Here is a 65,336-nt window from a genome sequence, read left to right as displayed (position 1 = left end):
TGTGGGAGACCGTATCAAAAGCTTTGCTAAAGTCAAGGAACAACACGTCCACCGCTTTCCCCTCATCCACAGAGCCAGTTATCTCATCATAGAAGGCAATTAGATTAGTCAGGCATGACTTGCCCTTGGTGAATCCATGCTGACTGTTCCTGATCACTTTCCTCTCCTCTAAGTGCTTCAGAATTGATTCCTTGAGGACCTGCTCCATGATTTTTCCAGGGACTGAGGTGAGGCTGACTGGCCTGTAATTCCCAGGATCCTCCTTCTTCCCTTTTTTAAAGATGGGCACTACATTAGCCTCTTTCCAGTCGTCCGGGACTTCCCTGGATCACCATGAGTTTTCAAAGATAATGGCCAATGGCTCTGCAATCACATCCGCCAACTCCTTTAGCACTCTCGGATGCAGTGCATCCGGCCCCATGGACTTGTGCTCGTCCAGCTTTTCTAAATAGTCCCGAACCACTTCTTTCTCCACAAAGGGCTGGTCACCTCCTCCCCATGCTGTGCTGCCCAGTGCAGTAGTCTGGGAGCTGACCTTGTTCGTGAAGACAGAGGTAAAAAAAGCATTGAGTACATTAGCTTTTTCCACATCCTCTGTCACTAGGTTGCCTCCCTCATTCAGTAAGGGACCCACACTTTCCTTGACTTTCTTCTTGTTGCTAACATACCTGAAGAAACCCTTCTTGTTACTCTTAACATCTCTTGCTAGCTGCAACTCCAGGTGTGATTTGGCCTTCCTGATTTCACTCCTGCATGCCCAAGCAATATTTTTATACTCTTCCCTGGTCATTTGTCCAAGCTTCCACTTCTTGTAAGCTTCTTTTTTGTGTTTAAGATCAGAAAGGATTTCACTGGTAAGCCAAGCTGGTCACCTGCCATATTGACTATTCTTTCTATACATCGGGATGTTTTGTCCCTGTAACCTCAATAAGGATTCTTTAAAATACAGCCAGCTCTCCTGGACTCCTTTCCTCCTCATGTTAGTCCCCCAGGGGATCCTGCCCATCAGTTCCCTGAGGGAGTCAGTCTGCTTTTCTGAAGTCCAGAGTCCGTATTCTGCTGCTCTCCTTTCTTCCCTGTGTCAGGATCCTAAACTCGACCATCTCATGGTCACTGCCTCCCAGGTTCCCATCCACTTTAGCTTCCCCTACTAATTCTTCCTGGTTTGTGAGCAGCAGGTCAAGAAGAGCTCTGCCCCTAGTTGGTTCCTCCAGCACTTGCACCAGGAAATTGTCCCCTACACTTTCCAAAAACTTCCTGGATTGTCTGTGCACCGCTGTATTGCTCTCCCAGCAGATATCAGGCTGATTGAAGTCTCCCATGAGAACCAGGGCCTGCGATCTAGTAACTTCCGTGAGTTGCCAGAAGAAAGCCTCGTCCGCCTCATCCCCCTGGTCCGGTGGTCTATAGCAGACTCCCACCACGACATCACCCTTGTTGCTCACACTTCTAAACTTAATCTAGAGACTCTCAGGTTTTTCTGCAGTTTCGTACTTGAGCTCTGAGTAGTCATACTGCTCCCTTACATACAGTGCAACTCCCCCACCTTTTCTGCCCTGCCTGTCCTTCCTGAACAGTTTATATCCATCCATGACAGTACTCCAGTCATGTGAGTTATCCCACCAAGTCTCTGTTATTCCAATCACATCATAATTCCTTGATTGTGCCAGGACTTCCAGTTCTCCCTGCTTGTTTCCCAGGCTTCTTGCATTTGTGTATAAGCACTTGAGATAACTTGCTGATTGTCCCTCTTTCTCAGTATGAGGCAGGAGCCATTCCCTCTCGCGCGCTCCTGCTCGTGCTTCCTCCCGGTATCCCACTTCCCCACTTACCTCAGGGCTTTGGTCTCCTTCCCCCAGTGAATCTAGTTTAAAGCCCTCCTCACCAGGTTAGCCAGCCTGCTTGCTTTTAAACAATTTTAAACAAACTATTTAATACTGTACTCACCAATAATGATTGTGAAGCTTGGTTGAGGTGGGGCATAGTGGGGTCGGGGTGCGGGGGCTTGCCCCACTCCGCCCCTCTGGTGCTCCTGCCAGGGAGACAGGTCAGGGGCTTGCCCGCTCCCAGGCTGGAATGCCAGGCAGGCAGAGTGGGATAAGCCCCCACACCCCGACCCTGCTCCTCAGCTGGAATACTAGGTGGGCAGTATGGGGCAAGCTCCCACTCCCCGACCCCTTTCCCTGGCTGGAACACCGGGCGGGTGGAACAGGGCAAGCCCCCACACCCCGATCCCACTCTCTGGCAGGAGTACCGGGCGGGCGGCTGGAGCAGGGAGAGCCAAACAACCTTATAACAGAATGTTCGCAACTTTAAACGTGTATGTGGGGGAAAGCGAGCGACAGAGAGAGAGGGGATGGAGTGAGAGGGGGCAGGGCCTTGGAGGAGGGTTGGGACAGGGGCCAGGGCACGGGTATTGGGTTTTCTGCAATCAGAAAATTGGCAACCCTAAATCAGGGAGCTAAGTGTCTTTGTGTATCGAGCCTTTGCCTTATGCTGTTAGCAGGGAAGGTCACAAGTGCAAATCTCATTGTTATCCTATGGGGTCCGTTCCACTCATACTCTTCCCCATCAGCTCAGGAAATACCAGCTCATACTAGTAATGCCTTATCCAAAGATAAAATAAAAGGAAACCTTCTACAGGCATCCCCTGCACCATGCCTACAGTTCAGCCACAGCTAACTGAGAAACTGTGGCTTCCGGTTTCGCCCCAGTTATTTTCATCCTGCCCCCCTGCACACACAGGGCAAGTTGGTGGTCCAGTCTGGGTTACAAATCCTGCTGGCACAATCTTTTTCTCATAATACTGAAGCACTTCAGACCTGATTGCAACTAAGAAATGCAGCGTCCAGTGACAATGAAGCCTTGAACTAAGGTGCAGTTTGAGTTAAGCTCTGGATTATGGTTTGGCTGGCTGGCATTTTACCCCAAACATTTCACCTGTTTCTAGCTACAGCACCACAGGACGTAGCTGTGAAGATGCAGCACATTAAAACATTATGTCAGCAAGTCAGACTACAAAATCAAGGCCAGTGCAGAGTCAGAACCCCGCGGGCTGCCAATGGCTAATATTGATCAAGTTACTTGGGCCAAGATTATTCTTTAAAGTCTGTGCATATAAACCACCTGGTTCATGCATGCAAGTCAGGATGACATGCAAAAATGTACATGAATGCAGATTCCCATCTTGCACATGCATCCGATATTTTGCACTTGCAATTCATGTGCTGAAGAACGTTCGTGGGTTTCTAAATGGCTGGGCCTCAATTGCTCTGTGTTTCGGTTTCCCCATCTGTGAAATTGTGGTCATACTATTTTACAGGCTTAACTTTTTCAGGCTTAACTAATTTTTGTAAAGTACTCTGGCCTCCTTGGATAAAAGAGGCTTTAGAAGAGCAAAGCAGTGTGCGTGCTGATTATTTTAACTTGAACCTCCTAAAGAATGTACAGTACTTCTAGGTTAAGAGATGAGAGATCCAGACCTCTGGTTTTAAAGACATGATTAATCCATAATTTTCTTTGGGGGTTTTTTGTGTGGTTTTGTGGTCCCCAGTGTAAGAAAATGCCAAGATTTCTCTGCCACTGGCCCATAGGAAGTTGTCATTGAGACAGATGGGAAGCAGGTGCAGGCCACTTTTGATGCTGTTGTGGTATGCACTGGACATCATGTAGAGTCTCCTATTCCACTGGAGACTTTCCCTGGTAAATCACAATCATATTAGGTGAAATCCTGGCCCAGCTGATGTCAGTGGGAGTTTTGCAGGATTTGATCCGTTGTCTATGTAGGGCCTGAATAGCAGTACTCACTCAGTCTCCATGAGCACAGCTGGACTGTTTCCAGGAGTCAGTACTATTCAGGATAAGTACGGCTGCAGATTTGCCCTCTTAATGTCACAGGTAAAGAGTTTGTGCGTAGGAGAGCAATCCTAGTCCATGTCCCTACCAGCTCACCTAGCAGTTTCCTGGGGGCCCTGCCATGAGGACTGCCCAGGGGCAGGTGACCCCTGGCTTAGAGGGTCTGCAGCTCTGGGGCAGCACAGCCAAGCCAAGGTTTTCAGACTCCCTGCTGTGGAGCCTGGCAGTCTTGGAAGCCCTGAGAAACCTGACTCAAGTCTAGGCTCTCAGGACTTCTGGGCTCTCAGCTCCACAGCAGGGGGCCTGGAAGCCCTGACTCGAACCAGGGCTCTGAGCCTGGAAATCTGGGGGGTCAGTATCAAGGTTTCCGGATTCACTGCCATGGAGCTGCACTCGGGGTGAGCAGCTCTGGCGTAGCCCTGCCATATGGACCCCCCTGGTGCCAGACTCCAATGCGTCCCTATTCCCAGCCCCGCTGGCTCCCCAGCAGGCTGGGCAACCTCTTGAAAGGCCAAAACGTCTTGCAAACCATCACCAGCTCTTGTCAGCACTGCAATAGTTCGCTGCCAGTTCACTGGCTAACATGTATCATGCACCTACTTTGCACCTGCTAATTTCATACAGCTCGGGTTGTGTAGCCACAGAATGCCGAGATTTACCAGGGCTTGACACCAAAGTCTGGCCAAATTGTCACTTGGCCACTGACCTCTGAATGACAAGACCTTTGTTCTATCTGTTAGCCCAGCATGTCTACTTGTTGCCATTCCTCCTGAGCTTAATTTGTTCCCTTGTTCCCTTCCGGAGTTCCCGTTTCTCATGCAGCGACAATGAGTTGCTGTCTTGTGCTGCCCAGGCATTGCAGCTAATTTGTTAAGCATGCCAGCTGAGATTGCCACTTTCCTTGCCGGTATGAACGAATTGAAAGGCACCTACTTTCACGGCCAGGGATGCAAGAACCCAGAAGGGTTTCTGGGGAAGAAAGGCCTTGTGGTTGGAGAGGGGAACCCTGGAGCAGATATCGCTGTAGAGCTAAGTCAAAGAGGTGAGCAGATACAATTCCTGACATTGCTTACGAATTACTGGAGAGAGGTAATGTTTATATTCTGGTGCATTCATCTATTGCCAAACCAAGCACCAAAACATCATTATACTGGGAGAGCTTTTATTGAGGCTGGGACTAATGACCCAACAGGTCTTTCCCATAGTTTTTCTGACCACAGCCCAGATTTGGGATCAAGAGTTGCCATCATCAAACAGCCAGCAGATCTATATGACGTAGTTGGTGGTCTCAGTCCATATTTTAATGGTCAGATGTCCGACTCCCATAAACCATCACCATGTTTGGCCCCCTCCCAAAGCAATCTGCGGAAGCGTGGCCAAATGGGCATGGAAAATCAGCTACCCAGTTGTCTCCTGTCTTCCCTTCCCCTTCCATTCAGGATTGACACACCATGACAGAGCAGGGAGGGTTACACTTGGACAGGCTGTTCCTGTGCTGTGCCTGTCTTCAGGGCTGTCATTCCAGAACCCTCTGGGGACTCCAAATTCGCTCTAAAAATTGAACCCTAAGAATACAATCAAAGTATAACCGGAGGGCAGCTTCTGAACAGAGACAGCAACAGGTGCAAGCGGAGCATGAGCTCGGACCAGATGTTGCCAGCCCAGTAGGGGTGGTGTCTTCTTTTGTCAGTCTCATCCATAAGTCTCCAAACAGCATCATCAAAGATCCAAAGAGCGGCATTGTCCTCTGAGAGGAGCGTTTGGAGATGACAGAGGTTTGCTTCCTTTCACTTAGTTTCACATTGAATCTGGGTGAGAGAATTACACTCACTGTTGGAAGCTGAATTCTAGCTTGGCTTTCAGGTGTTTCTCAGCACCACCAGGGGCTCTGGAGTGATGAGCCACATTTCTGAGCATGGCAACCCCACAGAGATGATGTACAATACCCACCTGACTGATGTCATCAGGAATACTCTCTCTTTCCCCCCTTTCAGCTGGATGAATGAGAAGATGAATCAATGATTTAGCCATGGAAACTTACGGCTTGGTGCCCCAAGACAGCTATTTTCCACAAGCCTGGCCAGCAGGCCCACTGGGCAACTGGGGAAGGGCTAGATAATGGACTGTGCCAAATATTGGGCCATTTCTGCAATATGTTTATGTTCAGTTTTTCATAACCTAATCTTTGGCCAAAGGATATTTTGGTGGAGCCGTGCAGAGGTGAATCTGAAGGTGGAAGACCTCTTTCTCCAAGTACAGTGTTCTCCCTGTAACTTGGCCTTCTGAATTGGAAATTACAAGGCAGAGAGTGGGGGAAAATCATAACTAAATATCCAGAAGGAGACCTGTTGCTTCCCACATAATGGGAGTACATTCTACAAAGCACTGTTCCCGGTGGCTAGAGCATTGGCCTGAGCCTCAGAAAAGCCAGGTTCTAATCCCAGGTCTGCCATTGTCCTGCTGGGTGACCTTCAGCAAGTCTCTGTGCCTCAGTTTCTCCATCTGTAAAATGGGGGGTGATGATCCTGGCCCCTTTTGAGATCTAATGGCTGACAAGTGCAATGTAAGAGCTAGGGATGATGATTAACATCATCATCCTTTAGGCTTCACTTTAGTAAAGCTCCTTCACTACAGCCATTTGTGCAGCCTGTGTACACAGCAGGATTTTTCCAGCAACCATGGGTAGTCTCTCTGCAAAGTACTTCCTTCAGGATGCCCCCTTCACCAGCCATCAAGCAGCCTGGTGGACTAAAGAATGCCTGCAGATGACTGCTCGGTTTGGAATTCATGATCCTGGCAATAGCTGGATGCCATTTACTCTGCTCCCTCTTCAAAGAAAAGCGATTGCAGGGAATAGACCTGTTTCGTGACTTGTTCTGTCCAACTCCCATTGGCTAACGGGTTGTCCTCTTGTCTCACTTTGCCTCTGTACTGCAGAACCAAGAGCCAAGGGTCAGCAATGACCGTCCCAGCCATATCCTCTGTGGTGGCATGGTGGTGGAGCCCAATGTGAAGGAGTTCACCGGAACTTCCGCCATCTTAGAAGATGGGACTGTGGAGGAGAAGGTGGATATTGCCATCTTCACCACAGGACACCACTCCTCTTTGCCCTTGTTGGAGGAGACAACAACACCAGGTCTCACTGTATAAATACATCTTCCCTCAAATTGGAGAAATCAACACTGGCAGTTGTTGGCCTCACACAGCCACTCGGTCTATCCTGTGGGGACAGGAGACTATGAACCTTACCTCTTTGAGAGCACAGAGAGCCCCAGTCACTTGAAGTATTGTGGGGGGGTAATCCCTGAGCCCAGTTTCACTCCCACCTCTGAAAAAGCATCAGACGTGCAAATATGCAAAGGGGCAGAGAAAAGATTATCATCCCCTGTTTCTCCCTCAGGGAGTGCAGCATGGTGGCTAAATCCAGAAAAGCTAAGTCATGAGAAGGCTAGGGGATAGGGATAAGGATCTGAGGAGAGATGGGGAAGGAGGGAGAATGGGTCAAGGAAAGGGGATTGGTGGAGACAGGAAGTAGGAGACAAAAGGATGGAGCTGTGCTGAAATGATGGGAGAGGGAGACTGGGACTGGGTCAAGGAGATAGGGACTAGGCTGGAGCAGAAAGGGTCAGTCTTGGGTGGGGCAGGAGCAGAAAGGTCTGTAACATGCTTTGTTCAGAGCCTGAACTAGAACCCAGGATTCCTGGGCAGGCAGCACATAGCTGTGCAACCCACATGATGACAACTTACTATTGCTACCAGTTAACTCTGTTAGCTCATGGCAGAGGCATGTGCAGTGAAGCTAAAGATTCTAACCCCACTGTTGAAATAGGTACCAGTCAATATGGTTCCATGTGATGGAATTTCTGTTTGTATGCTCAGATATTGCATAAAACAAACCACATTAAAAGAAAATAAAGACTTCATAATCAAGCATTCAAGAGTTAGGAAATGCCAGAATTATGGTTGCCCGTGCCGATAAAATTTCTCTTCAGAATGAGTTACAGTGAGTTTACACTAGATTGCATCACAGTTTAGGGACGAGTTAATTTTATTTTTCAGGGTTATGTACGTTGCCTTCCAAGCACAGCATGATGGCTGCCATTCTCAAGAAAAAGGAAACCAAGATGACATCTTACAGAATGGAATGTATATTCCTGTTTTTGTGTCTTTTTATAACTTAAGGTTTTGACTAGAGGGATTCTCTATGTTTTGACTCTGATTACGCTGTAAGGTATTTACCATCCTGATTTTATGGAGGTGATTCTTTTACTTTTTCTTCCATTAAAATTCTTCCTTTAAGATGCTGATTGCTTTTTCATTGTTCTGAAGATCCAAGTGTTTGGGTCTGTGTTCACCTATGCAAACTGGTGAGGATTTTTATCAAGCCTTCCCCAGGAAAGGGGGTGTGAGGTTTGGGAGGATTTGGGGGCGAAAGACGTTTCCAAGCGGGCTCTTTCCCTGTTATATATTTGTTAGACGCTTAGTGGTGGCAGCAATAAAGTCTAAGGGCAAAAGGTAAAATAGTTTGTACCTTGGGGAAGCTTTAACCTACGCTGGTAAAAATAAGCTTAGGGGGGGTTTCATGCAGGTCCCCACATCTGTACCCTAGAGTTCAGAGTGGGGAAGGAACCTTGACAGGGTCAAACGAAGGGAACCTGATGGGGGCACCGAGCAGAGAACCCTGGACAGCGCCCACTGCTCCTCGAAAGCGTCAAGGGATCCAGCGGACACCGCCCAGAGGAACTCTGCCCGGATGCATGAACAGACAGAGGATCGGAAATAGGCCCCACAGTCAAAGGAGACCCCCTCGGCCAACCTCCTCTCCCTGAGTTTATAGATGGCCATTTTAGCCAGGGCTAGGAGGAGTTTGAGGAGGAGGTCCTGTGACTTTGTGGAGCCACGGATAGCGAGTGCATAGATAAGAAGGTGAGGGGGAAAGTGCAACCAAAAATGTAACAGGATGTCTAAGAGCAGCCAGCATAGGGGCTGCAACCTGGCGTACTCCAGGTAAATGTGAGCCAGGGTCTCCCTCACGCCGCAAAAGGAGCAGGTGTCCGGGACGCCCATGCACACAGCTCATTGAAGGAGCCACCAACTGATATCCCCGGCAGGCCTCAGGACCAGGGTGGAATATAGGCTGGCCCACCGGGACTCCTCACCCTCCAGAGGTGGCAGGAGGTCCCGCCACTTTGTGTCAGCGTGGAATGCGAGGGTGAGGATGTGAAGGGTGTGGAGCACGAGCGTGTATAGATGTTTTCTCGGCGCAGTCTGGAAACAAACCGGCTGCAAATCATGCAGCCGACTCACGGCGAAGGGGCTCGGGTGGGGCTGGTCAGGTCCACGGGGCAGGGGCCCGATGAAAAGGTCCGGAGGGTCTGGGGTGGAGGGTGGGTGGGGCGTGCCCTCTCGCAGGACACAGTCGAGGTAGGCCCAAACAGCAGGCAGTAAAGCAGCCCACATCTGAAGTACACACCGGGGAGTACGAGATCTGGAGAGCCCCACGCGCCAAGCAAGCATCAGGGGATCCAGACAGTCTCCCCGGATGTAGTCCAGGAGGTCTCCGACTCTGGTGACTTCTGCCAGGACCAACCTCTGGTGCACTGAGGGGGACTCTGCCACCTGCACACAGAGCTGGGAGTTGTGTATCAGGGGCTCCTCGAGGAGATCTCCCCCCTCAGTAGCCACCACGGACCTGGTCACTGAAAACAGTTTCCAGGTAATGAGGAGGTCCTGGTAGAAGATCGGCAGCCTGGAGAGGTCTCACAGAAGACCTCTTGGATGGAGATAAAGGAGCTGCTGGTCGTATCGGAGCACTCGGAAGTGGCACAGGAAGGCATGCGCCAGTACGCTCCACGCCAGACTACGGGCACCATAAAGGAGCCTCTGCAGGGCCTGGAGGTGGAAGACATGGACCTGAATGCGTAGGCACTTCAGGCCCTGCCTTCCCTCCTCCAGGGGCAGGTGGAGGACCCCTGCAGAGACCCAGTGCACTCTTGGCCAAAGGAACTCCAGAATCGTCGTCCGGAGGTTGGTCAGGAAGCCCGGGGCTGGGACCAGGGTGTTGAGCCAGTACCAGAGCATGGACAGGACTAGTTGATTGAGCACCAGTGCCCTCCCTCGAATGGAGAGGCACTGGAGTAGTCCTGTCAATTTCCGGAGCCGCTCTGTCACCCTGCCCTCTAAACCATGCCAGTTCTCCAGCAGAGACAGATGCATGGCAGAAAGGTAAACGCCGAGATAGAACAGCGGACCTGCACTCCACCAGATGGCCTGAAACACAGGTGGGAGGGAGTTTGCCTGCCACCCATCCCCGACCACCAGGCCAGAGTTCTTGACCTAGTTGTCAGGACGGAGGAGGCTGCCAAGTAGACGACCTGGCAAGCCTCCACACACGCCAAGTCGCCCGGGTCCTGGACCACGAGGAGCACATCATCGGTGTACACCAACAGGACCAGCCACAGCACCAACCCCATCAGCATCCAACAGAGGAGACAGAGGAAGGGCTTGATCACCAGAGCATACAGCTGGCCTGAGAAGGGGCACCCCTGCCTTACTCCCCGCCCAAAGCTGAACGGTTCAGTCAGGGTCCAGTTGAGCCTGACCAGACACTCTGAGGAAGCGTACAGCACCTGGAGAAAGCCCACAAACTGGGTTCCAAAGCTTAACGTTTGCAGAGTGCCCACGAGGTACCCGTGGTCTACCCTGTCGAACACCTTCTCCTGATCCAGGGACAGGAGGGCGAACGACAAACCATCCCTACACCCAAGCTCCAGGAGATCCTGGACCAGATACAGGTTATCAAAGATGGTACAGCCTGGGACAGTGTAGGTCTGGTCCAGATGGACCACGTCCACCAGCACGGACCCCAGCCGCAACGAGATGGCCTTCACTATGACTTTGTAGTCCATGCTGAGGAGCGAGACGGGACACCAATTCCGTAAGTCGTGGAGGTCCCCCTTCTTCGGCGAAAAGGCGAGCATAGCTTGCCTGCAGGAGAGAGGGAAGACCCCACTCACCAAAGACTCGGCCCAGATGGTGACTTCTGGGCTGAGGACGTCCCAGAACACGCGGTAGAACTCCACGGTCAGCCCATCCATGCCCGGAGATTTATTGGTGGGCATGCAGCGGAGGGCTTCCGAGAACTTGACCAGAGTGAGAGGCAGCTCTAGCTGGTCTCAGTCGCCCGCACTGACCATCAGGAGTCCATCCCAGAGCACTCTGCAATCGTTAGGATCGGTCGGATCCAAGGAGAAAAGGCCTGCGTAGAAGGTCCTGGCCCTCCCGCACATCTCTGCCGGATCCGTGATGGGGGTGCTGCCCTCTGCCAGAAGGCAGGTGACGTGCTTCTTGGCCCCCCTCCTTTTCTCCAGGGCGTAGAAGAAGCAGGAGCCGCGATCCATCTCCCGAAGGAGGCGGATGCGGGATCGAACAAAGGCACCCCGGGCCCAATGGTCTTTGAGAGCCCGGAGCTCCTCCTGCTTCTCCCGGCACGCTCCGCAGAGGGATGGATCCTCGGGGCTGGCAGGCAGACACCTCTCCAGTGCTAAGACCTCCCATTTCAACTGCTCTATCACCGCATCCCTCCATTGGCTGGCGCCCCAGGTCTAGTCACGGCAGAAGAGCAGGGCGCGCACCTTCCCCACGTCCCACCACTGCTGTGCCAAGGGAAAGGCACATCTCTGCCCTCGCCAGGCCAGCCAGAACTCCCGGAAGGACACCACGAAGCCCATATCCTCCAACAAGCTGTCATTGAAATGCCAATAGGCTGGCCCCGGCCTCTCCACACAGAGAGAAGCTGTCGCAGGGCTAGATCGTGATCCAAAAACAGGGCCAGCCGGATGCTGGAGGAGTGGGCCTATGAAAGGTGGAAACACGACAAGTAGATGCGGTCCAACCAGGAGTGGTGCGACTGATGGGCCTCCACCCAGACAAAGGTGAACTTTGAGACATCGTCCGGGTGGTGGTTGCGCCAGACGTCCACCAGGTAGTGATGGTCGACTATCTCCCGAAGGACGTCCGCAGCGGCTGGGCACTGCTCGGTCCCTGAGCGGTCCCGCTCCTCGAGGGTGGTGTTAAAGTCCCCGCCCAGGACCAGGCACTCACGAGGTTCCAAGGAAGGCGGACGCCTGCTGAGGAAGGCGGACGCCTGCTGATAGAAATGCAGCCACTCCGGGCCCAATGTCGGGGCATAAACATTAATGAGGTTGACCACAAGCCCCTCCATGTGGACCCGGAAGTGCAGCAGGCAGCCCGGCACAGCCTCAGCCAGCCCCAGCACCTCGGGGGAGAACAGAGTAACCACTCCAGCTGTACGAACTGTGAGATGGCTAAAGTAGACCCTGTCCCGCCACTCCAGCTGCCAGCTGTCTTCGGTGGCGGGATCCGTATGGGTCTCCTGCAGGAAAACCACAGAGTACCCCCCTCTCCCGAAGGAAGGAGAGCACCTGGCATCTGCACAGACCATCCTACAGCCTCAGGTATTCAATGTTGCAAAGATGATGGGTGCCATGAGGAGGGCTGGGAGGGATCCTCACCGGCAGGGTCGCTCACAGTCCCCATTGGGCCACGCAGCAAAGCGTGACCTACCCCGTAGGTGAGCAAGAAGTCACGGAAGCCGCGGACCCGCTGGTAGGAAGTAGTGGCCTGCTTCCTGGTCTTTTCACCCTCCCCCATAAAGGCCCTCACGGCCCGGAGGATTTGATGAAAATCCCCCCATCGCTGGAGAGCGAGCTGCACCTTGTTGCGGGAGCCACGGACGTCTTCTAGAAACTCCCACAGCTCTTCTCTCAGCGTATGGGGTGCCAGGGTCACTGGCCTCTGGCCTCCCTCTGGAGGGGCTCCTGGCACAGCCCGTGGCCCACCAAGATGGGCAGGCAAAGGGCAGACCCCCGACATGGCGCCCAATAGGCTGGCGCCACATGGCCCACCTCAGACCCTGGCTCATTGCTGGGCGGTGGAGGTAAGATAGCAGCCCCTAGTGGGTCAGGACAGGGGAACATGAAGGCCGCTCCCTGGGGGCCATCCTCTGGGAAAGGGAAGGAGACAGCCTCAGGGGCAGCAATGGCATCACAGGAGGTGGAGGGGATAGGGACAGGGTTGGCATCAGGGGCAGGGAAGGTGTCAGGAGTAGGGCCAGGGCAAGAGTCAGGAACAGGGTCGGGGAGGGGGCAGAGGCGGGATCCTGAGCCCCAGTAGCCGGGCCACTGGGAGGTGGCCCCTCTGGGTCTGGCTCAGAGGTCTGGGGGGTGGGAAGGGGCCCTCCGTGATGCCGGGCTCAGGCTCTATGGCGGGTGTGACAGCCATGGCATCAGGAGGTGGACGATCTGCGGTGGGGCCACTGCCCGGGAAGGAGGTCAGTTGCCCCACACCATTGAGGGATGCCCCTGGTGACTTGGGTCCCGGCCGCGAGGCACCAGCCGTCACCTCAGTAGGCTCGGCGGCTGTCAGCGGGGTGCCACCTGTGGCTGGGCAGATGGAAGAATCCAGGGGACCCTCAGAGGCGGGAGCGGAAGCAGGGTTAGGGGGAGGAAGCATGGAGAAAGGGGGGCAGGGGTGAGATCGCCCAGATCAAGGCCCGCTGGCAGAGGGTCGTCCTCCCCCCGAGTGACCGGGGTCAGACCCAGGGCCTCGATCTCCTCGTAGATGGAAGGGAGATTGCCTTCCACCACCCCGGAGTTCTCCCCACCAGCGCCCAAAGCATCGCTCGCCTCGGGGCTTGCAGGGGCTTCAGATGGTACCGGGGCAGGAGGGGCTCCATTGGAGGCCTCCATGGGAAGGGACTCCAGTGGAGGGGCGGCGCTTCTCTCCGGTGCTACCACGTCTTCCCCAGCCGGCACCAGTGGATGGAATAAACCTGTGGGCAAGGCAGAAGGCTCAGCATCAGTGCCCCCCTTCCTGGTCTTCCAGGGGGCCTCCGCATCGGATGGAAGGAGCGGAGCTCGAGCCTTCTGCTTGCCCTGCCTCCCCTGTACTAGGGCCCAGCCCTCCATGGTATCATCTGGGGGCTGGCTAACAGGGGTCAGGTTGGAGGGCAGGGGCGATGGCTCAGGGATTCGGGGAGGTAATGGTGGGGCAGCACGAGGGAGGGAAGATTCCTTCTGGGGCGGGCCCTCTCCTATGCCCAGCGGTATCCCTGCCGCACCCTCCTCAACAGGTCCTGCCAGATTGCAGGCAGCTGGCAATCAAAGGGAGAGATATTGGTCCCAGGTTAAGCAGGTCACTTTTCCCTGGGTAAGGTAACAGGCGCAGTTCCAGAACAATCAGGAAGTTGCTGGAACCAATTAAGGCAGGCTAATTAGGACACCTGGAGCCAATTAAGAAGTTACCAGAATCATTTAGGACAGGCAGGTTAATCAGGGCACCTGGTTTAAAAAGGACCTCACTTCAGTTAGTGAGGTGTGTGTGAGGAGCTGGGAGCAAGAGGTGTGAGAAGGCGTACTGCTGGAGGACTGAGGCGTACAAGTGTTATCAGACATCAGGAGGAAGGTCCTGTTGTGAGGATAAAGAAGGAACTGGGAGGAAGCCATGGGGAAGTAGCCCAAGGAGTTGTAGCTGTCACGCAGCTGTTACAGGAGCCACTGTAGACAGCTGCAGTCCACAGGGCCCTGGGCTGGAATCCGGAGTAGAGGGCGGGCCTGGGTTCCCCCCATTCCCCCTCATCTCCCTATTTGATACAAGAGGAGGTGACCTGGACTGTGGGTCCCACCAGAGGGGAAGGTCCCTGGCCTATCCCCTGACCCACTAGGTGGGTCAGCAGAGACTGCAGGGATTGTTCTTCTCCCTTTCCCCACGCTGGCCAACAATGAGGTTAGCTGAGTGAACGGCAGGTTTGAGCCACTAGCAAGAGTGGCCAAACTGAGGGCTGCCATGAATCTCTGAGGCGAGCAAATCTGCGAATAGGTGCAGGACCCACCAAGGCACAGGAGGAACTTTGTCACAATGGCTACTGTGCAGAACCATCCAATTCTCCAGCCAGCAGCCATGGTCCTGTTGCCCCTTCAGTTCTGGCTGACCGCTGCAGATCCAGCAGAGATCACGCATTGGAAAGTTGCTTCCCCAGATTATGCTAAAATAGGCAAGTTTCTCCCACTGTCACTACCACGACTAGCAATGGTGGGAATGCTAGAGGAGCTCAGCTGCCAGCAATGTTATCACTTTGTCTAACCCTGTTGCGAGTAGGTCTAGATGACATGTGATGGCTAAAATGCTAGCATCCTTCAGGAGCCCACCTCCAGGGGCTCAGGGAAGGGAACTATTGTAATGCTCTTCAAACTCAGAGCCTGTTCTTTGAAGGCACAGGATTCTGTATTACTTCTGAGAGTACAAACACCTGTAGTGCAGAGCAGCGAGAGGCTCAGGGGGCCTGGATGAAAGAGAGTTCAAACTAAAATCTCTCAAACACAGTTTAACACGGCTCAACAACTCGACTCAGTAGCACCACAGTGGGCAACATGGTTTAAACTCTTCTGCTCCTGTACAGTACGTAGTGGTCAAGACCAGGCCTAACACAGAGTAAAACAGTTGCAACTTATTTTCTGTAACCACCATATTCCAAGTACTTTGAACCATTTTATATTTAAGCAATAGACGTTTTAGACCTCTGTGCCGGGGTGTCCACCCACACAAGACTGGGAAGGGTTATGGTGGCCGGGGTTGGGGGGGTGGGCAGGGAAGAGGAGCCAGGGAGCGGGGATTGGTTAAATGAGGCTCAGGTGGACAGGAACAAGAGGGGCCTGTATAAAGCCCGGGAGCTGATAGCAGAGAGGGGTTTCAGGGAAGGAGTCTGCAGTCACTTCCTGGGAGAAGGGAGATGTGTTCAGGCTATAGAGACAAGTACCCTACAGTTGCCCTCTGGGAGGAGGGAGTTGTAGGGCTGGCAAACCCAGAGCGAGGGAGAGCCAGAAAAGTAGGAAAGGCTCAGGGGAAAGCAGCAAGACATAAGATAGTGCAGACCTAGGCTGCTGATCAGCAAGCCCCTGGGCTGGAACCCAGAGTAGAGGGTGGGCCTGGGTTCCCTTACCTGCCACTGGGGAAGTGGCACAGACCAGGCAGTGGAGAGTGGACTGCCTGGGACAGTTTGCCCCAAAAGACTGTCCTACCCCAGAAGGGGAAACCACAGAGTGATCTGGCCAGAGGGCCAAGTCACAAAGAAGGAGGTTGCAATTCCTGGTGCACGAGAAGGCCTGCAGAGGGAGAAAGTGATGGAGTGTGACCACAGGAAGGGGTGTTGGCCTGGCAGAGCTAATCCCCAGAACTGCCAGGAGGTGGTGCTGTCCAGCGGTGAGTAGAGCACCCTATCACAACCTCATTAAAGACTCAGGGGTCTGGATGGACCAGGGCTCAACTTAACTGCCTGCCCCATACTATGACAACCCCAGCCAGCCAGGGTCTCAAACTGACAATCTGAGGGAACACAGCAGGGGAGGGGAGTCCAAAAAGTTCAACCGTTGTGAAAACGTCGGTTATGAATTTGAGATCCTAGCACTTCCTTTTGTGTACGCTGTACACTGTGCCTTACAGTGAAAATGGGACTTAGGCATATAAGTCATTTTGGTGCTTTTGAGAATTATACACTGAATATAACATGCTGGCATGCAACCAATTGACATAAATAGCGCCAAGACCAGCCAGAGCAATGCAAATCATCAAGATTTCTTATTACATTTCCTTGTAATCGTCAATTATCAGTCCTTTAGCATCTATATCATCACACTTCCAGTACTTCTGCAAGGCGTGAGGCTGCACTTACCTTGAGGCGCTCTTAGGAATGTGATCCCTGCTTGTTCTAATGTTTGGTATGGAAGAAACAAGTTTAAAACATCAAAAACAATTGCTTAAAGTTATTGTTCCCAGTTCTCTTGTGCCAATGTACTTGGACTTACGAAGGAGAAGATGCAGATAGCAGTAGTCCATTAAAATCCGTAATATGTTTCCTTGGTCTCTTGCTAGAAAGACAGCTGATTCTACAAGGGGACTTTCCTATACTGATTTGAATTAACAGAGAGAAATACAGTCCCTGAAATGAGTCTTGCCACCTCTCAGGCCTAGAAGCTCTTGGAGAGTCTGTCCACATGTCAGGTGGCATTTCTGGGTTCTGCAGCTTTTGTGGTTCAGCAAATTCTTCTGAGCCTGTGGCCCTGAAGGTGGCAAGAGACTGTCCATGTGGGTTAAGCACACTCTGACCCTCACCATGCTGACCTCGGTTTATATACCCTGTTTGGGGTCCGGTGGAAGAGGGCAATCCTCTTGTTTCTATTGCCAACTTGCTGAATGTGCTCTCAGATTTCCACGCTCCTGGTTTCTCAGTGGCTTTTGTTGATAGTGTTGACGTGGAACAAATTTCTTCGATGCTTTTCATATCTTTGCATTTTAAGAATTGTATTTCTCTATTAATGTCTGCTATTAACTGGAATTCCTCCCCTTCCTGCTTGTCAAGCAATTTCATTTAATATTTCAAAAGTTGCTTATGTCTTTCAATGGTCTTTTTTCCTCCTTCTGTTAAAGAAGTCCAATAATTTTAAGAGTGCAGCAATCATTTAGAAAGAAAATCAGCAAGAATCCATTATAGAGGACCTAGTTCATACATTTATATAACCAAAGGATGTATAAAGCATTGCACATCCTTTAGGGCTTGCAATAAAATAAGAGACACATCCTGTTTTTATGTTCTGTTTCCTATCTGAGGATTTGGAGGTTTCTTCGACAATATGTCTTGTAGTTTGGGAAGTGGGTGTTGATCTCTCATTGTCTTAAGTTCCTTTAGCAGGAGATAACATGGAATAGGCAAAGAGGTGATTACTGAAACCCTCCTTGTGGACAGGAGAATAGAGGGATTGCTTCCTGATGGAAGGGGCAGAGAGAGAGAGACATAAGCCCAGAACTTCAATGAGAGTTAGACGCCTAGTTCTCATTGATTTCAATGGGAGTTAGGTGCCTAAATACACATGAGGAACTAGGCCCTAGTAATTCACTACCAAAATATTCAATGCATATTAGACATCTGTACATCTGTGAAAAACATGGGAATTGTCTGTAATATTTTAATGAACTATCTGCGTAACTAGTCTGGACTTATCACTGGCATCACTACCCAGTGAGGGGCAAGAATTGATTTCCTCCCTAGGGCCATGTCTACAAACTGTGGTCAACCCAAGTTATCACAGCACATAGTCACCAAAGCTTGTACGTTGCTCAAGCACGTGCATACTTGGCTGCTTGCATCAGCACTGCAGGTAGTCCCGAGAAGTGCCTCTATTGATATGAAGTATGGTGCACCACGAATAGGTGTACTGTATGCCATGCGCTGCCATCGGTGCAATGTCTTTTGGGAAATTTTCTCAGTGGGCTGGGGGCTAGAAGGGACTAGCCCAGGGGCCAAGTTCCCACCATGCAACTTTTTCCATCCCATAATGCCATCCATATCCCATAATTTTGGCACCTCTTTTTGAATCCCACAAACCCAGGTAGCGCGCACACACACACACACACGCATGCACAGAGAGAACGACACATCGTGATTGGAACTGGCTGAAGAAGGACATCAAACAAAGAACTGAGGATGGGATAAAGTGACCAGCCTGGCAGAGAAGAGGGGTCACTCTTCCCCGCTCCAAGGCCTGATATGCTACAGTGACCAAGAGAGACTGTGATGGAGCACCTGCCCCACTCTGGGCTCTAAGGAGTTAATAGAGCTCTAGGGAAGCTGCACAGATGCAGCCAATCAGAGAAGGGCTGAAGGGAGCAGCCAATCAGGGCCAAGCAAGCCCATTTTAACAGGGAGCTGCAGAGCAGAGGAAGGCAGTTCTCTGCTGGGAGCCCAGGGAGGAAGGACTGTGTCTCTGGAGGGCAGAGAACTGCCAGCACCCTGGACAGAGCCGTGCTGCTAGCCGGGATTGGGAGAGTGAGAGACAATTCCTGGCTGGCTGCTGGTGTTTTCAGGCTGAGATCCTGACGCAAGGACAAAGAGGATGCTAGGGCCATGAGGAAGTGGTCAGACAATTCGCTGCAGTAGCCACTAAGGGAAGTGGCTGAATAGCGGACTGCAGGTCCCCTGGAAGCAGGGAGCACAGTGTGTGGCGTGGCCGGAGGGCTGTGTCGCTGAAGTGGACGCCGCGGTCCTTCGAGAGACGTGGGTCCTAGCGCAGGAGTGATGGCAGTGAGGAACCACTAACACAGGGCTAATTCCTAAGACAGCCAGCAGGAGGAGCTAAAGTGGTGAGTGAACCCCATTACAGGGACATATTCTGCAGCAAGGATTTCAAGGATTTTGGAGCTTGCCAAGGTGTCCATGTGGCAGATGAGTGACACGTGGTCAGATAGGTTTGCATGGAAGCTGTTTATTGTTTCCAATATATGTTCTCTCCATTGTGCTTTTGTCCTGACTAAATAATACCTTTCATCATGAGAGCTGGTTAACCCTGTTCTTGCCCCTGCGACAGCACAGGACAGTAGGTGCTGAACTACACTCTGACTTGATCACGGTAAATTGCAGCATAAGTCACCAGTCTAGAGGAACCTGAGAAAGGTGATGACTAGCAGCTGGACACCTTAGTGGGGTGCCCTCAGAGGCCAAGAAGGAGGGCCAGTGCAGTTACCTCGGGAACCATGTGCAACAGAGATGACTATTTTCTGCAGTGTCTTTGTGAGATCTTACTGCATTAGCTTTATGTACCATGGGCCAGGGATTGCATATAATTCCATAGGGGAGAGGAACTGAGAATGGTGGAGGTGATTAGGCAAATTCACACAGGTTGTAACACCTCCAAGGAGGTGTCACCATGCAGAGAGTCTCACCTACACTGGTTCAACTGGATTCTCCAGAGACTAACAGGCAAAGACAAGACTTTTACAATAATAGCCTGAGTTTAAACTGACGTCAGTGCAGATCCTGCAAACGGACAGGACCTTCTGGCCAAGGGGGCACCCAATCCTTCTTGGGAAGTGTTGGAAGGACTTTTGTCTGTTGAGACCCCATAAGACTGAGGGGTGGCTTCTGGTAACCTTTGCATATATATGTGTGTATAGCACATGTATAGTAACTCTTAATGTTTTTGTATGTTTTCTCTGTCATGCTTTCACCTTAAGGATAAAAGTGCTTGCTTAGAGTTGGGTGGGAACTTGTGACTGCTGGCGATTACAGCCATTCAGAGCCCACAGAGAGAAAGCAACATGAAGATGCTGGCCTCGTCAGGCAGTCTGGCTTACAGGGGATATTGCACTGTAGGCAGGGAACTGTACAACATGGGAAAGACCCCTGTCGGAATGGGGAGAGATGCAAGTCTCTGCACAAGAGGTGACGGCTGAGGAGTCAGGGGGCTAGAGTAGGTGCCCTCAAGGGATCAGGGAGGGGAAACACAGGGGCAATTGCCCTGAACTGTGATACCATGACAATAGGGTTTCATTTGGGGGGTTGCCTTAGACAGGCAAAAGGGCTAGAGACTTAGGGGCTGTATTGTGATGGAAAATCCAACCACTTCATCCACTCCAGTAGTGGCACACAGTCAACATAAGGGATCTGGGCCTCCTGTTACACCCCACGGCGTAGCAAACAAACAGGGACATGATCTGCTGTAGCCAGGCTCTTGTCAGTTGCCCAGATGGCCTCTTGGGGCCATAGGCAGCCCTGTGTAAGTTAGAGCGGCCCTGAAGGTGCTGTAATGTAAACCAGGGGCCTGGTCTGCAATCAGGGAGGCACAAAGTGAGTCTCCTCAGCCTTCTACTGCTGCCCCACATTTCGTACCCTGAGCAGGCTCAGGCAAAACAGAAAATCAGAACCTTTCTTCTTTTTGGAAACAGAAGCCCAGCTTCTCCTTTGCAGGGCCCAGTGTCATCAGTAGCAAGGAGCTTGCCCAAAGCCCTTTAGCTCCTCAATGCAATGCAGGCTGTGGAACCAGTTTGCAAGTCAGCATCCCTTCCTGCCAAATTCATGTCTTGCTGTGATTAGGGAACTATTTACCTATTTCCACCTAACAGCAATAAGCCCTTGCTGTCTCTGGGTCTCCATCTAGTCCCACAGCTCAGATTGCATGGGTCCCTTGTTTGCTGGTTTTGAAAAGCAATCAGACAGCCTCCCACATCTGAGAACTTTGCTCCTGCCAATGCCAGCAAGGATCAGTTACGTAACTGCCAAGGGAAAGGGGGCAGTTCCACATTAAGAGAACTCCCCACACATATTGTTGTGTGTCCAATATTCTTCCAGTGCTGTGAAAGTTGAATTACTGCGAGTGATGCTTTCCCTAGCTGCCCAGACACACTTGTGAAGGGACGTGGCTTCCACAAACAAGACACATATGTGAGGTAAGGGAACAAAATCAATCTATACACACAGAAGGTAAAGTGGGACCACATGATAGGGACACAGTTAATAGGCACAGCTCTTTAACTAGTACAGATGACTGGGGATGGTTTTCCCGCAATGCATTTGGTTTGCTTTAGAATCACCTCTGCAACTTTACGTTGACTAATAGACCAGCTGGAAGCAGATATAGATAGATTAGATATAGAATTATATAGATAGATAGATTTTCATGCACAGCTAAACTTCTATGACAGGCAAGCCGCAAAGCACTTGAGACAATAGAAGCTAGGGTGTGCCTTATGCAAACTTTGTTCAGTTTTGACGTGTGTATTCGTTTCATAGCAGATGGCTTTAGAGAGTCCTCAATAAATACAAATGGATGCAAAAAGGTGCAATTACTGGGCAGAAAAAGTGCTAATTTAGTAAACAAGAGCAGGTAAACAGGATGTGTTTCTGTAGTGTACGCTCCGACTTCTGTGCTAGGAGGTAGGAACCGAAGCAACAGAGCTGGTCAGGAAATTATCTTTTTTTTCCTAAAAAAAAGTCAGTGAAAACAAGCAAAACCCCCAAACCTCATGGCTGTTGAAATTTTTCCATGAAAAATATTGGGTTTTCACCAAAAATTGAAAACGTGAACAGGAAAAAAATCAGTTTTCTCCTAAAACTTGAACTTATTAACAGAAAACTCATTGTCAGAGAAAGACGTAAGACATTCCAGTGGCTGGGAGCTGATGCTAGAAACATTCAAACTGGCAATAAGTTGCACATTTTTAACAGTGAGGGTAATTAACTATTGGAATAACTTACCAAACTGTGTGCTGGAGGCTTTATCACTTGAATTCTTTCAATGAAGCCTCCATGTCCTTCTAAAAGAGAGGTCCTGGATCAGCCACAAGATATTGGGCACAATGCAGAGGAATTATTGGATAAAATTATAAATTCTGTGTTTATGCAGGAGGTCAGGCTAGATCATGATAGTGATCACTTCTGGCCTTAAATGTTTGTTAATTACCCTGCATAAAAATAGCTATGTTGAAAAACCCATATTCTTGTTGCAATATTCGATTTAATAGGTCCATGTCTCTGTCTTTGGAGGAGAACTCTATCACTGCAATGTTCAGTGATCACTTAGTACTTGCAAGAGGGACTTGAGGCTGTGTCTCTTGCCAATTTCGGTTGGACATATTCCTGGAGATTTAATCACGTGACTTAATCTTTAAAGATTAATGTTTAGTTCCTGGAGGCTCCCGGACAATCCTGGAGGGTTGGCAACCTTTAGTCTGGCCCCAAATGGCTGTGCATAACAAGAGATTCACAGTGCCCCCGCTCAAGCTCTCTGTCTGGGAAGCTCAGCCCATAAAGGCACAGTCCCCAGTATCACAAATACTAACTGAATTCTGTTGCTCTTTAACCACACATGAGCATCTGCTACTTAAGATCATCCAACCCCCTTTGTATAATGAACAGGAATGGCAGATGTGCCTGTTGAATCTGAGAGGCAAACTGGTAATTACTTTCTCCATAACACTGTCCTCTTTGTTTATAATATAAATTGCTGATTCTTTTCACTGAAGTGATACCAACTCTATGCCCTGAATTCTACCCACCAGCAATACTGCATGATCTCCCCCCAGTAAAGGGCAGCCACGGTGAAGAGAGTTGCAATTATCTGAGCTGGAGTGAGTGGACTGACCTCCATTAAGTGTTGCCTGGATGAGGAGCTGGAGCCCACCTGCTTTGAGAGAAGCGACGACATCGGAGGTATCTGGAGATTCACAGTAAGTGGGGCGGTTCATTGCCTGTGGAGTGAGCTGTTTACATGTCACTAGCTACACCTGTGCGTCCCAGGCCAGTAACCAGAAGACACTTTTCATTAACCAAGAAATGAAGTCAATCTAGCTCAACAGCCTTAAACAGAACTAGTTTGTTCAAAGAATGGCAGTGTCCCATTCGAACACTGGGGTGTGGCAGTCACCAAGCCTCTGTATTGGATGCAACGTTTGGATCCCGCATGCTCCCCAGGCCCCTAGGTTTGAGCAGCGTTCAGACACAGTGCCAGGATGCAAACTCTCTGGCTGGCACCCTCCATGCTGCCCTCGGCCTCAAGACCAGTGCTGGCCCCCCTCAAGTAGCTTATGCCCACTCTCACCAGAGCTCCACACACATGGGCACTTGGAGTTTAATCCTTCGGGGACACGTAACAGATAAAGCGAGGAATTCAGCCCTTGCGAAGGAACACCTTAAGCACATACACTTTACTCTCAGGGTATCTCTACACTGGAGCTGGAACTGTTATTTCCAGCTTGGGCAGACATACCTGCCCTCACTCTGGGAGAGCTGGCATACTAAAAATAGCAGTGGAGAGATGGTGGCATGAGCCATGAGCAGAGCTAGTCACCTAAGTACGTACCTAGGGTCATGGATTGTTTCATACTCGGGGTGGTTAGCCCCTGTCCTCACTTCTGCCACCATGGCTAGACTGCTGTAATTCATGTGCTAGCTCAATCTAAGCTAGCATGGGTATGGGGATTACATTCCCTGCCCCAGTGTGGACATACTTTTCGAACACATACGAGATACAGATCTATGGGAAAACAAGGAACACCTGAATGTAAGACCCTGCCTTGGCGACCAAACCCCAAAGGGAGTGGTGAGATCAGTGTCCTTCAGGGCATAGAGCCCTCCAGCCTGCCCCTCCTACTGCTCAGTTAGACACCACAGCTGATGTCGGTCATTAGCAACTACTCATTTACCAGCAAAAAGCAGTTTATTGAATAATGGCCAAAGTCCCATGCAAGCTGTGACAGCAGAAGCTGGGGCTTTCTGCAAGGGTGGGGCTGCACAGTACTTCCTCCTTCTCTCTTTGCCCTGCACCCTGCCCTGGCATCAGGGACCTGGGCTCAGCATGTCCCAGTGCTTCCTTCGCTGGCTGCAGCCCACAAATCTGCCTGCAGCCAGGGTTTTCCATGGACAGTAGGGGGCCGTGGAGGTCCACAGGGCTGCACGGTTTCTCCCACCAGCTGTCTGGGCTGCAGACTCAAAGCCAGCAAATTCATTACAAGGGGAATGTCTCTTCCAAAAGAATAGTCAATAAGCAACAAGCCAGTTGCTAATATCTGAAAGCCGTTAACATTAAGGTCAAGGGGATGGGATTAGTTCTCAGGGAAAATGTTGCTAATAACCACAAGTTGCCTTTATTAAGCTTGCTAATGATTGGCATCCACTATATTATTAACCCCACCTGATGGGTGGACAAGCTGAGGCACAGAGAAGTTAAAATGTGCCCAAGGTCATACCAGTAAATTAGTTGGCAGCTGAGGAACAGAATTTTAAGAGCCCTGACTCCCTCGTCCCATGTCTGTTCTTCTAATCCACACCCCGTCCTGGAAGTTCTTTCTAAAAAATGACTGGAGTTGGCAAAATATCTTCAGAGCTGCCTAGTAATTGGCCTGAGCAGCTCATGTGACAAAGTGCCACGCAATGCATAAGAATTCAGCTGTGCAAACCTAAGTGAAAACATCAGCAACAAATTCCCCAGTATTTGAGTCCATTGTCTTTCACGCTGTCCCTGTGTGAGAAGGGGAAAATCAGTGCTTTAATTCGCAGGGAGTGCAGAAAACACTTCAGATCCTGGCAGACTCCTCTCTGTCTGGTGAAGCCGCCTCCTTGAAAGCCCATGGGGACAAGAAAGGGAAGGTGGGAAGGACAGGAGTCACAGATGTCCGTCCCTCACATAGTCTCAGGGACTTGATTATGTGGAACATGCTCAAATGCTCCCTCAGGATGTGTCTATGCTGCAGTCACACACTGGTGGCTGGCCAGTGTCATCTGACTCTGGCTCACGGGGCTCAAGCTAAGGGGCTCTTTGATTGCAGTGTAGACAGTCAGGCTCAGGCTGGAGCCCACGCTCTGGAACCCTCCCCTCTCATGGGGCCCCAGAGCCCGATCTTGAGCCCAAAGGTCTACACACCCCCTTAGCCAGAGCCCCCCAAGTCCAAATCAGCTGGCACGGGCCAGCCATGGGTTTTCAATTGCAGTGTAGACATACCCTTGGTGCCCCAGAGAAAGGGGAAACGGCCCTCAAGGTTGCTGCCAATGTGCCACGATGGAACGTTCCTTCCCAACATCAAGGCTCGGGTGGTAGATGCCGCAGCCACAGTAGGACGGCGGGGACATGCTTTCTGGAGGAGGCATTCCGCCCACGGAGTGGTGACGCAGGCAGAGTGCTGCCATGGACACAGCTATCATAAAAGGCTGTAGAATGGCCTCCTATCAGAGTGCTAGCTGATGTGGAGGGGAAGAGGGCCCTGGCCTCAGATGACTCCTCTAGCAGTGCTCCAGAGGCAGTGCTCCCTCTGGAGTGTCTAGTGCTTCCCTCCACGCTGGATCCTGAGGGAATGCCAGTGTGGACATTCCCCCTGCCCTCTTTGCGGCTGCACACGGCAGAGGAAAGGGGCCCTGCTGTTCCCCCTCCGTGACATTTGTGCAGAGATCAGCGGTGATTGGCCCCAGACAAAGAGATCAGTTTAATTCTGTTGTGAGTGCAACAGCCTGGGCCAAATTCTAATTCCTAATCTCGTCTGTGTCCCGCCTTGAGTGGAAACCAAACGCTGTGAACAAAAAGGGGTTGGTAGGCGTATGCTCTCCCGGGCTGCATGCGTAGAATGCATTCACCCTTCCCTGTGACACTGTGCCGATAGGAACATGTTGAAGATGGGAGGCCCAGCCTTTATAAATCCATGGTCAGTAACACCTGCAAGGAGATGTCGGCCTTCACAGACTTCCCGTATCCTGAGGATTTTCCAGTCTTTCTGTCCAACTCCCAAGTCCTGGAGTATCTCAGGATGTATGCCAAGCAGTTTGGCCTTCTGAAGCACAGCCAGTTCAAGATGAGTTATAAAATGTAGTGGCTGGTCCACATGAGAAGATAACAATCTACCAGAACTGCCAGCTGACGGAGGAACTTCTTCAGGTAAGCAGTCTAGGCTCATGCCTTTGGCGCCGAAAGTGCTGAGCTTGGATGGGGTCAGACAAGGATCACAGGAATCAGACACCTCTCTGAGTCAGGCTATTTATTATGTATAACTTGTATTGTGGTGCTTATGAGCCCCCATCCAGACCAGGGGCCAGATTTCTAAAGGTATTTAGGTGCCTAAAGATGCAAAAAGGCATCTAATGGGATTTTTCTAAAGCATCATAGTACCTAACTCCCACTGAAATCAACAGGAGTTAGGCACTTCTGAAAACCCCACAAGGTGCCAATCTGAATCCTCAGGTGCCTAAATACCCTTGAAAATGTGATCCAGGGCCCTGCTGTGATAGGCACTGTGCAAATATACAGCACAAAGACAGTCCCTGCCCCAAGAAACTTACAATCAGAGCTGGCTGCAAAATGGAAGGCCCTCACAAAAAATGTGGTGATTTTTCGGGAGGGGGGGAAAGTCCCAAACTGGGACAAAATGTCAGAAATGCAGGTTTTTTATGTTGTGGGAAGAGTTTTCAAGAAAAAACATCCACCTCGGAACTGAAACCTTTGCAGCTTCCCTGGGGATGTCAGAGAGGCAGAGAACCCAGCCACTCGGACTCCATCTCTGGCTCCCAGAGCTGTGGGGTGGGGGAGAGGCAGGGAGGCCGGGCGCCTGGACTCTGCCTCTGCAGCCTTCAAGGAAAGCTTGTCTCTTTCATTGGCAGAAGGTTAAATTGATAAGAGCATTCCAGGCGAGCAGCCAGGAGGCTGTCATAAACATTTTCCCGTCAGAAATTCAATTTTTTTTCTGCAAAATGGAAACTTTCTCGTGGACAACTCGGGTTTTGCAGAAGTGGCAAACTTTGACCAGCTCTACTCATGATTTAAATAAATCTTCCTCCAGGCCAAAGTCAGGGCTGTCCCCCTCCCTATCTGGAAAATGGTCCAGAAAATTTTCCTAAGCACACATTTTCGTAGACTGTTTACTTATATTTGTTACACTCTACTTATATTTGTTACACTCATATCTCATGCTGATGGACGATATTTGTTTGGTTCAATGATTCAGACCACAGTCATCAGTGTAAGGAAATGCCCAAATTTCTCTGTCACTGGCCAGTGGGCTATTGTCACGGAGTTTCATGGGAAGCAGGAGTCAGCTGTCTTTGATGCTGTTATGGTTTGCATTGGCTATCTCTCTGATTCATCTCTACTGCTGGAGTCTTTTCCTGGTACAGGATGTCTAGTGTTTACTATTAAGCATTTGCGTGTGTTTGGCAAGAAGACTAACAAATCCACAGATGGAAACATTTTTGTTTCCATGTTCTAATTTCCTGGATCTGGCAACTGCCATCATATTGACATGCATAATTAGGGAAAAGCTTTTGTTTTCCAGCTATCCCTTTTTCAGGTCTGGCTAATTGATAGGCATGCTTCCAAGGGACAAGATTATTTCTCTTAAGAAGGCTGTTCAGAGAAGCTGGCTGCACTAACAAGTTAGAAAGCGTTATTGGTGTGGGTTAGGGCAACAAAAATAGCACGGGGCCAAATTAATCTGTGGTGAAAGCAGACAAAGCTTCTGTGGAATTGCACCTGATTACAGCCGCATTTGAATTTGGCACATAATCACCAAACAGAAGTTGTAGGCCTTTCCCTAATCTTTCTCCACCATTTAACTTTGTCAAGTGCTTCTCAAGAATGAGGACGAAAGATTCACAGCAGGTTTTGCTGGTTTTTGTTTTTTTTAAATAACCTGCGTTCTTCCAATTGGTGTGTTAAACACAGCCGTCTCTCTGGACCACCAGGAGGAACTGGGTGTTGCTCTGTGCTACCATCAGTTTTTAAACACTGGCTGCAGTTGCATTATCTCAGATTTTCTAACCACAGAGCTCACTTTAGAGGGGGAGGAATGGACAACAAAGTTTCCAGTGGTACATTCCTAAGCGGGTTGCCGTGGGACTAGGGTCCTGTCACCAAATCCATTGCTGACCATGGATTAGAATGTCTTGTTTATTTCTGAACCAGTTGCCCTTACAAACATAGATCTACAGTAGGTCTAGTTTCAGAGTAGCAGCCGTGTTAGTCTGTATCCGCAAAAAGAAAAGGAGTACTTGTGGCACCTTAGAGACTATCAAATGTATTTGAGCATAAGCTTTCGTGAGCTACAGTAGGTCCAGTGTGATTATCCAGAATAATGTAGTGCTGTCAGGTCTCTACTGTAGCACTTTTTTAACGGTATAGTAACTCCAGCGTTGTTAGTTACGCACACCCACTCAAAGCCATAGAAATCACTTTAAAACATTTGGGGCCCAATCCTGTTTCCTTTACTTGCTGTTGGGGGCTGAGGGATAAGGAGGTGGTAGTTCCTTCTCTCCCCTGCTCCAGTCATAGATTCCCTGACCAGAAGGGTCCATTGTGATAATCTAGCCTGACCTCCTGTATAGCACTGGCATAATTCCCCAACATAATTCCTAAGGAAACATCCAATCTTGATTTAAAAACTGCCAGTGATGGAGACTCCACCATGACCCTTGGCGATTCTCCTAGTTCTGGTTTCTGTGGGAGGAGAAGCGAGACAGGGACAGTTCTATCTGCTTTCTCCTCCCTGGCTCTGCTGATCACCGTGTCTGCAGGGCAATCACTTTTCATTGATTCCAAGACCTCCTGCATAATACAGGCCATGGAACCTCTCCCAGACACTGTCTGCATCCAGCCCATCACTTGAACTGGAGCTAGAGCCTCCCTTTTAGAAAGGCATCCAGTGTGCATAGGAAGGTTCCAAGTATGGGAGAATCTACCATATCCCTAAAGAAGTCACTCCATTTCTCTGGAAGGGCCTTAGGACTTAGGTCCCCTCCCCTCTCCAGGAGCAAGTCTCCAAGAAAGGGCAAAGATTAAGGTTATTAGGACTATTTATCCCCTGAAAAATATAATAGCAACAAGCCAAATCCTGAAGTCATTTGTTTTTTTTTCTGTCCTCACCACCAAAACACACCTCCCATTAACGCCAATAGACTCCAGAATATGGCCCCAGATTATAATTGACAGTTATTTAAGTGATATTTGCCAGATACCCTAAAGTGCCATTGATCATCCCTCGTGTCAGTGAGACCCTTCCCCTCTTCCTCACAGGGACAGAGACGTTTCAAGGCAAGTACTTTCACAGCCGCCATTACAACCATCCAGATGTGTCTGAGGGGAAGAGAGTCCTTGTGATTGGCATGGGGAATTCTGGAGTGGATATCACCGTTGAGGCCAGTCGTGTGGCTAAAAAGGTACAGTTCTTCCAGTTCCTTTCAAATCCGCAGGGAGGGTGATGTTAATTTTTGTTATATGCAGTGACAGGCAGCAATGAAGCCATTTAGAAATCACACAGAGCAAACTGTCAGGAGAAAGGAACTGAGAACCTCAAACTGTGGGGGTGCAGAGGAACCTTCGGGTGGGGGCAGAGCAGGGCCTGGGCCGGCCCCCACGGGGGGCGGAGGGGGAGCACTATCCATCCCATCCCTGCCCCCAGCTCTGCTCTGGTCCCACCCACAGCTGTGTCCCAGGCTTCTGGCCCTGCCCCCACCGCAGCCCAACTGCAGCTCCACTCCCACCCCCGCCCCCAGCTTCAGCCCCTGGCCTCTGCTCCAGCCCTGCTCCCGACCCCAGACCCACCCCCAGCTGTGGCCCTAGCCTCAACACCCTTACCCCATCTGCGTCCCCCACCCCCGAGCCGCGGGCTTGCTCCTGGCCCCGGGGGGGGGGGGGGAAATGGGGTAAGGGGGGGGGAAGTGACCCTCAACATTTGGCGACCGCTGTTCTAGAGGTTATTTGCACAGAATTGGAATATTGCTTTTTCAGAGACCCATGAGGCAATGAAAAGTGCTACCAGACCCAACAGTCTCTAGTCCTTTAACATAATCCAACAGTGTCTTTATGGCATTGTGGCTTCCAAGGTAGCGGCATTTGGACTGAGGAGTCCAATATGGCTTTGTCCTACCCCTACACCTCCCTCACACAATTCTGAGAGACCTCAAAGTCTTTGCTCATTGGTTAGCTGGGTAAAGTCAGGGGACAACCCTTGTCTGGGATTAGTTTCGTAAATGCAAGGAAAGCAATTCACCCTCCAAAGCTTTGCTGCTCTGTTGTCTTCTAGGTGATGATCAGCACTGGCCGAGGTGCGTGGGTGATCAGTTGAGTGTTTGACAATGGTTACCCATGGGACATGGTCTTCCTAACTCATTTCATAAATGTGATCCGGAATTCCCTCCCTGGGCCCAGGTGCAGGAAGGGGCTCTGAGCTGGGGGGGTTGGGGTGGGGAGAGGGGATGGGGCAGGCTCAGGGAGGAGACTCTAGGCTGGGGCAGAGAGTGCGGGTGTGAGAATGGGAGCAGGCTCTGGGTGGTGCTGACCTCAGGTTGGGGGGTCCCTGGAAGTGGAGACATGTCCCTTGGCTGCTTGGTGGAGGGGCCAGGCAGCTCTGTGCAGTGCGCGCTGCCTCCACCCAGAGGCGCCACCCCCACAGCTCCCATTGGCCACGTTTCCCAGCCAATGAGAGCTGCAGAGCCTGTGCTTGGGGAAGGGCGGGGACAGTGCATGGAGCCACCCAGCTGCCCCTTGCCTAGGAGCCGAGGAACATCTCGCCACTTCTGGGAGCTGCACGGCACCAGGTAGGGAGCCTGCCAGCCCCGCCAACCAGACTTCTAATGGCTGAAGTCATCAGGGTCCCTTTTCAACTGGGGTTTTTGTTGAAAACCAGATACCTGGCAACCCTAGATGTAACATAGGAATGTATAAATCTACACCAGAAGGCAGGGTTCGAGATGTGATCAGCTAGGTTTTCATAGGACAGCTGAAGAAGTGGGTCTCCTGGCCTGCTCTGTGTAGAGGTGTGGAACACTAGCATTGTACAGCCCCAGGCAGGGGTGCTGGAATGGGGTGGGCAGGAGCCATGGCCCTCCCACTTATTACCAGCCATAAGGGAGAGTGATGTTGGGGGAAGGGCGGAGAGGAGTGAGCAGCGCGGTGAGGTCTTGGGGGAAGAGGTAGCATGGGAGTGGGGCCTCAGGAGGAAAGGGCAGTGCACAGGAGCAGGACCTCAGGGGGGGTAGGGGTGGTGCGTAGGAGCAGGGCCTGAGGGTTGGGGGAGGGGGCGGCACATGGGAGCAGGGCCTCGGGGGAAGGGGCGGCGTACGGGAGCCAGAGCCATGGTTCGGGCACCAGTGGCCCCCCACTTTTAGGGACCTTCTGCCACTCCTGTGGCCAGGAGCTAGTCCTGCCCACTAAGCTTTCATTATGTAGAGACTCATAAAGAGTCAGACAGTTTTTGAAGTGCATTTCTGCTCTGAAAAATGACTCTGTAAAAGTACTGTGGGCGAACGGACCAGAACCCAGGAGAGCTGACAGTGATGTTTGCGTGAATATAGCAGGTTACAGGAGGGGTGACTTTAATTAAAGACTTCAAGACCCTGGAGTCTCGTTCGGAGTTGGGTGGGAAACAGAACCCTGCTTTCACATTTCTGAGTCTTCCAGGTTGGAGGTCATTCTCCAGCTCGCTGCTGAAGCACATGGGGTTGCCCTGGTTGCCCCAGCATTCTAACTGTTTCTGTTTCAATGCAGAGATGTGATACGGGAGCCTGTGCTGAATGATGACCTTCCAGGCTGTATCATCACTGGAAAAGTCTCAGTAAAACAGTCTGAAGGAGATCAAGGAAAACTCAGTCGTGTTTCAGAATAGCCCACAGAGGAGCCTGTTGATGTCATCGTCTTTGCCACAGGATACAAGTTCTCCTTCCCTTTCCTTAAGGAATCTCTTGTCAAAGTTGAAAAGAAGCAGGCATCCCTGTACACATATATCTTCCCCCCCCCTCATCTGGAGAAGCCAACCCTGGCCATAGTTGGCCTCATCAAGCCACTTGGCGCGGTCATGCCAGTTGTAGAAATTCAAGCTCGCTGGGTCACACGAGTCTTTAAGGGTAGGTGGAGCAGGAAGGTTAGTACGACGTGAGCACTTCCTCAAAGAAAAAGGCAGTGTTTCAGACACAGGTGGTGAGCAAGTGGGTATGTCGCCCCATGGCGATGCAGACCTCAAAGGGATTCATCCAGGACTAGGAAAGGTAGTGCTCATAGACTGGTATCTAAATTGGGTTGCTCCACACTTTACCATCTTATAGAACATTTTACAACCCAGTGGCATCCTTAATACATGAACAAGCAAAATACCCCAAGAATCATCTTGGAAATAGTGAGCTGGATCTGTCTGAATAGAATTGCAGAGCCCTGTTTTTTCCTCTAAGATACAGGTAACTCCCCTTGAAGAAAAGGGAAGTTTATTTGTATTCAGTGGTGAGAGAAGAGGGCCCTCTGTTTGTAACAATTGGGAAGCCATGACATGAGCGCTCACGTCAGCTCCTTGTGGATGGTGCAGTGGCCAGACTCACTCAAGAGTTTCAGGAGGCATTGTGTCCCCTTGAGGCACAATGCTTCTGAGAGCTCCCCCTGGGTTTGTGCGGCTCACCATGGTCCCCACCACAGTCCTGGGCCTTAAAGGTACATTCCTGACCCACTGATAGGCAGCTGTATCCCTTTAGGGGCAGGAAAAATGGAAGAGCTTTTGTGTTACTAGGCAGAGCCAGTAATAACCAGGATTCTCCACTGCTGCACTAAGACCAGGCAGAATCCAACAGGCTGGTTCATCCTTTTCTCGTGGAGGGAGGCAGTTTCTCATCACCGGAGAGAACAGTGTTACACTCAGGACAACCTGGGGCCTGATTTTGATCTCACATCCACTGGTTTCACGCCAGTGTTGCTCCTTTGGGGCAGATCCTGATCTCAGTTATATCAGTGTAATTTCAGAGTAAATGTTGTGGACTTTAACAGGGTTACTCCAAAATCACACTGTGTGATTGAAATAATGTTCTGGTCCCTGGTTCCTACAGACGAGGATTCAAATCCCAGTCATCAGAGAAAGAGCCTCCAAAGCAGTGTCTAGACTAGAATAGAGGAGGTTGTTAGAAGGCACTAGCTAACACATTCCAACTAAGATGTTTGAGAAGTCTGGTGCAGACAAAGCCCTGGTGATACCGGTAGTCTGTGGCAATGGTTCTCAACTAGGGGTACACAGAGATTCTCCAGGGGGTACTCAACTAATCTAAATCAGTGTTTCTTAACGTGGGGGTTGCAACCTTTAGGGGGGCTATAGGATGGGTTTGAGGGGGGTTCACAAGTGCAGGGCCAGCATTAGGAGGTGGCAAGCAGGGCAATTGCCCGGGGCCCCATGCCACAAGGGGCTCCATGAAGCTGAGTTACATGCGTCAGTCCCACCACCTGGGGCTTGGGCGTCAGCCCTGCTGCTTGGGGCTCGACATTAGACAAGGCTCACAAGTGAAAAACACACTGAAATGTAAGTACAATATTTATATTCCAGCTGATTTATTTTATAACTATATGGTCAAAATGAGAAAGTGAGCAATTTTTCAGTTATAGTATGCTGTGACACTTTTGTGTTTTTATGTTTGATTTTGTCAGCAAGCAGTTTTTAAGTGAGGTGAAATTTGGGGGTATGCAAGACAAATCAGCCTCCTGAAAAGGGGACAATAGTCTGGAAAAGTTGAGAGCCACTGGTCTAGGGGGAACCTAAGCTTCAGCCAGTTTAGCTCTTGTAGACAAATCAGTGTAGATTTGAACAGTAGACTTCTCAAACATCTTCACAGATTCAAAGAGTTTAAGGGCAGAAGAGATGTTAGATGAGCCAGTCCAACCTCCTGTATAGCACAGGCCTTAAATTTCACCTCCGCCCCCATATTGAGCTCAATAACTTGTGTTTGGCTAAAGCATCTCTTTCAGATGTGAAGACATCAAGAAACAGAGAAACCACTATTTCCCTTTTGTTTGTTCCAATGATTACCCACCCTCAGTGTTAAAATATTGCCTTATATCTAATTGGAATTTGTCTGGCTTCAGTTTTCTCCCAGAAGGTTAGAGAGCACCTCTTTAAATCCTAGACTAGACAAGGTGTAAGAGTGGGTGTGATTTGAGATGGTTCATTAGAACAATTAGGCCACTTGTCCAGCTGACAAGCCATGAGTTCTCCCTCCTTCGGGGAACAGGAGCCAGTGTTTCCAATCTGAGAACAAGCTTCAAATGACTCTGGCACCAGTTTAGCTAAATGGGCACAAACACCTGTGTGGATGCTCTTATTTCTGTGGTTTATTTCAGCATTGTTTAAATCTGCTCATAACTGAAGTAAGCTAAATTGAAATAAGAGCGTCCACACCAGCCTTTTCACCGGTGTAACTAAATTGGTTTAAAATCCCACCTGAAGTTGAACAGGTCCACCACTTCATGACAACAATCCCTTTTCTGGTTTCTAGGCTTGTGTCAGCTGCCTCCAGTGAGCACCATGGTGGAAGAGATCAACGAGGCGAAGAAAAACAAAATTCGCTGGTAAGCCTTGTCACCTAATGCAAAAGACTTTGAGCCAGATTTAGAAATCCCTGAACTTTGGGAGGTTATCAGAATGCAGTTCCAAATTTGGTGGCTGCTCCCTATCTCTTTATTGGGGTGTCCAAAATCTAGATGTGGATTCAATTAGCTTACATCTAGTGTGTTTGAAGTCCATCTTTTAGCTAGGAGCTATGTAATTATACAGGAAGTTTGGAATATCTATTCAAAGAAACCCGCTGATGATCAAGCAGATCAAACTGCAAATGAAAAAAAACGGGACTGAATTTCAATAGCATCTCCTCTGTTTTACCTATTGATCAGAATGACATCCCTTCCCCTTCTTTTCTGATTCGATAAGGTTCAGTTTGTCCTATGACGATATCCTGAAAACTGATTGCCTCGTGTATATTGATGAACTTGCCTCCTTGATCAGCACAAAACCCAATGTGCTGGCTCTGCTCTTCAAAGATCCAATCCTGGCCATGAACATTTTCTTTGGTCCATGCATAGTGTACCAGTACCGCCTGACTGGGCCAGGGAAGTGGGATGGAGCCAAAAATGCCATCCTGACCCAATGGGACCGGATAGTGAAGGCCACAAGAACATGAGTTGTAGAGGAGCCTCTAAACTTCTGTTTCAATTTGCTTAAACTAATCGGCCTTTTTGCTCTCTTCGCTGCAATTTTTCTTGGTTTCAAGTAGTCCTGGTGTGATGTACAAGCCTGCATGGATAAATCTTTTCTGGCTAGACAATATCTCTATATGGGGAAGCAGGAAAGCAATACAGACAAAGGTCCTGGAAAAACAGAAGGGTTTCTAAAGTTAATCAAACTTTAAGCAATGTCACTAAAACATTTCTCCTCTAACTAAACTATATACCAAGACCTGTCTACCTGAGACCATTGCACAGATTTAAATAAACGTGTGATGGTAAACTGGTGCAGGCCCCTATGTGGACACTCATTTCTTTTAAAAGTGATTTATTAGGGCTAGCTAAAATCTGTTAGGAATGGGCATCTGGGAAAGAGACGCTTTAGCTCAGCCGGAAGCTGTGGGCATGATTCAGGAATCAGTAGGTGGGATTCTTTGTCCTGTGCTACACAGGAGGTCAGGCTAGGAGACCATAATTGTCTCTTCTCCCCTTACATTGACATTTCTCAGATAAAGGAATGGGAAATTTAAAGTCCCTGGGTTTTAATAATCAGTTGTTAAAATCGCAAGGCCCCACACCTGCAAGGCGCTGAGATCCCTCAAATCTCTCTGGAGTTAGTTGGCATCAAGGGTGTTCAGCACCTCCCAGGGAAAAATCTTTGGTTATTTGCTTTTGAGGCTGGGCTAGTTACCAGCAGTCTCATCCATATGGCAATGATTGCTCCTGTCTGTGGCTGCGCTGCTCTTTCAGGAAGTCTTGGGTCCTGAAGATCTTGTGCAGTTGGCTCAGTTCTGTTCCTTTATTAACAATCTCTTTAAAGTAATAAACATGTCAGCTCTTCCAGAGGGTTTGCTTTGAATTTATTGAGTTGGTTGCCGGTTCTTCTGTGTGCATGCTTTGTGGGAGAACGGATGGTCCTGTGACTAGAGGGCTAGGGTGGTATTTGGGAGACCCAGGCTCAATTCCCTCCTCTGCCTGCTGGATTCAAGGCCCAGGTCCTCCTCAGACTTCCTGTGTGACCTTGGGAAGCCACTCTCTGCCTCAGTTCCCCATCTGTACAATGGAGATAATAACATATCCTGGCCTCACAGGAGTTTGGCGAGGAAAATACATGAAAGACTGTGAAGTGCTCAGATGCAACAGCAATGGAAACCATTTAAGTACCTTAGATTACTACAGGCTGTAGCATTAGCCCTTGAAACTTATGGCTTCTTTGTTTTGTTTTGGCTGCCGTAGACAACCCTTCATAATTTAGACAAGATTGTCGTTGTGTTGTCATGCTTTTTGCAGTGTCATAGCTATATTGATCCCAGGATATGAGAGAGACAAAGCAGGGGAGGTAATATCTTTTATTGCACCAGCTTCTATTGGTGAAAGAGACAAGCTTTCAAGCAACATGGAATTCTTCTCTGTGTAACTTGAAAGCTAGTCTCTACCATCACCAGAAGCTGGTGCAATAAAAGATATTAGCTCACACCTACCTTGTCTTAGTGGTGCTTTAACATGTCTTAGTTCCCACAGTTGTAAGTTCTAGTGTGGACAATACAAAGCCACAAACATTTATGTGATTAAAACTTCAAGGGTGTGGCTGGATAGCTACGTTTCAGCTGTCAAGTGGAGTGTATTTGTGGAGAGGAGCCACACCAAGTGGGAATGACCCAGCCAGAATTCCTCTAGACCACGGTCTTTTTTTCATAGGGGTGGAGTCTATAAATTTTCCTTCCTCTCACCCCCATGCTGATGCAGGTTTGCTGGCCAGTATAGATGGAGGGGGGTCATGGGCCTGCTCTCACCCCAGCTGCAAAGGAGTGAGGGCATGCACATTGTGACTTCACCTTTTCCCTCCCCCCAGCCACAATCTGGCCTTAAATGTTTTGCAGACCCAAGCAACCGCCTGATCTGCCTGCATGGCTCAGTCATCTTGGTTACTATGTGTCAGGGTTCCTTCCCCACTCTGAACTCTAGGGTACAGATGTGGGGACCCGCATGAAAGACCCCCTAAGCTTATTCTTACCAGCTTAGGTTAAAAACTTCCCCAAGGTACAAACTTTGCCTTGTCCTTGAACAGTATACTGCCACCACCAAGCGTTTTAAACAAAGAACAGGGAAAGGGACCACTTGGAGATGTCTTTCCCCAAAATATCCCCCCAAACCCTACACCCCCTTTCCTGGGGAAGGCTTGATAAGAATCCTCACCAATTGGTACAGGTGAATACAGACCCAAACCCTTGGATCTTAAGAGCAATGAAAAATCAATCGGGTTCTTAAAAGAAGAATTTGAATTAAAGAAAAGGTAAAAGAATCACCTCTGTAAAATCAGGATGGAAAATACTTTACAGGGTATTCAGATTCAAAACACAGAGGATCCCCCTCTGGGCAAAACCTTAAAGTTACAGAAAACAGGAATAAACCTCCCTCTTAACGCAGGGAAAATCCACATAAAACAAAAGATAAACTAATCCGCCTTGCCTGGTTTACCTATACTGGTTGCAATATTAGAGACTTGGATTAGGATGGGTTGGAGAAGATGAATTTCTGTCTGGCCTCTCTCAGTCCCAAGAGAGAACAAACATGTAAACAAAGAGCACAAACAAAAGCCTCCCCCTGCCCCCGCCAAGATTTGAAAGTATCTTGTTCCTTTATTAGTCCTTTGGGTCAGGTGCCAGCCAGGTTAGCTGAGCTTCTTAACCCTTTACAGGTAACAAGATGTTGCCTCTGGCCAGGAGGGATTTTATAGCATTGTATACAGAAAGGTGGTTACCCTTCCCTTTATATTTATGACACTATGGTTAGCCATTTAGAATTAGTGCATTTTTCCTTTTTTCTTGAGAGTGAATAGGAATGCATTTGAATTTCAATGCTACACAGGGGGAGGGAGGAAGGGTGTAAAGGTCAGAGGAGCTGAGGAGTGAATGAGCTCTAACCATATGGACTTTACTCTCTAATGTAATCTATAACCAGACAAAGTTAACTCAAAACCCAGTCAAATGCAAAACGAAAAAGACACCACAGAACCAGAAAGGTGAGTTTCTTTACTTAGAGTCCTTATTCCCGACTGCATTTTTCATGCTTTCAACAATCAATCCGCAAACTTGGCTGTGTCCAGAACCCCAGGGAGGACTGTGATTGGCAAGTGTGAAAGAAAGGTGTGGTGGGGAAATATTATGCTTTGTTTGAAAACTACTCGTTGCACACATACAGAGCAACATTTCTGTATTAATTCCACCATGTGCTGAAGGCACACATCCAGACGTGTACTTTTTGCTACGACTTTGGATAAAGGTAAGTAGCTTTTTTTTTTCTTCTATTTGTTACTGCTTCTGTTTCATAAAAGAGAGACAAGGTGGGTAAGGCAATATCTTTTATTGCAGCAACTTTTGTAGGTGGAAGGGACAAGCTTTTGAGCTTCATGGAGCTCTTCCGCAGGGCACTTATGTTCTTAAAATGACACTTACTGATATAGTTTATAATACGTATGTGTAGCTAAAGTTGTATACAAATTATGGAGTAAAATAAGTCCCATTTTCAAAAGTGACTTGGACACGTAGGAGCCCAAGTTCCATTGACTTTCAATCAGATTTAGGCTCCTAAATATCTACATTCAGTTTGAAAATGGGACTCAGTAAAATTGTTCGAAGTGCCCATAGTTCCTATGGAACAAGAAGTAATTAAAGTTGTAGGTAGGTTTCATAGAATCATAGAATATCAGGGTTGGAAGGGACCCCTGAAGGTCATCTAGTCCAACCCCCTGCTCAAAGCAGGACCAATTCCCAGTTAAATCATCCCAGCCAGGGCTTTGTCAAGCCTGACCTTAAAAACCTCTAAGGAAGGAGATTCCACCACCTCCCTAGGTAACGCATTCCAGTGTTTCACCACCCTCTTAGTGAAAAAGTTTTTCCTAATATCCAATCTAAACCTCCCCCACTGCAACTTGATATGCTCCATTTTTTTTAATTGCCTTCTAACTTTCTGGACAGAAAAGTACTAAACGTCCTCCTGAATTTTCTCATGATGTCTCAGATTGGGGAATTTGCTTAGCAAGTGTCAAAGAAATCATTCTACTTCTTATCTCCCTCCAACTGTTGATTGAATTAACCAATTTGTTTGACACCTGGGAAGCTTACAATAGGGTATGAGACTTTGTCTCTTACTGAGCATTTGGAAAGTGCTGGATTAGATATTTATTTGCTACGTAAGCAAAAATTACACGTTTTCCATTTTTTTTTTGCCCCCACAAGGTCTTTTGCTATTGCTTTATTGGGTGCCTTAACAGAAACCCAAACAGTTGAGAACATGTTAATGTACAGTTTTATTAAATATTAACTCTGAATTTCCTGGGTTTCCAATGTTTGGGGCTTTTTTGTAATAATGGCAATATTCTTGCCATGTTACTTAACCTTTAAACCTTTAACCATCATTTGCTGCGGCTTAACAGTTTTATTGCCTGGCCTTCACTTAGGTCTCTGGGATGGAGCAGACCCTCTGGGTTAGTCCAGCACTGGGTCAGTATGGCACTATGTGAATCCTTACTTTAAAGATACATGGCCCCATCCTTGGCCATGCTCAAGCAGCAGCACAAAGCAGCCTTAAACCTGGCTTAAAGGGTCAGGGGCTGATTACTCCAGCATTGGGGAACCTCCAATGGTACAGAGTGGTAACAGCTTCAGAGCTGTCCCTGGTACCTTGGAGCAGAGGGTGTGGCTATGGTAAACAGGAGGGGCTATCCCTGCCAACCAATACAGCTCCTTCAGGGTATGAGTAGGCTTTAGGATATGTTATTTAAATAATGGTTTATTGGGTACGAGAGGGGGGGGGTTTAATGAACAAATTAAAAAATCCGGCAGAATGCTGGGAAGAGGCTTTGGGACTACAAGGCTAATAAAAAAGCTAGGCTATTGCAACCAGTGCTTTGCACTTTCCTGTGCTTTGCACTTTCTTTCACTTCCTCGTACCTGTGTACATAGGCATTCAACTCTCTCAGCCTAAGGCAAGGCATTGTGCTGCAGGAACAGCATCGGGGAACCCCACAAAGGCTTGCTGGTGGCCCACCGGGTGAGAAACACTGTGCTATGGAGTGTAGTCCTAGCAGAAAATTAATAGCTGGGTTTAATGAGAGCTGCAATGAACTGCACTTGCTGCAGGAAAAGTGCTCAGCTACTCAGACAACTCCATCCTGCACAAATTGCCGCAGATGCAGTCAATGAAGCACCAGAAAGGAGCATTATGTTATCAGAAACTCTCCATTTGCTGACCATACCATTAGGTCAAAGATAAGATGAGTCACTATGTTTGGATCCAAATGTCATTTGCCCAAATGTCAGGGGTTAGGTTTGGCCTGTTATAGAGAGGAGTTAGCCATCAAGGTCTGATTCAGATCCAAACTCCAGGCAGATTCAGATGCAGGAGTGCAGTTTATTCCCATCTCAACACATCAGCACAATTTCTATCATCTTCTGAACTCTGCCTTTTCCAATCAACCCTTTCCCAAGCCACGGTTGTCTTCTCTTGATGTCTTCATGCTTCAGTTGTTTACACACACAGCTGATTAAACTTATTAAACTTGGTCACTAGTAAACCACAGAATGTCATCTGAGACCATTCTCTCTTGGCACTTTCACCGTAAGTTGCAGTTTCTCTCCAGTTATCAAGTGCAAAACTTGAAAGAGCGAAGGAATTCCCTTTCCCTGACTCTGAGTACAAATTATTCATGAAACTGTCTCAACAAAGGCAAATGAGAAGGCTCAAATGTAAATCCCCAGGATGAAAAAGAGAGAATCAGAACCCCACATTTTCAGGAACACTGAGGTCCACAGATCCCACTGGCAATCAGGCCACTTCTGTGTAGTTACATGTGACCTTTGCAGCCTCTTTCACCTTGATCTTTCAAGTGCCTGACGGCAAGCTGTATTTATACAGTGCCCCATCAGTGTAGAATCTGAGCACTTCATAATCTTTGTATTCATCCTCACAATACCCTGGGACTTATTGTGTTCTGTTCTCCCCGCTCTACAGAGAGGGAACTGACACACAGAGTGACAAAGGGAGTCGCACAAGGTCACACAGGAAGCCCATATTAAAAAAAAAAACTTGAACCCAGGTCTCCTAAGTCCTAGACTAGCAACCTAACCACTGGGCTGTTCTTCCTCTCTGCTACTTTTGCCTTTTGCATCTCACTCCTATGTTCCCCGTTCTTTTGGACTGAAATGAGGGGAGGTGCTTATGTTGTTAACTTGCAGGCCTTTGCATGAGGGTCCCTGAGGAGTCCTCTCTCCTCAGACAGAAGACTGTGTAAATTGTCCAAGACAAGCCAGTTGTTCTTTCCTAAAAACAAGTTTTATGTAGAGAGTTACAAGTAGTGATGAGCTGCCAAAATCTTAACAACCGGTTCCCTATAAAAAGTTCTGATTTAAGGGATGTGCCCCAGTATGTATTTTTTGTACCAACAGGGTTACCATATGTCCGTATTTTCCCGGGAGGAATTTAAATCGCCTCCCAGATGGCGATTTAAGAACCAAAAAGCCTGACCTGTCCGGGAAAATACGGATGTATGTTAACCCTGCCTAAAGTTCTTTTTTAAAAAGATGGGCCTGAACTAGAAATGAGCTCCGTTTCACATGTGTGGGTCCCCACCACTCCCTGGGGGTGTGCTAGGGTGACCAGATGCCCCAATTTTATAGGGACAGTCCCGATTTTGGGGTCTTTTTCTTATATAGGCAGGGGGTGCGGGGGTGGCTGGAGACAGGGGCTGGCTGCGGGCAGGGCAGGGGGTGCGGCAGGGGCTGGCTGCAGGCAGGGGGTGCAGCAGGGGCTGGCTGCAGGCAGGGGGTGCGGGGGTGGCTGGAGGCAGGGGCTGGCTGCGGGCAGGGTGGCGGGTACTCACAGGGAGAGCAGCAGGATGCAACCCAGGCCCAGCAGAGCAGCCGGGGACCCACCAGGCAGCATCGGGAGCCCCAGGGCCAGGGGAGCAGCGGCAACAGGGCTCGTGCCCAGGGCAGGCGGCAGCCCACATGGCTCCTGCAGCGCAGCGCCCCCGGGGCCGGAGGAGGAATTACATCACTTCCCGGCCGGAGCCTATCAAAGCCTCAGGGTCCCCTGCAGGGAAGCGGGTTAACAACTGGTTCTAAAACTGCTTCAAAATTTAACAACAGGTTCACGCGAACCGGTGCGAACCGGCTCCAGCTCACCACTGTTTACAAGCAAGGGGACAAACAGAAAACAAACTTAAAAACTCAACACTGCTTGGGGTTGCCTGGACCCAAGGCCGCCCCATGATGGCCTACTTCCAGGGGTCGTTACAGGAACCTTTTCATTCTCTTATAAGCAACGATCCTCCTGTGCCCCACGCTGGTCGCAGCTGACAGTCTGTCCTTGCCGGCTTCCTGCTGTGCAAGTGTGTCTTGTTTTAAGTGTAAAATACACCCTGCTATTCCAGTCGGAATCCATTATCCTATTGCCTAATACAGGAGTCCTGGTTAGCTAACGACCTCCTATTATCAAGGCAGGCAAATGCATTCCAGGAGATTACCGCCTACTCCACACGGGTGATAGTTTGAGAGCTAGATGATATCCCAATTACAGGACTGGCTGCCGCTCTTTCACTTTTCTGGTCTCTCCGAGTGCATCCCCTCAGGCACCAGGCTTCCTGCCTTCACCACTCCTGGGGTGGATTCAGCCACTTTACCCACTCTTGAGATTGGGCGCTAGGCTACAGCACCCTGTGTGACAACCATGTTTACGCAACAGGACCAACTAGGTTCAGCACCCGGGGTCCTTCCCTTTGGGAATCTGTGACCAGTGTTCGTACAGTCAGAGCATTGGCTTCACCCAAAGCATCGTCTGTTTTGCAGCAGGAACAAAGACCCGAGAGAAAAAGGACTGAAAACAGCCTACGCACGTCCATCTTGGCAGTCCCTCCTACCTATGTGGTGGATGATAACCTAATGTTGGGGTTGCTGGCCCCCTACTGGAACTTAGTGGATTAGTGAGACTTTGGCTGACCCTCTCCCACACCAGGAGAAAGGGGAAGGGCCAAAGAGGACTCAGGATCCTGAGACTGATAGTCCCCAGGGCCACTGGGGAGAAGCTTGTTCTCCAAATCAGCCAGCTTGACAGGGTGAGCAGGCCAAAGAGTGAGTCAAGAGCCTGGTCCCCCTCCGTGTGAGCTGGGGCTGCCAGAGCAGAGCCAAGGAGATAGCAGCAGCTGGAGCGTGGCTGGAGACAGCAGCAGCAGCAGTACTGAGCTGGGGGGGCCAGAGCTGAGCTGGAGGCAGAAGTAAGCCAGAGAGGGAGCTAGAGCAGCCCGGAGCCAGGAGCTGGGGCAGCACAGACCAGCCACGCCGAGGGTGAGCCAGGGCTGAGCTGCAGTGGGAGCCACAAAGCCAGAGAGCGGCCACCGGACAGGTCACAAGTAACACTGGAGTGGAGAGAGGCGAGCAGCTGAGGAGGGCGATGGGGGACCCTGGGCAGTGAGGGCCCAGAAGAGGCTGGAGTGCCCAAGAAGCCTTGAGGCTGGAGTCGGAGTGGGGACATGCCCCTGGATGGGAGGGCCGATGCTGGGAAGAAGGATCTCACTAGAGCCTGAGAGCATGTATTCACCACCAGAGCAGTCTCTGATCTGTGGTATCACGACAGCACCGCCAGGGCCTGGTAGGGAGTCCTGGGAGGTGTGAGGAACGGACTGAACTTTCCTTATGTCCCAGACACTGCTATTCATGGTGTTCCCCGTGCCCATGAGGGGCCTGCTTCCTTTAACTGTTTCCATTCTTCCAGTTGCTCTTTAATTGTATTTGGTTTAAACTTAGAGCAGTGCTGAGTGTGTCAGGGAAGCAGCCAGTGAGGAGAGAGCACCCTGGCATGGGGACACCGTAGCCCCTATCCTGAGTGACCACGACACAATTGGGGGTCAAGCCCCACAGGAAATCTGGGCCCAGCCTTGTTGGGGTTACGTGGACTCTGCCACACAGGAGAGTGAAAGGGGAGCCCTTGAGGTCAGGCAGGCCTCTGGGTGAAGGGAGTGGGAGCGAGGACTCAGATCCTTTCACTAGCCCATTTCACTGGGGTAGTGCAGAAACCAGGAAAGTTCCCCACAATAGCGAGACCATTACCCCGCTTACACTAGGCAGGCTTCACTTCCTCAGGCACCCCTCAGTGGGTGACTGGCTCTCACTCAGATTCTCTCAAACAACTACTGCTCCAGCCTGGAGAGAAAGTTTCTTTGGTCTTCTGTACTCATGACCCCTTTCCTTTCATGGTCCCAACCAGTTCTATAGGTTGCCAGGAGGCCGAATCTTCAAAGCTAATAGTTTGGGCATTGATTCTAACAGCCCTTAATTGTTTACTGAGGGGTGGCTTATCCTGAGCCATTCTTGCTCTTTCTGCTTGTCTTTTCTGACAGGCCCCTATTAGACTAACCCACTATCTTCCTACAGTGACCATGCCAATAACCAGGTCAACCTACAGCATTCATAAATTATTGCAGAGCAGTTCCAAACTGTCACTGGATCTTAATGTCCATGTCTCACCCCAATGACGACTTCATCCCCTGAGTTGGTGGCTGGGTCTGAAAGTGCCTGAGAAGGTTTTCACCACAAAAGAGCTTCCACCCCTTTGCCTTTCGCATGAGTCCTCAAACATAATTTTAGCAATTGGCCATATGGGGCAAAATCCTGGCCCCATTGAAATCAATGGGAGTTTTGCTTTTGACTGCAGTGGGACCAGGATTTCATCCATAAATCTTATTGGGAGTGGACTACATCCACTCTGATCAAACTGGCCCTGTCAACACTGGTTCTCCACTTGTGAGGTAACTCCCTTCTCTTCATGTGTCAGTATATTTGTGTCTGCATCTGTAATTTTCACTCCATGCATTTGAAGAAGTGGGGTTTTTACCAATGAAAGCTTATGCTCAAATAAATCTGTTAGTCTTTAAGGTGACACCGGACTCCTTGTTGTTTTTGTGGATACGGACTAACACGGCTATCCCTGATACTTGTCATCCATAAATCTTAGTTTGCTGCCGGGCCCACTTACGGATTCAAGAGGCTGACTTCAGGCAAGCCAGACTTGAACATTTTGGTCAGGGTTTAAAAGACACCAGTGCCTGGTGCTGCTGAAAAGCAGGGGTGTTAAGTTAACCACAGTTGTTAGTCACAGATGGGCACTGCCTTTAGTCCTAAGGACATTCTCCCTGCTAGGGCCAGCCTTAGGGGTGGGCCACCTGAGCACAGGGCGCTGTGGTCAGGGGGGTTCCGTGCAGCAGTACAGAAGCACAGACTGCTGGCTGGCAGGGGAGCGCCACAAACTCACAGAGGCAACACATGGGGTGGGGGAGTGCCCGGATTTCTCCCTGCTTCCTCCCCGCGCAATGGGGAGGGAGGACGAGTGTTGATGCACAGATACTGCTCTCCCAACTCCTCCCTAGGTGTCTGAAGGGGGGGAGAGTGAAGAGAAACATCAAGCACTCCATGCATCCAGGTCATTTTCCCCACCTGGGCTGTGCTGTGAAGCGAGCATCAGGAGCTGCTGCCCTCCCCTTATGCAGCCCAGGTGGGGAAAGTAATCTGGATTCAGAGAGCCCTGACATTGCTTCTTGCTCACAGCCCCTTAGGGGGGCACAGAGGAGCAGCATTTGAGGTGGGAGCGAGCAGCAATGCCAGCCATTCTATGTATCCAGGTCAGTTTCCCCACATGGGCGCAGCAGGGGTTAGGGGCTCAGGGGAGCAAAGGAGTTAGGGGCGCAGAAGGAACAGTGCAGCACAAAAAGCAGTACACCATATACCATGCCACCCTTATTTCTCCACTGCTGCTGACAGTGGCACTGCCTTCAGAGCTAGACGCCCAGCCAGCCGCCACCACTCTCCAGCCACCCGGCCAGTTCTTAATTTGTGCAGGGGCTTGCTGGGGCTGAGTCATGGCACCTCTTCCAATACAAATTAAGCATTGAAGGAGGCAGCAGGGGCCTAGGGGGTGGGGAGCCTACAGGGGTCGGGAGCCCACAGGAGCCAGGGGCAATGGGGCGGAGCACCTTGCCCATGGGGGCCAGGAACACCAAAATACAAGTTCACCCAGGGCGCCATTTTCCTTAAGGCCGGCCCTACTCCCTGCCCTGAAAAATCCCTGTTGTTGCAGCAGCACAGCAATACAAATTTGAACCTATGTATTAACCTTTGTCCTTTACTGAGCTGCAGAAATTCCAGCTACTTAATCATTTATTTCCCTGCTGTACTCCAGCTTAAGCTCTCACAATGCGAGGCACTGTGACATTGACGTTGACACCAACTTGACTCTCTCCTGATACAGCACAGCATGGTCCAGAGGGTGGCAATCATTGGAGCTGGGTCCAGTGGACTGGCCTCCATCAAGTGCTGTCTGGATGAGGGGCTGGAGCCCACCTGCTTTGAGCAAAGTCATGACATCGGGGGCCTCTGGAGGTTCACAGTGAGTGGGATTTCCTTATCCAGTGACTTCTTAACAAGGTGTTTATTTTGGACCAGGCTATGTGTTGTTTTGAATATTACCATAGTTTACATTTGCAGCCAAGGAAGAGACTGTACCCATGGACCTAGGCAAATTTTCAGACCTGACTCATTGGGCTTCCCTTTCTGACTTCACAGGGATAAGGAGATGGAATGACAAGAGCCATAGTCTCTGTCATACATGTATCTACTCTTCCCCAGTAAAGTCAGTACTTACACTGGAGCAATGCACCAGAGTCTGGAAATCAGGTGTATCCAGTCCCTCAGTAACTCCATTATAAAGACAGGGATATGAGGAGATTGAGGGCTTGTCTACATAGGGAAATTGACCAGAGTAGCTACTGCAAAAAAAACCCCAAAACATTCTGGAATAGCTCCCCATATGGACACACTTACTCTGGAATAAGCATGTCTGGTTTGTTTTTGTTGTTGGGTTTTTTTTTTTCTGTGTTATCTGAATCCACTTTGAAAGTGGATTAAGCTAAACCAGAAAAGGCACTCTTCTTCCAAAATAAGAGTGTCCACATAGAGTTATTCCAGAACAGCTATAGCCCTTTAAATTCACCCATAGGCACCAACTTCTCCTGGCGCTAGTGGGTGCTTGACCCCCCCGCCTGCCCCCGCCCCAACTCCACCCCTGCCCCGCCCCCATTCCAACCCCTTCCCCAAAGTCCCTGCCCCAACCCTTCCCCCTCCCTGCCCCCACTGGATTCCTTCCCCAAATCCCCGCCCCAGCCCCACCTCTTCCCCGCCTCCTCCCCTGAGTGTGCTGCATTCCCGCTCCTCCTCCCTCCCTCCCTCCCGGAGCTTTTTACACCATGAAACAGCTGTTTTGTGGCGGCAAGCGCTGGGAGGAGAAGCGGCGATGTGGCGCGGTCAGGGGAGGAGGCGGAGCGGAGGTGAGCTGGGGTGGGGGGGCAGGGCAGGGAGCTTGGCTGCCGGTGGGTGCAGAGCACCCATCAATTTTTCCCTGTGGGTGCTCCAGCCCCGGAGCACCCATGGAGTCGGCACCTATGAATTCACCCCCTACCTTATTCTGGAATAACTTCCCAGTGTAGACAAGTCCTGAGGTGGTGGTGTGGAACCCATGTGTCTGTTCTGTGTACCAGTGGGCTGTTGAACCCTGCTTTGATGACCCAAGTCAAGCAACTCCCTCTCAATCAGTCACTTTTTGACAACATGTTGCGTATTTTGCATTTGACACAGGAAGCTGGGAGGATCAGCGTCTACAGATCGGTGATAACCAACACGTCCAAGGAGATGATGTGTTTCAGCGACTTCCCCTTCCCAGAGGATTTCCCCAACTACATGCACCACTCCAGGCTCCTGGAGTATTTCAGAATGTACGCCGAGCACTTCAGCCTTCTCAGATACATACGTTTCAAGGTAAGAAGGAAGTCAAAGGTTTGTGTGTGTGCAACGCTGCTGTTGACATGCCAGGCCTTCAGGTCTGCCCAAGCTACGTTTGGTGCAGGACCCAAAGAGGTGTGGGGACAAAGACGGCTTAACATTTAATGTCACCTTTGTGCTCCCCCAATCCTGGAGGTAGCTAGGCTGGAAGTCTGACCCCCAGTGCTAGTGAAAGGAGGCTCAAGGCTGCCCTAATCTATGGTGTCTGGTGACAGGTCACACCCCTCAGCTACCCGTTTCAGCTCCTTAGCATTACTGCCCTGGTGCAAAGGGGCTGGAGCAGGGGTCCTGCATACTTACAGAAGAAAGAAATGTCTGTACTTCCAGGCTTACCCGAGCACTGAGGCCCGGATCCTCAAAGGTCTGTAGATGCCTAACTCCCAGTGGAGTTCATAACTCCCAGTGGGATTTAGGAACCCAAATATCTTTGGGGATCTGGGTCTAACCATTCACACATGGAACCCATTTACCATAAAGAACAATCCATAATGGTGTTTTGATTTTCATGTGGTTTCCTGTAAGACCACAGTTCACAGTGTAAGGAAACGCCCAGATTTCTCCACCACTGGCCAGTGGGATGTTGTCACCGAGACTGATGGGACGGTTGAGTCGGCCATTTTTGACGCTGTTATGGTTTGCAGTGGCCACTATGCAGAGCCCCATTTACCACTGGATTCTTTCCCTGGTAAGTCCTGCATTTACAGCTGAACATATTACAGAAAGCTACATGGCTTGTGGGGTGAAATTCAGCCCTGGCGAAGCAGTCTGTGGCAGGATGAATACCAGCATTAGTGAATAAGGTGAATTCATTAATGGCCTGGAATATGACTCCCTGTGTGCTTCCCTGCAGTGCCCTGCCTGTGTCCTTCTGATCTGCCCAGAAGAGATGGTCTCTGTAGTAAGAGGATATTTTATTCCTAATGTCCTTTCAGCCCTTGCCTCGCTAATGAGGCTGCCAATGAGGTTATTAATTAGCCCCAGCTATGAGCGTGGTTTAATGTGACGCAGGTGAAGCACAAACTGAAACTGACTGCCTGAGGGATCACCAGGATGACATCGCAGAGTAGAGCTAATACACAGCTTCCCAGATCTACAGGAAGAAAATGTATAGCTTTGCAACTAAGGAGAAAATCAGTCTGACCCATTTTCCGTGAGTTTTCTGCCATGCCTCACTTTGGGAAGCCCCACCTGCAGTGATTAGAATCCACAGAGGGGAAGATGTCATAGCCCCTTAAAGGAACATGCAATTGGCCGCACCTTCTCCCATGACAAGATGAAAATCTAAAGGGCCAGATCCATAGCTGGTGTAAATTGATGTAGCTATTGAAGTCAATGGAGCTTTGCTGATATATATCAGCTGAGGACCTAGCACAGAATTTGCAAAGATCCTGAAGGAGGAGGATGGAAAGCACTGATATATAAGAAAAACAATGAGGAGTCCGGTGGCACCTAAAAGACTAACAGACTTATTTAGGCATAAACTTTCGTGGATTAAAAAACCCCACTTCTTTGATGTAAGTGTGGTTTTTTACCCACAAAAGTTTATGCCTAAATAAATCTGTTAGTCTTTAAGGTGCCACCAGACCCCTTGTTGTTTTTGTGGATAAAGACTAACACGGCTACCCCTCTGATACTAATATATAAGCTAAAACAATTCATTGTTATTACTTGTATATACTCCATGATCTCTGCAAACCCCCAGGCCTGAATTGAACCTACTCCACATAAGAGGAGCATGATGCAAATGAAACATTGATGTCAACGTATTAGCAACTCCAGATTTAAAAAGGTGGCATTGTCTTGGCATAGGAATAAAAACCAGGGGGCCCAGAAGGATAGGGTATTGGATCCTTTCAGAGTACTCAGGGCTCCACACATCACCCAGTGAAATCAATGGAAAGACTCCCATTGATCTCAAGTGCACTTGAATCTGACACTTAAGGAAAAATGGTTGGACACGAAGTGGGAAGACTAGCGTCATTCAACAGGAATTAAGGGTCAAAAGCAATACTGTCCAGGCAGAATTGTCTCAGTGTAACAAGCACATTTATCTAGTGGCAGGAGATGCTCCCTGCTTTCTTCACAGGTATAGAAAATCGCTTTAGAGGCCAGTATCTCCACAGCTGGGAATACAAAGACTCTGCCAGTTTCCAGGGGAAGAGAGTCCTTGTGCTCGGTGTTGGGAATTCTGGAGGAGATATCGCCGCGGAGATCAGTCGGGTGGCTGCTCAGGTACAACTCTGGGATGGTGTAGAGATTTGGAGTCTGAGTTCCTCAGGCACACACACTGTCACTTTGGGGTGGCTGTAACAAAAGTCCAGTGGGCCACAAGCAAAGGCAGATCAAATCCTGGGCAGCACCAGCCGTGCTGATCGTGGTTTCTCTCTCGACACTATAACTACAATATCTGCTGTTACTACTTGTAGAGTGGGTTGCCCCAAATACACATGCTACCCTTTTGAAACCAGAATGTATGCAATTGGCAAAGAATTCTAAGTAGATCAAAGGTTCCTGGACAGAAAGCACCTCTTCCTGTGACCACCAACCATCCCCTCCCTCCCTGACAGTTTTCTTCCTTTAAGTCCACCATCCTTTTTTGTCCCATCTCACACCTACCCAGTTCCATCTCCAAAGTAGCTTTGCTGTTTCCAGATCAGCCACGTGCAACCTGGCACCTTCAGTCCTAGATGTGCCCCAGAATCCTTTGTGTAGGCTGCGAAGGAGCCTTCTTTGAAAGAAATGGAAAGCAGAATGTTGCAAAGGTTTCACTGATAGTCCTGCACTCATGAGCAGGGCCTGTGACTATTCTCCCACCCATTCCCCAAGTCAGGAAACATAGCTAGTATCTTGAGCTCTTCAAAAGCCCTAATTACTGCCCTTGGAAAGTGCCTCAGGAAGGATGCAAGATGATATTAGAATGGCGTGAACAAATTAGTAGCCGAGGACATGCTGAGATTAGGCATTGCGAATTGCACGGAGGTTCAGATCAAGGGCTATAAAAAGATATACTTCAATTTCCTGGACCGTTCTCCAAGTCAGTTCAGCAGATAAACTGGTGGTTTTGCAGCCACTAGGAGTCAGAGAGAGACACTGAACTGACTTCTGGAGCCTGGTTCCTTACCCCAACCTCCTTATCTTGGGATATTCTGGTTAGCTCTCTACCCTTCCATGCTGAAGACCTCCTAGCAAACATGCAAGATATGATTTGACAGTGAGAACCAAAAAAAAGGAAACCAGATTCCCGGGCAATACATTTCTCAAGCCTCAATTATTTTCCAGGTGTTTCTCAGCACCAGAAGTGGCACGTGGGTGATTAGTCGTATTTCAGACCATGGCTTTCCTCTTGACATGATGCTCACCACTCGCTTTCACAACTGTCTCGAAAACTTCCTCCCATTAGCCCTCATGAGACTGCTGAGGATGAAGAAGTTCAATACGTGGTTTGACCATGCAAATTATGGTTTGATTCCTCAGAAAAGGTGCTTTCTTTGTTTTCAGTGTAAATCTCCCGTTTCATTTGGGGAATAGTTACAGACTATCAAAGCCCTACATTGCCGTGCTCATAGGCACTTCTAGTTTAGGGTTTAACACCTATCTGCCAATGGTGGCAATTTTTCACATTTGTTTCCATGTAATACGTTGGTGTGAATCTACCAGATTGACAGCTGCCTCTTCTGGATAACAGTGTAACAGACTCCCATTTGGATCTATAATTTAAGGACTTAGAACATTACCCTACAGAAGGCAGGAGACTGGATAGCTCGGGAGTAGAGTGAGGTGAATATTTTTATGCAAAGTTTTTTCACTGCAAAAATGCAGATTTGGTCAACTGAAACTATTCATTAATGCGGGTCGAATCTGACACATAGTTTTGGCCAAAAAATGAAAAAACTAAATTTTTGGAAAAATCAAAATGTTTTTATTTTAGCATATTCAAATTGAAATGTTTCCACTTTTTAGAAAGTGGTTTTCTTTTGGAATTTATGTCGATTTAATTTTAAAAGAACGTTAAAAAACATTTAACATCCCCCCCCCCCCAAAACTAAAAACAAAATGAAAACAATTGTTTCAGGTTGAACAAAATGTTTTGTTCAATCTGAAACTGTGTTTTGGGAGCTGTTTTGGGATGAGGGTTGTTTTGTTGAGGGGAAAAAAATGGTTTCAGTTCAACCTGAAAGTATTTTTTTTTTCCAATTTTTCTGTTCAACCTCCAAACTGAAAAATGAGTGATTTGCCCAACCCTACTCAGGAGGCTGACAAAGACCCTTTGGCATCTAGGTCAGTAGTTCAAATTCAGCCTAGCTCAGTGACAGGAATTTAGGATCACTCAGTTCTGAGTGCTGTTTTGGTTGTCTACAGCAGTGCTTCTCAAGCTATCGGATGTGGGGGACTGGCCATTTTTTTTCCCAATGTGTGCGCAGACCGGCAGCCGATGGCTCACAGACCGGCACCGGTCCGCGGGCCACCGCTTTGAGTAGCACTGGTCTACATAACATGAGTTGCTGGCTCAGCTTTCCACTCAAAGAAACATTACTATTGACATGAAAAACACCATTGTAAGGCTAGATTCTCCTTTGCACAGCCTGAGCAGCATGAAGAAGATGGAATCTGACTACACCTGGCCAGCTGACTCTCAGTGGGCATGAAGCCAGCACAGCCAGCTTCTCCACTGACCACCCCACCCACAACCCAGGTGGGATGAGGGTTGGATGGAGCACAGCTCTGTTCCTCCTGGCCCAGTTGCAGTGCGGTGCCTAGGGATCAGAGCCAGCTGTCATAAGTTAGAGCAAAATTAGGCAGCTCTAACTTATGCCACAGCGCCTTGAGGATCAGGAAGCTATACCAGCTCACCAGCCGTTCCCCATCCTCTTCTACATGAAGTACACCTTGGTGCAAAAGAGAATCTAGCTGACAAATGGTAGTCCCAGCTGGTACTGGAGAAACAGATCTGGATTCTGCCTGCTTCTGCTTATCCACAGAACAGGGCAAGTTCCCTCCACATTTCCCCATCTACACACCTCACCCCTGAGCACCTACCTGCTCCATGTCTGGTCTTACCCCATTAGCTCTTCCACACCTCACAATTCATTGTAGTGTAGCCAGAATTCCAGCTCTGCTTTGGTTCTTTTCACACCCCATGTCAGAGCAAACACTGCACTCAATCTCTCTCTCTCCCTTCCTTCTATGTGGCAGTCCAAACCTAAGCTTAATTGTGAATGACGAGCTGCCAAGCTGCATCCTCTGCGGTGCTGTTGTGGTAAAACCAAATGTGAAGGAGTTTACAGAAAGCTCAGCTGTCTTTGAAGATGGGACCGTAGAGGAGAACATCGACGTGGTGGTCTTTGCGACCGGATACACTTTCTCTTTTCCCTTCCTTGAAGAGTCTGTTCGCAACATCTGCAGAAGCAAGTATGCCCTTTACAAATACATCTTCCCACCCGCTCTGGAAAAGCCGACTCTGGTTGTCCTTGGCCTTATACAGCTAAGTGGCTCCATCATGGCAGGAACGGAACTCCAGGCTCGTTGGGCCACAAGGGTCTTTAAAGGTAGGCAGACTGAGGGTTTGTCTGTACTGCAGCTGTACTTCCTAGCTCGCACAGACGTACACACGCTAGCTTTGATCTAGCTGGTGCGCTTAAAATAGCAGCGTAACCATGGCAGTGTGAGCTGGCCACCTGTGTACAGTCCCAGCTAGCCCCTCCCACTAGCTGTGGTGCCATTAGTAGAATGTGACCCTAGACAGAGCATAATTCCACAAAGAATCAACACACTAGCTTCTCTGCGACACATGACTTCGAGCCTCAGCTGTGTAAACTCACCTAGCTCTGCTTGTTTCAGTGGAGCGGTGTTGATTTGCACCAGCTGAGGATCTGGCTCCTAATACTTAGCTCAGCTCTTGCTAAATATGTCCAGCCTCCGATGTAATCAGTGAAGGAGCTCAGAGTGGACTGACTGGTTTGAGGACTTCGGGATCATCTGTGAAAAATGCTAGTATGTTCTCTGGTTTCTCTTATGTTCCCAGGGTTGAACCAGCTTCCTACTGCCAGCAGGCTGATGGCTGAAGTTGCCAAGAAGCAGCAGCATCTAATCAAACAGTACAAAATGCTACTTATTCTATTCCATATTCAAGGCATGATGCTCCAGTCAGTAACATCACTGCTGAACAGGGGGAGGTAGCCCCTCTATCTATCCCTGTCACCAGAGCCTCTGAGTGCCTTGCAGTATTTTGCTGTATTTATCATCACAACAATGCTGTGAGGCAAGGCAATGCTGTTATCCCAATTTTACAGATGGGGAAATTGAGGCACCTCAGCTAGAGCTTTCAGGAAGTGAGGAGCCTAAATACCTTTGAGGATCTGGGCCCTCGAGACCAAGTGACTTGCCCAAAGTCACATGGAAAGTGTGTGGAGGAGCAGAGACTCAGGTCTCTCAAGTTCTAGACCCGGGGTTGGCAACCTATGGCACACATGCCAAAGACGGCATGCGAGCCAATTTTTAATAGCACACTGCTGCCTGCCGGGTCCCAGCCGCCGGCCCCACTCAGCCCGCTGCCGAACCCAGGCCAGCAGCGGGCTGAGCGGGGTCGGGGCCAGGACCCCGGCAGGCAGCAGCCTGCCATTAAAAATCCTGCCTGCCCCGGCCCACTCTTCTCTGCCACCCCCGCAGGGTGAAGAAGCTTGGTCCGCAGCTGCTGCTGCAGGGCAGGCAAGCTCCCCCTTCCCCCAGCGTGCTGGGTTCCTGCCCCTCCTCCTCTCCCTCCCTGCCGCTGATCAGCTGATGGCCCTTGCGAGGGAGGGGGCGAAGCGGAGCCACAGCGCACTTGCAGCTCTGGGGAGGAGGCAGAGAAGAGGTAGGGACACGGGGCCTTGGGGAAGGGGGGTGGAATCAGGGCATATCCCCTCCAGCCCCCTGCCGTGAGCCGCTCTGGGCAGGGGGATGGGAGCACCCCCACGACCCCTGCACCCCCACACACACACACTACCAGCCCTCTGCCCTGACCCCTTCACCCCCGCAGGACGCCAGCCCTGGCTCCAGCACCCCCCACACCCCATGCCCTGATTCTTGCACCCCCCATTCCCACCCCCACCCTGAGCACCAAATGGGAGCTGCCCAAGTAAGCGCTCCACATCCCAACCTCCTGCCCCAACCCTGAGCCCCCTCCCTCATTCTAGCTCTTGGCCAGGCCCTACACCCCAACCCCCAGTCTACTCCTCCACCCCCAGCCCTATGCTCAGTGCACTCCCACCCTCAGCTCAGTGCAGAGAGAGAGAGGAAGAGAGGGGGCTAGAACCAGGGAGAAGGTAGGTACCCACTGTATGTGGGCAGGGACGGTATCCCAGACCGGCAGCGGGCTGAATGGCAACGGGCTGAGCCACTCAGCCCACCTCCAGTTTGGGGTCCCGGGCACTGGCCCCACTCAGCCCGCTGCTGGTCTGGGGTTCTGGCTGCCGGCCCCTGGCCAGCCGGGGTCCCAGCCGCAGGCCCCGCTCAGGCCGCTGCCGGCCTAGGTGAATGGAACACCAGGCTGGCAGCGGGCTGAGCAGGCCGGCAGTGTAAGATCAGCATTTTAATTTAATTTTAAATGAAGCTTCTTAAACATTTTGAAAACCTTGTTTACTTTACATATGACAATAGTTTAGTTATATAATATATAGACTTATAGAGAGAGACCTTCTAAAAAACGTTAAAATGTATTACTGGCACGCGAAACCTTAAATTAAAGTGAATAAATGAAGACTCAGCACACCACTTCTCAAAGGTTGCCAACCCCTGTTCTAGACAAACACTCTGACCACTGGACCCTCCTTCCACCGACTAGCTAGATTAATAGAAAAACTTTTTTAGTGCAATTTTTTCCCTATCTGTTTGGGTTTTGGCTTTTAATTCTCCTTCTGTGGAACCAAACAGGTGACGAAGAGAGTCAGGGGAAACTCTTCTGACAGAGGCTATGTCTCCACTGCAGTCAGAGGTGTGACTACAGGACATGTAGACATACCGTGTTAGCTGTAATCTGCTGCAGCAGCACAGCTTAGCCTCCCAAGTAGGTAGCCAGGGTGCCAGGTGGGCTTGTACAGGCCACACTGAAGCCCACGCTGCCACAGCTGGACTGCTACTGGTACCAGCTAGCTCGGGTGTGTCCACACATCCTGCACTGATGCCTCTGATTGCAGGGAGACATGCATTTCTGTGGCTAACAGGACCCTAGAATGCCATTAACCAATGCTCCTGAATAGAGTGGGGTTGGACTCGCAGGAGTTCATTTGAAACATTTCTTTTGTTTCATTCATGCCCTCCTCCAAGTTTTTGAAACTGAATGAAACTGAGTTTCACGCAGATTCAAAATCACCCAGAAATGGTACCAGTTTGACACAGTAGCACTCAAAATAGATCCATTTCTATTGGGAACCAGATCTGAGTGAGCTCAAAGGGATCACAAACTTCTTGACAGACCTGGACCAAGGCTCGAGTTGCAACAGAACAAAACAGGAGAGCTTTGAACAGTTTGGGATTTATTTGATCCGGCTCTAACCCTGATACAGACTAACACAGCGACCACTCTGAAACCTGAAGTTAATGTTTTCCTCTAGAGCAGTGGCACCATCTTGTGGCTAGGAAGAAATGGCAGCTGGTTCCTGTGCCTGGATTCCCCTTCTTTCTAGTTCAGGAAAAACAGGAGTGAGAGTCAACCACTGATTGTAAAACTGAAAGAGTTCTCATTGCAGCCCAGTCTGATGAGGCTGCTGGTAGAACAGCGTGTGCAGCATCCTACACTAGTGCCTGTTAAAACGATGCCCGCCAGGATTGGAGTGGAATCCTCTGGCAATTACAACACTGCATACAATGTGTCCCTCTAGTAACCACATCATAGTTCTGGGGGGGATCCTATCTGCTGACCCCATTTAAGTTGCAAAAGAATTTCCTTTCATGACCACGCTGAAGCTCCAGGAGGCCCACTCTCGTCCTCGTGCTTTCCTGGCTATGTTGCAATTCTCACTGCTTCCCTCTCTGTACCTGGAATCCAGCTCAGGGAGAAAGTGGCAGGGAAGACATGACAACAACAATCTTCTCATGGGCTTAAACCATGGGCAGTGGGTATAATAGGCCAGGGGAACCTAAGCCTCCCCAAACAGGATGTGGCGTGCCTCCCTCTGGAGGCATGCCACTAGTCTACTGCCTTTGGAGTTTCAGAGTAGCAGCCGTGTTAGTCTGTATTCACAAAAAGAAAAGGAGTACTTGTGGCACCTTAGAGACTAACCAATTTATTTGAGCATAAGCTTTCATGAGCTACAGCTCACTTCATCAGATGCATAACAGTGGAAAACGCAGTGAGGATGTTTTTATACACACAGATCATGAAAAAATGGGTGTTTATCACTTCAAAAGATTTTCTCTCCCCCCACCCCACTCTCCTGCTGGTAACAGCTTATCTAAAGTGATCACTCTCCTTACAATGTGTATGATAATCTAGGTGGGCCATTTCCAGCACAAATCCAGAACGATTAACAAGAACGTCTGAGGAACAGGAGTGCCACCACCAAAAGGGCACCCGGGCCATGGCCCTGCCCACACTCCACCTGAGGCCCTGCTCCCGCATCCCACTCTTACCCCATGGCCCTGCCCACACTGCTCCTCTTCCCATCCCCGCTCCACCACTTCCCACCCTCCCGCTTCTCGTGCCTCTTCTCCCCTACCCTCATGGTCCCCCCCACCCACCATTCATGCCTCTTCACCCCCTGAGAGACAGAGAGGCTCGGGGGAGGAGGCGGACAGTGGCGCGAGCAGCAGGGGGGGCCTTTGAAGGAGGGGGCAGAAAGACGTGAGTGGCAGGGGAGGGCTTGGAGGAGGGGGGCCGAGCAGGAGCAGGGCCTGGGGCACAGTGGGGGTGGAGTGTTGGCGAGACCTGGGGGGAGGATGCCAAGTGGGGTGAGCCTCGGGGCGGAGCAGGAGGTGGAGCCACGGTCCAGGCACCAGTGGCCCACCCAGTGCTTCCGGCACTCAGGCCCAGCCTCCCCAAATCCAGGAGTCATGCGCCACCCATGGCTTAGAGAGAACCATAAAATATGGAACTGTCCAGGACACTGAGAATGATCTTTAAAGATCCATTTGCTTGGGCATTATAGACTTTGATCTATGACCTTCAAAACCCATCATCTCAACAATTGTCTCCCTTTCACAAGGACTGAGGCCTTGTCTTCACTACAAAAAAAAGGTGTGTTCTTAACTCAAGCAAGAGCTAACTCAAGGCAAAATCCTAGTGAAGATAAAAACAATATTAGAATTGGAAAAGGTACAAAGAAGGGCAACAAAAATGATCAGTTTCCATCTGAGGAGAGATTAATAAGACTGGGACTTTTCAACTTGGAAAAGAAATGACTAAGGGGGAATATGATACAGGTCTATAAAATGATGACTGGTGTGGAGAAAGTGATAAGGAAGTGTTATTTACTCCTTCTCAGAACACAAGAACCATGGTCACCCAATGAAATTAATAGGTTTAAAACAAACAAAAGGAAGTATTTCTTCACACAATGCACAGTCAACCTGTGGAACTTGTTGCCAGGGGATGTTGTGAAGGCCAGAACTATAACAGGATTCAAAAAAGAATTAGATAAGTTCCTGGATGGTAGGTCCATTAGTGGCTATTAGTCATGCTCGGGGTGTTCCTAACCTCTGACTGCCAGAAGCTGAGAGTGGCCAACAGGGGATGATCACTCGATGATTGCCTGTTCTGTTCATTCCCTCTGAAGCACCTGGCAATGGCCATTGTCAGAAGACAAGATACTGGGCTGGACTGACCATTGGTCTGACCCAGTATGGCCTTTATGTTCTTATAAGGAAGTCTGTAGTTTTCACGAGTTGGCAGGTCGAGCTATACTTAAAATCTAGACTTTAATTCGATCTGCTGCCACATGTGAAAACTAAAACCTGCCTTGTCCTCACTAGCATTTCCCCTTGAATTAGAGTGTGTCTTCACGGCAGAGTTATCTGCATTGGAGTTACTCTTTTTCAAGTTAGCCTGGCTTACGTGAGAGCAGCCACACAGAAATAACCCACCAGCTGCTGTCTCACATTGGCTCTGTGCTCAGCAATTGTAACCCCCCTTCTGGGGCACCCCTGATCTCCAAAGGCAGTGGAGGGCTTGGTTCCTCCCTCCTTCGGTACTCTTTGACACACACCCCTTTGGGACCAATGGGATCTGGTTCCTGATGAACGGTGTCTCCACCTATTGGCTGGTGGTACAGGTGGCCACGCTGCTAGGACCTCTAGGAATAAGTTAACTAGTGTAGTAACTATGCCCAGATAAGAATTACAACTGTTCATTTCCTGGAACAGGAAAAGGGGGAATTAAGGAAGGAGAGGAGATCAGGAGACACACTTGGGGATGGCACTAAAATGGATCCCTGGCCTGTGTTACAACAATGGCCATTCCCAAACTCTCCTTGGGCCCAATTCGCGCAGTGTGGCTGGAGATCAAGGGGCAGGCTGGCATCACTGTGGGCAATTTCACAGTTGGCTGGTTGGTGTCCCAAGCAAATCAAGCCATGGCTGATTCCTGGCCTCCAGTGCAGAAGGGGCCTGTGGGCATTGTTGTCTTCCAGCTCTTAGAGTTGCCACAGCTTCTGGATGTTCAGGCTTCCTGGAGAAGTGCGGGGCCTCTGAGTCAGCTTCAGGCTTCTGACCAGGAGAGTCAGAAAATGGCTTCCCCTCCATGCAACCAAAGAGAATACATCCCTTCCCCTCCCTCCCCACCCGCCCCGCAGGGTTGCTCCATCTCTGAAGTCACATAGAGGCCAGTCCGGCATGTTCATGAAACTTCTGGCTCGGCCCTCCGGCGCAAGCCAGTAGGAAGGCAGCCTCAGTCTCCACACTGTGCTGCTCCCTGCGCTGCAGCACTAGACTGGCAGAGTCTACATCCATACATGGCACAATGACTTCTGGGAACATATCCCATGATTCTTTGTGCTGCAGTAAACTGAGTTGCTCTGTGAATTGTGGGAGAACTTGTCTGTCCTGTCTGAGCACACGGGGGAATTGTGGGAAGGCACTGGACTGTTGGCATTCGAGGGGAGCTAGCCTGCGTCCACACCACAGAGTAGTTGTGTTAGCAGATGGCAAATTGTGCCAAGGTGAGTTTTAGCCTATAGGGACTAACCAACTCAAGTTAAAAGCATCGCAGCACTTTCTGCATGAATGGGACTCAAGTGAGGAGAAACACTTGAGTAATAACTCAAGTGAACTTTGCAATGAAGACAAGCTCTTCACTAACTCCAGTGAGCTAACACACCTCTTTTTTTATATCGTGACAACAAGACCTAATGCAGAAAGAGTGAGGATGTGTTCCAAATCCCAGTGACTCACACCTACCCATGAAATAACTTGTGTAGATTTCATTACCTGGGCTCTGGTTCAAATTAAGATCAAGTTAGTGATCGAGATAAAAAATCACCTAACTAATGGCTGACGGTGAACTCTTGTGAGATGAGCAGATGATCTCAGTCTAGCTCTTAATGAACTGGTGACAAATGACCTGAGCAGAGCAAAACAGGCAGACAGAGGTGGGAGGATATGGTCCCTTATGTTTTTAACTCTCCTCAGAGGGGAACCCTCTTAACTTTCATAGCCCTTCTCTGGATCTTTTTTATTTCTGCTACTCCCTTTTTCAGATAGGGTGGCCAAAACTGAACCAAGATGAAGGGCATAAAATTGATGTATATGATGGCATTACGTTTTCAGTGTTATTCTATAGCCATGTCTTTAATGGTTTGCATGTCTGACCATTTGCTCTGCACGGAGCTTTGTATGAATCAGGGAAATGGGAAGGAGTTTCAGTCACGCATTTTTTATATACCCAGAAATACAATAACCTCTTTATTTTATTTCCTAATGAAGGGGTCTTTCCAACAAGGAGAGCAAAATCATATTGAGTTACATTGGCTACATGGATGAAATTGCATCATGTGTTGGTGTAAAACCCAACATACTGCTGCTATTCCTGAAGGATCCCAAGCTGGCCCTGGAAGTTTTCTTTGGGCCATGCACCCCTTGCCAGTATCGCCTGGCTGGACCAGGAAAATGGGTAGGAGCCAGAAACACCATCCTGACCCAGTGGCACCGGACTCTGAAGCCCCTGAGAACTCGAGTCATTGATGATTCTTCCAATCACTCTTCCGTTTTCCATTTGCTTACAATTCTTGGCCTTCCTGCACTCCTTTGTGCTGGTTTATTTATTTGTAAATATTCCCCTCAACTGTGGTTCCCTGGGGTAAGATTAGGTGCTATTCCCATATGTAAAATGGGCTTTATGAAAGGAGGGCTCTGAGTAGCTGGTGAAGGTTCTAAAATGTGCTGCTAGAAGACAATAACTTCAATGACTGGAACCATTCACCAGTTTCCAGAAAAATTCAGACTCTTCCGCCCAGCTCATCCCAATCAGATTGACACCGGAAACCACCTCTGGCCTTGACACTTTGAGAATATACACCCTTGCTCTCCAGCTAATATGAAGTTGGTCCTGAGATCAACCGCTGGCTGAGGAAGCCCTGACAATGCAGAACCAGAGAGCAACAGAGACTATAGAGATTACCAACTCAATCAATGCCTCAGATTATTACAGCTGAGATGTCAGATGTTTCATTTGTCTTTCACCATTGACCCTACCTGTTTACTGATTGCATATTGTTTGTCTTGAATTATGAAAATAGACTAGTCAGCTGCTCTTTTGTACAGAGAGAAGTTGTATAGACAAGTTTCTAATCACTTTCATTTTCTGATTCTTTCCCATTTTGTGCTTGCTACCGGGTGTAGTGCTTACCTTAGCAGATGAGCCACACTTCCTGGTGCCCTGCACCTTATGTAGTTATTTCCAACAAATAATTATCTTGACTCAGACCCCACTCACCGTCAACCTGGGTTTGATTTACCACAAAGGCAATGGAGCCTTCTGAATTGGTTTTGTACCGGACATGGAATTTGTGCTGCAGCGGAATTTCGGTGGCATTTTAGAGACAGCCCATTATGTCAATATGGGCATCCACAAACCATGATATATATTGTTTAGGACTGCCAAATGACTCAACTTCCTGGAGGTCTTCGTGCCTTGAACATCATCAATAAGAACACTGTGGCTTGGCTCAATCAGATTGCATATGCAAAATAAATAAATAAATAAAATTTCCAACAATACAAAGAGGATGAAAATCTTTAGCATTCTGATTTTAGTAGCATTTTACACTAATTTGGACAGAGGCAGAACTAAGAATTATCTAGACCATCCCTGAGAGGTGTTTTTCTAACCTGTTCTTAAAAACCTCCAGCGGTGGAGATTCCATATCCTCCTTAGGTAATTTATTTCAGAGCTTAACCACTGTCAAAGTTTGACTCAGACTCACAATTTATCAGACCACTCTGTTTTATTAGCAAAGCTGCTCTGCTAATACATTTAGAAGTGAGCCCCCCGAGTGGGGCTTGTGTCTCTTAATTTATACAGCTTGCTGGAGAACAAGTTACAGAGAAGTTACAGACAAAAGAAGAAAAAGATTTTAGTCACCACCCTTCGAGATCCCTGAGACCAGTCACGTATCTTCAAGTACCTGCCACCCTTAACAATCTCCTTTAACAGCTTCCAGTTAACTGAACTAATTGCCCTTCACACCTTCCATTCTGATGCCTGCTTCTTAGATGTGCTGGCTCTATCTTAATTGCTTCTCCATTCAAAAGCTAACTGTCCCTACGTGTGCACCCTCAGATACTTTGTAACATGTTTTGGCATGCCCTCTCATATACAATGTATCCAGCATGTCCCCTTATACAATGTTATACTTATACAATGTTATACTTCCACAATCCCCGTTTTTGGTCAAGGCTACGCCCATGACCAATGACTAACTGGATTCCATACATCAATCGTTTTTTTTCATTACTTTCACTGGTGACATTTAACAACATTAAATTAGCACTCTGGTTAGGGGTAACCTGATGGATGGTGTGTCTTGTGCAGTTTTGGATACAAGAAATCAATTGAAAATTTACGAAGGAGGAATAGTATCCCCCAAAGGGCACAGGATGATTTTCACTGGGAGAAGAGGTAGCATTCACATGACATTTGTAGATGGTGCTGTTTTTCTCAGGGAGGCTGTAGGGGGAGCAAGAGATTAAATCTTTGGTTTGGTCCCAGGTTGAGAGGAAGTTTATCTTTCCATACCCGGTTTACCATTCTCCAACCTTGTCTGAATAGTCCCATACACCATGGGACACGATGTATTGGAGACAGCTGCTCCTCCCTAGATTCAGCCCTGTCCCATTACACACCCAGCACCAGTGGCGCTTTCCTTTCACCACACTTATAAGTTTAGGAACATATGTTTTTCCCAGTCCCCAAATGTCATTTTCCTTCCATGTCCTTTTAAGTGGATAGGGTTCTCCAGCAAGCTCTGAGGAATTCAAAGGGATTGCCATGGTGGGGATACTAGCTTGTGAGTGAGCTGGGATGTGGCTGCAGACCCAGCAATTAGAAATATTCAGAATCTGGGCTATCTGCACCTGTTGTTGGATGAAAGAATTGTCACTGTCACTCTGGATTCCCCAGACCCTCAGGACACAGTAGCTGAGGATTAAGCTTCTCAAAGGACACATGTTGGAAGCAGGACCCTTTCTGGTTCCGACAACCCCTTTCGAGGGGACCGCAGTCATGGTTTTACGTCCGCCATGCAGCAGGCGCTAGGCTCACTACTGCTTCTTGTTTGTTGGGTCCTGCTGTCTGCTTACCCTCTGCTTCTGGCAACCCTTATGAGAGCGCAGATTGTAAGGTATTGCAGGCTGTTCCTCTTTGTCTTCTGTGGTTGAAGCTGGTTCTGCGTGGTCTTGCAGAGGTGCTTGGTCCCCTTGAGGTGGCGCTGGCTTACACTGTGAGGCGTGGATCCATGCAGCGATGCCGGATAATTTCACTGCTGTCTGGGTGGTGAGCAGTACCTGGTATGGACCCTTCCACCGGGGTTCCAAGGCGTGCTTCCGAAGGTGGTGCCGCAGGTAGACCCAATCACCAGGCTCAAGAGTGTGACAGGCAGCAGAGGTGGGTTCCGTCGGCCAAGCTGCTCGCACCTGCGAATGGAAGGAGCTCACAGCTTGCATTAACCCTTTGCCGTACTGGAGGAGCTTGCTGTGAGTTAGGTTTAGGTCTGGGGCTGGGGTAATAGTAGCCATTGTTCGCATAGGGCGTCCCATGATGATTTCAAATGGACTCAATTTGTGTCTCTGGGATGGGGATGACTGAATTTCCATAAGGGCCAGTGGTAAAGCAGCTGGCCAGTTTAACCCTGTGGAACTACAGATTTTTGCCATCTTATTTTTAAGCACACCATTTCGCCTTTCAACTGCCCCTGCACTCTGTGGATGGTAAGGGCAGTGCAACAGGTGGGTGACATATAATACCTGGTTTAGATGTTGAACAATTTTTCCAGTAAAATGTGTTCCCCGGTCACTAGACAAAGTGGCAGGAATTCCCTTGGTAGGGATAATGTGGTTTAACAGACATTTTGCAACGGACAATGAATCAGCTTTGCGACAGGGAAAGGCTTCAATCCAACCTGAAAACAGACATATTATAACTAAAATGAATTCATATTTCTGACACTTTGGCATTTGTACAAAATCAAGTTGCCAGTGTAGGAAAGGTGCTTGAGGCAAACCCCGGAACCCTTGTGTTACTTTTACAGATTTGCCTACATTGTGGCTTTGACAAGTAACACAAGCGGCACAGTGGCGGGTTGCAAAGGAGCTAAAATGGGGAGCCCACCACCCTGCCTTACTCATAGCAGAGACCATCCCCTCCTTGCTGACATGCGAAACACCATGTAGCAGGGCTGCTAGAGATGGGTAGAGTGAGAGGGGGGCTACAAAGGTACCGGTGGGCAATCGCCAAAGGGAATCAGAATGCAAAGAGCAACCCAAAGCACTCCAGGAGTCTCTCTCTGTTTCTGGGGCAGAATCCTGGAGCTGAGCGAGATGAGACAGGGATGGTGGCATTACAGAGATAGAGAGGGGACCAAGAAATGCTTCTGGTGAAGGTTTTATAGTGGCGGCATGTTTTGCAGCAGCATCAGCAAGTGCATTACCTTTTGCCACCTCGGTGTCTGCCGCTGAGTGGCCAGTACACTTAACAATTGCCAAGGCAGACGGTAGTAAAACTGCATACAGGAGGGCGGCAATGTAGGGGCCATTCTTGATAGGGGTACCAGTAGAGGTAAGAAAACCTCGA

General features: G+C 49.3%; 1 protein-coding gene and 1 pseudogene across 4 annotated transcripts; both read left to right on the top strand.

The window, feature by feature from the left end:
- Positions 1–4,764: 4,764 nt before the first annotated feature.
- LOC125641296 (flavin-containing monooxygenase 2-like) lies at positions 4,765–7,097 on the top strand (annotated as a pseudogene).
- An 11,589-nt stretch (positions 7,098–18,686) lies between these two features.
- FMO4 (flavin containing dimethylaniline monoxygenase 4) lies at positions 18,687–62,270 on the top strand. Of its 4 annotated transcripts, XM_075131458.1 has the most exons (14): positions 18,687–19,068; positions 22,762–22,929; positions 25,852–26,123; positions 29,250–29,392; positions 31,722–32,077; positions 34,475–34,547; positions 46,497–46,634; positions 47,879–48,058; positions 48,605–48,767; positions 50,169–50,314; positions 51,362–51,561; positions 53,276–53,628; positions 54,105–54,177; positions 60,974–62,270. In XM_075131458.1, the coding sequence occupies exons 7-14, from the start codon at positions 46,503–46,505 to the stop codon at positions 61,401–61,403; spliced, it is 1,677 nt and encodes a 558-aa protein (XP_074987559.1). In that variant the 5' UTR covers positions 18,687–19,068; positions 22,762–22,929; positions 25,852–26,123; positions 29,250–29,392; positions 31,722–32,077; positions 34,475–34,547; positions 46,497–46,502; the 3' UTR covers positions 61,404–62,270. The 4 variants fall into 4 exon arrangements, with proteins under 4 accessions (XP_074987559.1, XP_048717403.1, XP_048717405.1 ...); XM_048861446.2 differs by lacking the exons at positions 18,687–19,068; positions 22,762–22,929; positions 25,852–26,123; positions 29,250–29,392; positions 31,722–32,077 and having other exon boundaries at positions 33,343–34,547; XM_048861448.2 differs by lacking the exons at positions 18,687–19,068; positions 22,762–22,929; positions 25,852–26,123; ... (1 more) ...; positions 31,722–32,077; positions 34,475–34,547 and adding an exon at positions 38,078–38,220.
- The last annotated feature ends 3,066 nt before the right edge of the window (positions 62,271–65,336 follow it).

This window comes from Caretta caretta, chromosome 8 (genome assembly GCF_965140235.1).
Source record: "Caretta caretta isolate rCarCar2 chromosome 8, rCarCar1.hap1, whole genome shotgun sequence".
NCBI classification, from domain to species: domain Eukaryota; kingdom Metazoa; phylum Chordata; order Testudines; family Cheloniidae; genus Caretta; species Caretta caretta.
The sequence above is the reverse complement of the archived record's forward strand: the minus strand, read 5'-3'. Positions and strand labels throughout refer to the sequence as shown.

Bases quoted from the DNA above. Each gene is read 5' to 3' on its own strand.
- FMO4 (XM_048861446.2), top strand. From the start codon at position 34,446: ATGACAACAATCCCTTTTCTGGTTTCTAGGCTTGTGTCAGCTGCCTCC. The intron at 46,635-47,878 runs GTGAGTGGGATT...CATTTGACACAG, and splicing joins GGGGCCTCTGGAGGTTCACA to GAAGCTGGGAGGATCAGCGT. The intron at 48,768-50,168 runs GTAAGTCCTGCA...CTTTCTTCACAG, and splicing joins ACCACTGGATTCTTTCCCTG to GTATAGAAAATCGCTTTAGA.